At 36.4% G+C, this 72,089-nt stretch overlaps 1 protein-coding gene across 1 annotated transcript; it reads right to left on the bottom strand.

Annotated features, from left to right (window-relative positions):
- Positions 1 to 18,802: 18,802 nt before the first annotated feature.
- Positions 18,803 to 35,209, bottom strand: LOC131859861 (receptor-like protein kinase THESEUS 1). The gene is made up of 4 exons (XM_059214059.1): positions 34,668 to 35,209; positions 34,406 to 34,514; positions 32,378 to 33,507; positions 18,803 to 20,506 (listed from the first exon to the last, which is right to left on the bottom strand). The coding sequence occupies exons 3-4, from the start codon at positions 32,975 to 32,977 to the stop codon at positions 18,980 to 18,982; spliced, it is 2,127 nt and encodes a 708-aa protein (XP_059070042.1). The 5' UTR covers positions 32,978 to 33,507; positions 34,406 to 34,514; positions 34,668 to 35,209; the 3' UTR covers positions 18,803 to 18,979.
- Positions 35,210 to 72,089: the final 36,880 nt, after the last annotated feature.

Here is a 72,089-nt window from a genome sequence, read left to right on the forward strand (position 1 = left end):
CCACAATGAGATCTATTCCTTGTGTATAAGCCAAAATGTACTTCTTTGAAAGAGACTCCCTATCAAAGTGGTATCAGAGCAAGTTAAGAGTTGGGAAGGAACAAGTTAATGTCAAAGACTGAGTCAGTGGGTAAAAATAGTTTCAGAATGGTGACTAATGTAGAGTTAGCCAAAAGGGTAGAAGACCAAGAGGAAGAGAATAGGCTCCTTAGGGAAAATTTGGAACGATTGGAGAACAAACTAGGTGAAGTAGAAGAAAAAACCGAGAAGGTGACTATCAAAGTCAATGAAGAAAAGGGTAAAGAAGTGGTAGAGGAGGATGGTACACCTGAACCAGATCTTGTTTTGCCAAAAGAGCCTTTCCTTAGAGTCATCAAAGCCTTAGGGGGTAAGTCCCTAGAAGGAGTGCCACTTTTTAGTGGAAAAATGGAACCAGAAGTGGTTATGGAGTGGATTGAAGGGTTAGAGAAACACTTTTAGAGTGATGGAGTTAGTGAATCCCAAAAGGTGAAGTTATCCAAATCTAGATTGAGAGGAGCAGCCTTAACTTGGTGGAAGTTCATCCAAGAGGAGAGACAAAAGGAGGGTAAGAACCCAATTGCCACTTGGAAAGGAATGCTAGCCAAGGTGAGAGAAGCCTATATCCCTAAAGACTATGAGATCCAACTACACAAGAGTAGACAAAATTTGAGACAAAGAGAACTAGATGTGAGAAGCTACACTGAAGAATTTCAGAAGTTGTGTTTGAAACCCAAGGTGGTAGAAGATGAAAGCATCAAGGTTACCAGGTACTTGAATGATTTGCGGTGGAATATTCAAGAAGAGTTAAGCTTGTTGTGTCCTAGTAGTGTCCACAAGTGCTATCAATTGGCACTCAAGGTGGAAGAGAAGAGTAAAAAGAAACAAGAACAAAGTAATAGAGGTAGAGGTAGGGGAAGAGATGGCAGAGGTCATAGAGGTAGCTATGGTGGAAGAGGTTTAGACCAAAGATCCCAATGGGAATCCAAGTTGGTAGAGAAAAGTGGGGATTTCGGTAGCAAGATCACCTATAGAGGAAGGGGATCTAGCAACTCTAGTAGAGGAAGGTCTTGTGGATTAGGAAGAGGGTCTTATTTCTCCATAATGAAGTGCTACAATTGTCATAAACTTGGACACCTGGCCTATAGATGCAAAGATAAATATTCTTCATCCCAAGGAGGTGAAAGGAGAGTGAGTTATATCCAAGAAGTTGCAGGAAATATGAAGACACGAGAGGTGAGCTTAGATTCTGAGGTTTGAGAGAACCTCATGATAAGAAGAGTTTTGATCAAAGAATTGGTAAAGGAGGAACCTAGTCAAAGAAGATCCTTGTTTAGGATAAAGTGCAAGATCATGGGTAAGGTGCGCAGAGTGGTGGTGGATTCAGGATCCACTAATACATAGTGTCAAAAGAAGCAATAAGCAAACTCAAAATAAAAAGAACCCCACATACTGACCCTTATAGGGTTACTTGGCTCAATAAGGGGCAACATGTTTTGGTGAATGAGCAAACTTGGGTGGAGTTCAAAATAGGAGGCTATAGAGACAAGATTTTGAGTGATATCTTGCCAATGGATGCATATCACCTACTCCTAGGTAGGCCTTGGCAATTTGATAGAAAAGCAATACACCATGGAGAAAAGAATCCCTACACCATTCAAAAAGATGGAGTTACTTAAAAAATTCAGTCCATAAGAGATGAAGAAGGGAGGAGATATAAAGGTTCAAATGTGCTATTAGTTGGTGAGATGGAGTTCATGAACAGTCTCAAAGAAGGAGAAGGAGTGGGGTTTGCACTTGTTGTGAAACCAAAAGAGGAAAATAAGGACAAGAAGGTTTGTATTCCCGATGAAGTGCAACAAATACTCATTCAGTTTAAGGAGATTATAAGTGATGGAACACCTGCAACCTTGCCACCTCAATGAGCCATAAGCCATCAAATTGAATTTATACCCAGAGTCTCATTGCCTAATAAAGAAGCCTACAAAATGACACCGAAACAGAACAAAGAAGTGGCTAGGTGAATCCAAGAAATTTTGGATAATGGTCTAATAAGAAAGAGAATTAGCCATGTGTGGTTCCCACCATTTTTGCACCAAAGAAGGGAGGTACTCAGAGATTTTGTACTGACTCAAGAGCCATCAACCAGATTACAATCAAGTATAGATATCCAATTCCAAGAATTGAAGATTTGATGGATTGTCTAGGGGGTGCTAAGTATTTCACCAAGATTGACCTCAAGAGTGGCTACCACCAAATCAGAATCAAGGAGGGAGATGAGTGGAAGACAACATTCAAAACCACAGAAGGTCTTTATGAATGGCTTGTTATGCCATTTGGACTCACTAATGCCCCTAGCACATTCATGAGAGTTATTAATCAAGTGCTCAAAGATTACATTGGTAAAGTTGTTATTGTTTATCTAGATGACATCTTGATTTTTAGTAAATTTAAAGAAGAACATCTTAGGCATATAAAGATTGTATTGAAGAAATTATGTGATGAGTAACTAACTATCAATTTGGAGAAATGTTAGTTCATGAAACAGGAGTTGGTATATCTTGGGTTTGTAATCTCAAGTGGTGATTTGAAGATGGATAACTCAAAGGTGGAAGCAATAATCAGTTGGCCTACACCTAAACAACAAGTGAAGTGAGGAGTTTTCATGGTTTGGCTCAGTTTTATAGGAAGTTCATCAAAGGGTTGGGTGAGATATGTGCACCTATGCTTGATACAATCAAAGGAGGTGTAAAGACTAAGTCTCAATGGACAAAAGAGGCACAAAAGGGATTTGAACTATTGAAGACAAAGGTGGATACTCAACCTATCCTTGTTCTCTCAAAATTTGACAAACTCTTCACCATTGAATGTGATGCAAGCAACATAGCAGTTGGAGCATTCTTAAGCCAAGACAATAGATCGGTTGCATTTTTCAGTGAAAAGCTCAATGAAGCCAAGAAAAGGTATTCTTCCTATGATTTGGAATTACATGCACTTGTTCAAGAACTTTGAAAATGGAGGCATTACTTATTGCCTAAAGAATTTGTGGTTTATATTGATAATCAAGCTCTTAGTTTCCTCAACTCCCAAGAAAACATGAATCATAGGCATATCAAATGGGTAGAGTTCTTGCAATCCTATACTTTTACCATTAAGCATAAGAAAGGTCAATGTAATAAGGTTGCTAATGCATTAAGTAGAAGGTTACTAACAATTCAAGAAGTGTAGCTCAAGAGAATTAGGGTTGATAGTTTCAAAGGGCTATATCAAGATGATGAAGATTTTGCTGACATCTACAAGGTTTGCAAAGAGTTTAGGAATCATTTTCATAATGAATATGCAGATTTTACTTTGCAAAATGGTCTTGTGTTTAGAGGAGGACAACTTTGTGTGCTAAGAGGGTCCATGAGAGAGAAATTGATGCAAGAGAAGCACAATGGTTGCTTAAATGGTCATTTTGGGTTGAATAAAACCTTGGAACTTGTTCAAAGATTCTATTACTGGCCAAAGATGCAAAGGGATATCAGAAAGTATGTTGAACAATGTGTTGTTTGTCAAAAGGCAAAGGGAACCTCTTCCAATATTGGACTCTATCAGCCATTACCTATCCCAAACCGGTCATGGGAGTGTGTAAGTATGGAAATTTTTGTTTGTTTACCCAAGACCAAAACTATACTTGATAGCATCTATGTTGTGGTAGATAGATTTAGTAAAATGGCCCATTTCATTCCATGTAAGAGTCTCAGGATGACAGTGTGAATAGATCAATCGATAAGAGTCCTTTTGAAGTAGTTTATGGGATTCATCCAAGAGGTGTGTTGGAGCTTAGAGACCTTGGAAGGATGGAGCATAGGAGTGGACATGTTGTTGACATGGCTCAGTCCATGAAGGAGATTCATGAGCAAGTTAGGTAGACTTTACAAGAAAACTCTCAAAGAATCAACGACAAAGTGGATGAAAAGAGGAAGAATGTGCAATTTGTTGTTGGTGACTTGGACCTGGTCCACTTGAAAAAATCAAGGCTTCAAAAATGTGTCCCTAGAAAGCTTCAAATGATAAGGATTGGACCTTGTAAGGTCTTGGCTAAGTATGGGCAAAATGCTTACAAAATTGATCTACTCGGGGACACAACTTTTTCTCCTATTTTTAATGTTGCAGACTTGGTGCAGTATAAAGGCACAATTATAGAGGAATACACTAGAGTTTAAGATGTCTCTCAGTCCCTTTCAGATCTACCTTTTCCACCTCCAACCATGCTACAAGATGAGAAGGTGTTGGATTCAAGGATTCTCAAGAAGACGAGGCACACCGCCTACATGGAGCATTTGGTTAAATGGAAACATCTTCCAGAATTTGAGGCCACTTGGGTACCTTAAGAATAATTTACAAAGGTTGGAATTGACCTCTCTTTTTTGCCTAAAGGAGTCACTTGACTTCTTTCTCATCGGGGGAGTATGGTGCAGGAGCACCTGAGGTTTCTTGATGAACTTTCAAATTTTGGAGTGAATGATCTTCATTGGGTCAATGATTGAATAAAGGACTATTGAAGAGTCCAAGAATGTGCTTGATTTTGTTTTGTAGTTTGTTGGTCATTAATCTTAGCTTGTTTACTCAGTTTTGGTGTATGTGCCTTTGTAAGCATAAAATGGCATCATATAGCAAAATTGTGTAAAACTCCTTGTAAGGCCTCATAAGGATTTTGGAAATTTTTATTTGTTGTTAGGAAACCATCCTAGGGGGTCAAGAGTGTTGAGATATGCAAAAGTTGCAAAAATGCATTGTGGAGAAAAAGTTGTCATGCTTGCTTGACAACATTTTGCAGCAATGTGAGCAATTTTTACAAAATGCTCAAATCAGTAGTTAGAGGTTTGATTGGTGATTGGTTTTGATTGAGTAGGCATATATAAGTCCTCTCAATACATTTTATAAGAGTTGGAAGATACAAAAATTGAATTCCTCAACAAGCAATTTCAAGCAATTTCCTAATTTTTACAAGAAGTGTCAATTTGCTTATTGCAGTCCATACTAGATGCATTGATTTTCGTATTGTACCTTCATGGGTACTTAGTCTGTGTTGTTTTGGTTCTTAGAAAGTACTTGTGTCATTTCATTGTGTAGATCTAACTGGTGTATTGCAATTCTTTCTTATTTCATTGCTCTCGGCCAGGGTAAAGGGGTTAAGGCCCTAGAAATGGCTCCAACTTGAATTCCCATTGATTTTTCTCTATGGCCCTTGGGATTAAAGTAATGGATTATATGTAAAGTGTGAATATCCGATTTTCTATCCTGGAAGTTTCTTTGGATCACTTTACCATCATGCCTTAGGCGAGCTCTGCCATAGCCCAACGAGGGAACATGACTATTAATTTTCCTATTTCTTGCAGGGGTGATCAGATTTGAAAGAGCCAAGTGATTGGCATGAAGGAGGGTTACTATCGAGAGCCTTAGTATGAGTGTGTAGGTTTGACAGGGTGTGGAGTCCCATAAAACCCTTTGTTGAAAGGTCATAATCCTTAAACCCTTGAAAAGTGCCATTTTAGGGTCCGTACTTGTACGGACATATCATACCACCTCATCTCCTAAATCTTGCAGAGTGTCCAAATGGGTATCTGAATCACCAAAGATTTTAGAGGATCCTTTGGAATTTTTTATAGCAAATGAGCAAAAAACGCGGAAGGAGGGCTAAAAGGGGCTCATAGGGCTACAAGGCCTAAAATATAGGAATCTTGAAGGCAGAAAGGAAATGGAAGGGAACTCAGAAATCACATGAAGGGAATTGAAAAACCATCTCAGACCCCTCCTAATCCCCTGCAAGTGAAGGATAGAGAATTAGACATGTTGGTGGTTGGACTTACTCATGTGAGTTCTAACCTTGCTTGAGTAACTGGAGCAACTTAAGTGGTAGAGAGTTCTCCAAAGAAGTTGGGTGTTGGGATTGATTCAAACAACAAGAGAGGGGCATAAGACAAACAAGGAAGCCCACAATGAGGCCTATTCCTAGTGTATAAGCCAAATTGCACTTCTTTGAGAGAGACTCCCTATCAGGAGGATCACAAGAATAGGAAAATCTTCTTATCTCTTTTTTGAAAGGTAAATTTTACAACTTTCACATGTATCAGGAGTTCTACATATGTGCATCAGAATTGACATTGGCATCATCATCTTCTAGAGGGGATCTCTAGTTCTCTCTCTCTTTTTGTTTCTATCTTTTGAAGGATAGTTTTTCCCACTGGGTTTTCTATCTTACTTCATTTATGAGTATTTCCTTTGTACATGAGTACCTTATCGGGTTGCATGGCTGAGACTCATTTTCATTTTCATTGTACATGGGTACCTCACCAATCTAGTAGCCGAGACCCATTTTTTCATTGTACTCACCTAAGTTATCCTTAAGGGGGAGTGCTAGTGTACTTCATATTCCACCTAGACATCCACATAGGGTTTTAAGTCTAGTTAGGTGACTTGACACCTACACTCATGAAGTGTTTAGTTAGTTAAAAGTTTGTGAGTCATATTAAATAGGCTTCGACACATCACCCTATTTCCTTGGGTTGTTTTAGGCACCACTCATAGTTGACAGAGTCTATCCCTCCTTTGGTGGAGGCACTCTCACCTATTTGTACACATCTTCTTGCCAAATTCATAGCCAAGACTCATGTTTCATAAACTCACCTAAGCTATGCTTTAGGGGGGGTGTTAGTTTATAACTCCATGAGTTAACACTTACTCAATCATAGTTAGGCGACTTATAACACATGCCAATTGACCTTTTCTATTTGGTGAGTCGTATGAAATGTCATCTCACTTGACACCTCGACTCTATTTTAAGGTAGTTACGCTATTCTCTTGCTTTGAATATCGCCACCTATCCCCATATTTTTTAGAGTTGGGTATGCAACCTCTACGAAATTTATTTGTCATTTGTTAACTAGTGTACACTTCCCCTAAGACCTAAGAAATAATAATTAAAAAAAAGGAATTATAAGGGAAGCAATTATAAGAATGCAAGTTTAATCAAATAATTCAAAAGATGTCAATCTCCATATATATTTGTAAATATTGGTGCGAGTCAGAGGACAGAGACAATGCATTTAGTGAGAGATGGCACCCATTCCAGTTGCTTCCAATATTCACGTGAAGGAACAATGTCCCTCCTCATTCGCAAGTCAAAGACAAGTATGTTACACAAGGTGAAAATGTGAGCAGAGACTTCCCTAAACATGATTTCGGGCAGTTTTTGTGAAAAATCTATTACAATCACTGATTATTATCTTCCTATCTTTGATATATTTTTTGAGAAACAAATATTGGAAAATAACACAACTGCAATTTCACAAACTCATATAAATGCGCAAAACAATGAACACAATATTTTTGTACAATTGTCCCTGGAAAAACCCCGAAGGGAAAACCAATACTGTGGATGAGAACTATATTAAAACTTCAGAAAATTAAGAGATACAAATACTGCTTGCCTCTTACTGGCAGAGCTTCGATGATCTCCTAATCCTCCTATTGATATTCCACCCCGCTACTATCCCAACGCTATCACTGCGCCTTGCTAACACTGCAAGACTACTTGCTAACACTGCAAGTTTCTCCACACAATTCATTGTTTTCCAAATGCCCCCTGACCCCCTTATATACTACTCTCATTGGAAAACCAACGATCGACATTAATTCTCAATCAATGACTAAGATTAAAAATAACTAAACAACCCTAACCAAATTGGTTGCTAGAAGTTTCTATAAAGAGTCAAATAATTAGTAAAAATTGTTTGAACTCTAACTACATTTGTTAGCAGACAATTATTTACTAATTATTTAGAAAATGGACAAACAACTGTCCAAGCTACCAAACTAACAATCTAACACTCCCTCTTAGCGAGGAAGTTGTTTTGCATGACACTCGACTTCTCTTTGAAGAAGATGAATTTCGCCTTCCCCAATGCCTTTCTCAAAATGTCTGCTACCTGTTGATCTGTAGGTATAAACTATAGCTGAACAACTCCACGTTGTACACAATCTCTGATGAAGTGATACCTGATGTCTATATGTTTTGACCTATCATGAAACATCAGATTCTCAGTCAACTTAATGCAACTCTGATTGTCGCAGTGTATCACTGTAGTCTCCACCTTCTGACCAAATAAGGCTACTAGAAACTTCTGAAGCCATATAGCTTCACATGTCGCCATGCTAGCTACTATGTATTCTGACTCTATAGAACTCAGAGCCACAAAATTCTGCTTCCTACTGAACCAAGAGATAACTCCTAATCCCAGACTGAAACAACACCCTAAAGTGCTCCTCTTGTCTGTTGTATTGCCTACCTAATCTGTGTCAGTATATCCCATCAACCTGATTCCTTCACCTCGAGCATACCTAATCCCATACTCGATTGTACCTCACAAATAACGCAACACATGCTTTGCCGCTATCCAATGTACTCCCTTTGGCTCAACCATGAACTAACTAAAAGAGTTTATTGCAAATGCTATATCTGGCCTTGTGTTGACCAAATACATGAGAGAACCAATCAACTACCTGTATAAGGTGGGATCTACAGTCTTCTCCCTGGATGTGTCTACCTTCATCCAATTCGTGATCATAGGTGTAGACATGGCTTTGCAATCCTCCATCTTGAACCTTTTCAAGATTTCTATGCAATATTTCCCTTGTCCAAGGAAAATCTCTCCATATGTCTGTCATACCTCCATGCCTAGAAAGTAGTGCATAAGTCCCAAATCCTTCATCTCGAACTATGTTGCAAGGTCCCTCTTGCACGCTTCTATGAGCCCCAGTGAACCTGTTAGAAACAAGTCATCCACATATAGGACAAGAATGAGAATCTCACCCCCAACCATCAAGTAGTAGAGGTTAGCCTCTGCCTCACTCTTCACAAAGCCCATTTCAAACAAGTAATTATCAATGCGCTCATACCACGCTCTAGGAGCTTGCTTGAGTCCATACAAGGCTCTCTTTAATCTACACACGTGGGTCTTTTTTCTGTGTGCTACAAAGCCTTCTGGTTGTTCTATGTATACCTCCTCTTTCAACTCGCCATTTAGGAATGCTATCTTAACATCCATTTGATGGATCTGCCATCCCATCTGTGCTGAAACTGAGATTACAACTCATATAGAACTATACTTGGCCACTAGAGCAAATGTCTCCTCATAGTCTATTCCCTCCTTCTGAGAGAACCCCTTTGCCACAAACCTTGCCTTGTATTTTTTGATGCTACCATCTTCACCATGCTTGATCTTGTAGATCCAACACGATCCAACCACAACCCTATATGTTGGTCTAGGCACTACCTCCCAAACATCATTTTGCATAATTGAAGTATACTCCTCAACCATAGCATCTTGCCACAATTGATGTTGTGCAGCCTCCTGATAGCTAGAAGGTTCACTATCTACCAACTGACTAACTAATGCAACATAGTCATCAAACTTGGCTGGTTGTTTATGTTGTCTACTACTCCTCCTAGGAGTACCCACTAACTCTTGAGTATTTCTTTGTGTCTGTTGAACCTCATAGTTGTTGTTGCCAACTGTAGAAGATGAAATATCAACCTCCATGTCTTCTTGATGCATCTCTTTTTGCACTTGTTTCTCTATACTCTAAGAAATCTCACCTCCTAAGCCTATGCTTGTACTAGTAACTGTACTAGAGCTTTGTTGACCTTGATTTGATTGAGTGATCCTTGGAGCTTGTGTTGGCTGCTCACTCTGATCATCTACTGGAAAATATCTGGACCTTCTAAATGCCTTGTCCTCCATTAACTTGACATCACGTCGAACAATAATCTGCCTTGTCCCTGGAATGAATATCCAATATGCCTTTGAGGTTTCACTGTACCCCACAAAGTACCCTCTTTCTGCAGTCTGATCTAACTTGGTACGTGTATCATTTGGAATGTGACAATATGCCAAACTGCCAAAGATCCTAAAGTGACTAACATCTGGCTTCTTCCCAGTGAACGCTTCCTTTGGTGTCATCTTCCGTATCACCTTATGTGGAACCCTATTCTATATGTATACTGTCGTACTACATTCTTCTGCCCATAAGTAATGAGGCAAGTCTTGATCATGTAGCATAGCCCTTGCTGCCTCTAATATAGAATGATTCTTCCTCTTAGCAACTCCATTCTGTTGCAGATTGTAAGGAACAATCCACTCTCTCTTGATTCCTTCTCTGGTACAGAACTCCTGGAACTCATTGCCTTTATACTCGTCTCCATTTTCTGACCGAAGAACCTTTATCTTCTTTCCTGTCGAATTCTCCACAAGAGCTTTGAACTCTTGGAAGCGACTGAAAACTTCATCCTTGGTCTTCAAGAAGTATATCCAAGTCTTCCTGGAGAAATCATCAATAAAAGTAACATAGTACTCATATCCTCTAAGAGACTTCATTGACATTGGTCCACATACATCTAAATGTACTAGATCAAGAACACCCTTGGATCTAGTGTCACTCATTGGAAAAGTTTCTTTCACAAACTTCCCCAACACACATCCCTTACATACATCATCATGCTCTGTGCTCACCTCTGGAGCACCTGTCATTGTCTCACAAAGAAAATTAAGTGCTCCATGATGTATATGACCCATTCTCCTATGTCATAGCTCTCCTTGATCTTTAAGATTGTTACTACTCATGAGTGCCTTAGAAATATTAAACTTCAGCCTATAAAGATGACAGCTCCTAACTCCAATAGCTATGGGTGATTTCCAATCCTTATGCTTAATCAATACATGTGCCCCTCTAAAGAGTGCATTACACCCATTGTCCTGAAGGACAGATACAAAAATCAAATTCATCCCTAAGCCTGGAACATGCAACACATCATGAAGAGGAATCATCTTACCATTCTCCCTCTGAAACTGAACAGTCCCTTTCCCAACTGAGTTGCGTTTGGACATGTTTCCCATAGAGATCTGGATTTTGGTGCTCTCCTCCTTATAACTGGAGAAGTGTTCTCTAACTCCTATCATATGAAATGACACCCCACTATCTATGTACCAAACACTCTGTGAGGTTGAGCTAACCATACATGCTATGAGTGCAAACTCATCTTCCATTCTATTCGAGAGCTCATCTGCACTTGCTGAAGCTGCAACTTGCTTCTTGCCTTTCTTGTCATTCTTCTTCCTTTATGGGGAATCGCTGACATAGTGGCCAAACTTGTGACAACTGTAGAACTTGATCTTCAACAAGTCTTTCTTCTTCTTCTCACCTTGTGGATTTGATCCTTTATTGGACCCTTTCTTTTCTTTTCCTTTACCCGCTAGGGTAATGTTCTCCTGTTCTGCCTCACTTTTCTGACTCTTATTATTGGCTCCATTGACAAGGCTTAGTCTAAGCTCCTCCTGAGTGAAGTCACTCCAAAGTCGATGCCAACTTGGTAAGGTGTCTCGTCCATTAACAACTTGAACAAAGACATCCCACTGCTTAGAAAACCCATTTAGGGCTATCCGTACCAGCTCATCATCACTTGGTTTATCTCCAACAACTGCTAACTCATCCTTGACAAGTCTGAGTTTGGTGAGGTAACTTGTCACATCTTCTCCCTCATTCATTGGGGTATTCCTCAGCTTTTCTTTGAGAATTAGTTTCATATTAGTGGTAGCATTCTAGTACAGATTTACAATGGCATCCCACATATTCTTTGCAGTATCTAACTCTGCAATATGTGAAACTATATGGTCCTTGACACCATCAAGGATTAGCCTCCTCGCCTTAGAATCATCCTTCGTGTATGCTGCAAGCTGTGTTGCATCTATAGGTATAGTCACAACAATGGTAACATATTCCTTGATACCATTCTCTTCTAGGAATAAAGAAATTCTGGCTTTCCAGACACCAAAATTAGAGGCTCCATCCAATCTATCCTGATCTCTTAAACCTATTGAGGCCATCTCAAGGGATAAAAGAAATAATAATTCTAAAGAGGTCAAAGTAGGTTTTATAAACCCTCGATTTTCTTTCCTTTACCTAGGATAAACTTTTTCTACCTAGCTCTAATACCATGTGAAAAATCTATTACAATTATTGATTATTATCCTCCTATCTTTGATAGATTATTTGAGCAACAAATATTGGAAAATAACACAACTGCAATTTCACAAACTCATATAAATGCGCAACACAATGAACACAATATTTTCGGACAATTGTCCTTGGAAAACCCCCGAAGGGATAACCAATACTGTAGATGAGAACTATATTTATACTTTAGCAAATTAAGAGATACAAATACTGCTTGCCTCTTACTGGCAGAGCTTCGATGATCTCCTAATCCTCCTGTTGATATTCCACCCCGCTACTATCCCAACACTATCACTGTGCCTTTGCTAACACTGCAAGTTTCTCCACATAATTCATTGTTTTCCAAATGCCACTGACCCCCTTATATACTGCTCTCGTTGGAAAACCAACGGCTGAGATTAATTCTATATCAATGCCTGAGATTAAAAACAACTAAACAACCCTAACCAAATTGGTTGCTAGAAGTTTCTATAAAGAGTCAAATAATTAATAAAAATTGTTTGAACTCTAACTACATTTGTTAGCAAACAATTATTTATTAATTATTTAGAAAATGGACAAACAATTGTCCAAGCTACCAAACTAACAAACTAACAGTTTTAGGGGCTTGGTTTTGAGAAGGTAGAATCAGAAACCCATCATAGTTTGAAGGATAGACAGATGCTCCATGACCTAGGGAGGGGATTTTGAGCACAAGTTACAAGAATGCGGAAAAAGGAACGCAAGGGGATCCAAATAGTCAGGTACCCATCTTGATATTATAGATATGCTTTTGTGTCTATATAAATATGTAATATAATATACACAATTGACTATATGACACAAATATGGATAGATTATTACTGTAAATACATACAAAGATATAAAAACATCTAAAGGAGTTCATTTTTGTGCTTCTTGGCCATGACTTTTATTGTACTTTAGAATAGTAAATAGAATGTTTATCAATCTTTTTTTAACTTTTCATGAAGGATAGACAATAACAGAATTCCTTTACCATGAATTTTCTACTTTTCCTATTTGTGAATGGATTTGGAAAGCTGAAGGTTATGATTGAGTACAAAATGTTTAATGATTTGCAACCGGGATAGCAAGATGTTTAAAATAGAAATAACACCTGTAGACATTTGTTAAATGGGGCCGAAGTGGCAATATAAATTAGGCATAGCTTGAAACCTTGTGTTGTAAAACTAGCTCTTACTTAAAGGGCATGTGTTCATGATGTTATCCTACCACTATAGGAAAAGAGGGTCGTCATTGCAGCAACAATGGATGGAGTTTTGTGGTGGCATCTTTTTGTCGTAAAGGCACAGTGGAGTGCAAGGAAAAATGTTAATGAAGGTAATTTTGGAATGCCAATTTCATGAACAATCATTTCATACCTGATTAAGAATCTTGCTAGAGATACTTATGTCAACCTTAGTAACTGAATGATGGGATGAGTTCGTGTTAGACTTCTAGTATGATATGTGCAACGATGATATGAGTTTGGTAAGGTTGTCAATACAATTGGTATCTTGACTATGGATATGGTAAGCGCAACAATGATATGGGTTTTGTAAGGTTGTCAATATTATTAGTTATAATACTTGTTACTATTATATAAACAATTTTTAATCACATAATGATGGTTCTTGATATCAAGTTCTATCATAGACTCTTAGGTTAGAGTAGCGTCATATGGTACTAATCCTTAGAGATGTAATGACATTGAAGGGTGTATGGATGGATTGGGGGAGGGGGCCTCAATATTTATGAAGAAAGGTTGGCCCTAATATTATAAGGAGCCTGTCCTACGCATAAATCCCAAATCAATCTATGGCACAACTATCTAATACTCTCCATCTATCTATCTGTATACGTTGAATGGTTATATTTGCTTCAGATTCCCCCTTTCCCATCCCAGAGCCATAGTGCAACTCGCTCCATGAATCTGTCAGCCCCTTTTTGCTGGAGCATCCCATCTTGTCATGATAGGGCCAAAATGAATGAAGGAGATTGTTGTTTTGAAGTCCCAATCCTAGGAACCTTGCCAAAAGATGATTGATGTTCCTACAGAATTGATCTAGTGAGATACCCACATTTGCAGCCAGCCCTCACTCCTCCACTTCTACTCTCACTATACTTCCATCCTCAACTCTCCACACTCCATTTTTATTTCATCAGCCCGTAATCCATGATCAAGAAACCCCACCCATTCAATAGTTAATCCAGTTCTTGCTAGTCTAGCCAATTACAATCGCGATCAATTGAGGAAATGGCCAATGGCACTAGTGGCATTCGTGGTGAGTTTTTGTGTGTGTTTTAGTGTTAGGAGCTCTAAGCCCATTTCCATTACTAGAATAGATAGTTTTAATTGTACCATTGAGTTATATGTGTTTATAAGTGTAGGCATTTATTTATCGGGATTCCATTATCACTTTTAAGGGTTTCCAACCACATTTCTTGAGATAGTGCAAAAGGATTCTATTGTGGATAGACCCAACCCTCATCAAGAATGGTAGTATTTGTATTGCTCATGTAGTGTTGACCTACTATTGCATTTGGATAAATATGGGTTATGAGGGTTTATTTTTGATAGATATTTATGGACCTATTATCATTAGACAAAAGAAATATTTGTGGGATTCAATAGGTTTAGTGTTGTACACTTTCAAAGAGGAACGGTAATGATAAGGGATATTTCAATGCTATTGTTAAACAAGAAAAAGAATTTGGGATAATTGTCCCTCCACTAATATCTTAGCTCAACTTTAAGGAAATTCTAGACAATAATTGCTTAATTGAATGCCCCACCAACAATGGAAAATTTACTTGAATTAATATAAGATTCTAGACTTCCGCTATATTATAGAGAGGTATTGATAGGTTGTATTGAGTCTAATGTGGAAATCAAGGAATTTAAGAATTTTAGGCTTTGTAATTCTATTTTCTAGGTTATAATTATATCCAATTACTCTCAGTATCTTTGAAGATAGTGCCTCAAATAAATACCATTTTAAATTTAAAGCCATGTAGTTTAGAGACAAAAAATTTCTTCCACTGTGTCAAACTTGGTGGTGCATTCCTCAAATACAAAATTCAAGTATGTTGCAATTATGTTATAAAATAATATTCATTAAAAATAAACTAATAGATTGAAACAAAATCCATTCCAAAAACATTTTTAGGAGAAATCAAGAATCAAGTAGCAACTCCGTGATCTAAATGGATTCATTATAAAAATGGTATCGACCAAGAGTACTTCCAACTAGAAAATATTCTTGGAAAAGGGTTGCAAGAGATCAATTCCTAAGAATAAATATATTCAAGGAAATTAAAAGGAACTATGGTCAAAGAGGGAGATAAAAAATATTTGAACGCCCGCTAAGATAAGAAGACAATGGCATCACATACCACGTATATAATTTGAGGATGGTACAATATTACATAAATTAGAGGATGGTAGAGTATTACATTAGCTTATGATGATGTAAAATGGGAGTTTCAAATTCAAGTACTACATAAATTTTGATTTTCAATTTATAGTGTAAATGGATCTACTCATACATCTTGGGTGGAAGATTTTCAATACTCCTCAATAGTAACCTAATAGGTTTCTTTAAATCCACACAAGCATTGGGATAAGGAGATTTGACATCTCTCCTTTTTTATTCATCCTAATAATAGAAGCCTTGAGAAAAATGATACTCATATAAAAATTATTTAGGAATACAAAGGGTATTTCAATTCCAAGGGATTAAACCGATAACAAATAATTTATTTGTAAATGACACTCTTATTCAAGATCTTTGTGTCTTTGATGAGGCCAAACCCATAAGGAAAGCTATCATAGTATATTAATCAACCTCAAGTTAGACAATAAACCCATCAAGTTAAGACTTTCTTTAATCCTCCCCGTCCACTCAATGGAAAATTCTCTACTCTACCAGGTTACAATATTTAGATTCTTCCATGTAAATATTTGTATATTCCTCTTTGGTGGAATTGAGAAATTTTATTGAGATACCGTGTTAAAATAATTCTTTATCGTAGAAGGGAAGATGGTTAAAATTTGTTGGAGATTGAATCATTATTATGTAAAATATCTATTTATATGATGTTTTCCTTCAAATTCCTAAGTATTACGATCTCAAAATTTGAAAAAGAATCAAAATGTTTCTATGGAAAGGGGACAATGAGAAAAAAGAAAAGTGGCACCACTAGCTTGGGAAAAAATCAACAAAGTTAAAGCCTTATGGTGGAGCTGGAGTGCGAAATATATCAACTCAAAATTCTGCCCTAGGGGAGAAACTTGCACGGTATATGTACACAAAACCATGTTCTAAGTGGTACAAATTAATGCAATCATACTATATCGACGCACAACATGAACACAATATTTTCTATTGGCAATCCTTTATTTGGTTAAAAAATGTGGAGTTCTAGAACACTCTATAGAGACATAATCACTTCCCATGTATCTTAGTTTATTCATAATGTTGAGAAAGATATCTTTTGGGACGATTCTTGGAATGACTAGAAGCCCTTAGATACTAGATTAGAAGCAAAATAGTTTTTGACTCTATATTGAGATCTAAAAGTTAAAAAAAGCCTTAGTGCCTAAGGTTACTTGGAATAATTTAGAAAAATTTCCATTTTCTCAAGTACAACAAGCTTAGCTAGAACTCTTTGAAGAAAATATTTTTTTCTTTTCACATAAAGAAGATGAATTAAGTTATGGCTTGAAAAATAGAAGGATATCCAACAAACCAAGTGTCTTTGACTCATTATTTAAATACACCAATTTGGCCATCATCATTATATTGGAATACTGTCTATCTCTAAAATATAATGACTTTTGCCTAGTTAGCTCTACACAACAAAACCCTCATGAGCAAAGGATACATTCTAGGTGTGTTCTATGTGAAGTTTAAATAGAAGATACTAACCTTTTCCTCTTCAATTGTAATTTTAGCAACAAGTGATACAAATGAGAATGAAATATGAATAATTAGAAAGATGCTTTTCTAATTTCACTATTATCAATGTTCACAAGCTCACCCATTTTGTACAAAGACTTCGCATATGTATGAAATAATCATCTCTATTAATTTAGCAACTATAAAAATAACACAATTATAAAATATCTACTCATCTTCAACAGAAGACATATTAATTAAACTATAAAATGAAATCTCATGTCCTTGTTCACGAAGATGCCTGTTTGGCCGTAATGACAACAAGGTCGCTACTGTATCACGCATAATAGGCTTTAAGACTAACTTTAAAGCCTAAAATCTACAAGCCAAACATGTGATTAGAAAATGATATATTCTCTAACTCTTTAATTTTCTGTTGTGTGTTATTCCTCATTTTCTAAAAGATCTGAAGACTAACATTTCTGTTTCAGAAACCATACCTGTTTGAGAAACATTCTTAAGACTGATGTGCTCCATACATCCAACGTACAGATTTATTGCAAAGCATTAACATAATTCCATGCAAAGCCATGTATGGTGGGCCATTTTACCCTAATCTTCAGTAAACCCAGGAATTGAAATTGAATTATACATAGCAAAATAGAGTCTTTGATACCTCCCGTGTGAGATCCAGACTTTGATACCTGAACATAGTGATAATTGAAGTGGAGGAGGACAATCCAATAACTGAAACGGTGAGAGTTAAAACAGCAGTAGATCAAAACTAAATATCATGGCTATAACACAACCTCATCCTCTGTTAAAACGTGACAACTATACATAAAGTACAAATAATATTCCAAATTAAATGGTATCGGCTGAAGCCTTGTGTGTGAAGACAGCATTCAATCTGATCATATAATTTTGAATTCTATCACATAATTATTTAAATGAATGCAGTTCTTTTTAGCGCCCTATGTACAGAAAATTAGCTATAGATCGAAACTAATAATATCCCCCCAGTGTTGAATTGCATAACGAATCGGAAACAGTAAACCTTTGCCTATAAGCTACTTCATCCTCTGTTAAAAATTCAAAACAGAACGATCATAGATAAAGCATACACATTCTTCTAAACTGTACTGTCTGGCAGACGCATGGGTGCCAAGAAAACATTGAATCTGGATATATCTAAGTCTCCTGCTATGAAGATTGAATTTAATGCCATAACATAATCATTTCTATTAGAGCAGTTTGTTTTATTCCAACATATAGAGAAAGCCAGTAGTGAGTTAAAAAACAGCTATGGATCAAAATCAGAAATAATCCGCAAGTTTTGATTTAAACAATGAACCAGAAACAGACAGACCATGGCTGTAAAAACAATCTCCTGTTAGAACATGATGCCCATACATAATTAAGAAAAGCATGAATACTGTCCCAAATTATATCATTTTGATAGAAGCACAATCGTCAAGAAAGAATTTGATCAGAATACATCTAAATATCCAGCTATGAACATTAATTTTCATACCATCACCATTTAGAAATGTTGGAACACCATTATTTAGGCAAACATGAAAAGCAAGTACCAACATAGTCCCCAACCATAAGCATACGGGCACAATCAATTCCTGAGAGGTACAATGAACCACTAGATCAAGGCATGGAATTATAAGACATGAACAGCCTCTGGCTGTACGTATACTCCCAAAATTTAAATCGCTGAGCCGGCCTACTTCAGTGGAAAATTCCAGATCTTTGAAGAATAGAAGATTGCCTTGTCACAAGACAAATGTCCAAAACAGAGACAATACATAAAAAAATAAAATGAATGTAGCAAACAGTTTTGATAAAGACATAATAAAGTGAATAACAGCAATATCCTCTTGATACTAATATAGGCAACAAAGTAAAAATCAAGTGTCTTAATACTTCAACTACCTGACATTGCTAGCTGCAGTAACTACAACATACAGAAACATGATATTCCCCTTGCCAATTCAATTACCTCCTTTGTTTTGATTCACCAGCCCTGAAAAAACAGCTCTTAGAGATACATCCAAACCATGGCCTGCTATACTTGTTGAAGTAATGTTATCTCCAACAGCATGAGTGGCTGAGCTGTTTATTTGAGTCTCATTACTTTCATCAACCCGTTTATTATCATGCAGCTGCAAAGCAGATTCTAAATTACAATGTACATTTCCCATAGCTGGCCTATCAACACTTTTCTCAGCAAGGCATGTTGCAGCAGCCTCTCCATGCCTCTCAAGGGACTCGGGATTAATTTTACCTTTACCTTTGGCATCTTCCGCTGTGCTTGTTGAGGTGCTTTCATCTCCAACAGCATCATGAGTAGCTGAGTTGTTTATTTGACTGTCATTATTGTCATCAACCCGTTTATCATCTTGCAGCTGCAAAGCATATTCTAAATTACAAAGTACATTTAGCATAGCTGGCCTCTCAACACTTTTCTTAGCAAGGCATTTCGCAGCAGCCTCTACATACTTGTTGAGGGACTCGGAATTCATTTTACCTTTGAGATTAGGATCTATGATTTGCTCCAGCATTCCCTTTCTCTGATAATCCAAAGCCCATTTAGCAAGGCCTCCTTGGCTAGTGGCAGGTCTTGCACACAATACCTCAAACAACACAACACCAAATGAATAAACATCTGATTTTTCAGTGAGCTTCTCTGTGTCACAGTATTCTGGGTCCACATATCCAGGGCTGCCTTTAACTGCAGTACTAACGTGGGTACGGTCAAGAGGTGGTCCATTTTTTGATAATCCAAAATCCGAAATTTTTGCAACGAAATTTTCATCAAGAAGTATGTTTGTTGTCTTTACATCCCGATGTATAATTGTCTGAGCAGCCCCTGTGTGAAGATAATGAAGACCTCGTGCAGCTCCAATACAGATCTCTAGTCGCTGTTTCCAGGATAAAGGAATCAGATTGCTATTTCCATATATATGTTTTCTCAGTGGTCCCGCGGCCATATAATCATAAACTAAAATCATCTCACCATTTTCTTCACAATAACCAATAAGAGAAACCAAATGCCGGTGCCTGAGTTTAGAAAGCATTTCTATTTCTGTTTGAAATTCATGGATGCCTTGTCCTCCTAATGAGCTTCCTCGCTTAACTGCAACTTTTGTACCATCAACCTCACCTTCATAAACGTTGCCAAAACCTCCATGACCAAGAATTCTAGACTCATGAAAGTTATTAGTAGCCTCCTGGATCTCAGCAAAGGTGAAATGCTTGCACGAACTAGTTTCAATCTTTCCAGATGCTGGAGAACCTTTGCTTTCCACGGTATGCAGGTTATTTCTATAAAGTGGCCACTGCAGCCATCTAGAGGGCTGGTCACTACCTGACGGCCTACCACAGCATTGATGATTAAAACAAAATAGAGTAATAATGACACCCGAGATAGCAACCACTCTAATCACGTCCTCAATCATAGGACCGTTGAAGCTGCTAATGTGAGAGCTTGGAGGAGCATTCACCTCTGTATCGGATCCCTGTCAGGAGTGGTGTTAGTTGTCATGTTTTCTTTACCTTTTTCACCATAACTTCATGAAACATTCAGAATTTCAAGCCCTTATAGGTAGAACTCATTACACCGAAGGTGTTCTCTATGGAAAAAAAAACTTTCACTTGAACATTCCACGGTCTTAAATTCAAGGCGATAGAACATATCTTATCTGTCCACAGCTTTTGCCATTTTCGTTGTCTTTTTTTTTTAATTTCCGCTTCATTCTTCGTCTTCGTTGGATTTCCCTTGGCTTTTGAGCGAATTAATGACTATTCAAGTAAATATTCACAGAGCAAAAATATGGCATAAAAAATGAAAAACAATGAATCTTCGAGCTATCAAAATTGACCATATTGTCTTTATGCAGATTCCAATTTTAGATCTATTTTTACATTTTTGTTATTATTATTATTAAAAATTAAATGCACTTACTAATGTTTTTGGTAATTCTTATTTTCTATTTACTATTTTCATTTGTTTTTAAAAGGGTAGAAAATTCATGTTTAAAATTTATATATATTTAATATTTCTATTTTTATTAATTTTACTATTTTTTCACTATTATTGAAAACTAGACAAATTATAATTATAAATAATACTTAAACTACTAAGTCAACCCTTCTAACCTAAAAATCCTCTCATTCCTTTTTTGCACTTTATCTCATTCATTACTTCACTTCTATGACAAGAGGGGGAACTTTATCTCATCGATTACTTCACTTCTACAACAAAACAGGGAACTTCATACTTTATTGCTTTTAGGTGAAGAAGCACCGGGCCCGCATCTGGATCGGAACTTTACAAAGCTACTCAAAATAGCATGGGAGTTCTTGGCTTTTCAATGTCATTACCATGATTGCTGCAACAGAGCTCCAACATAAGATTCGGAGCAGGCATTTCCTTAAACTGGATCCACAAAATTAATAACATTGCCAGCGGATTTAATGGACGACATGGATGCATCTACCGCTATATTTTATCTTTGGAAAAGAAAATATGTTTAACATTACAGGGGCTTAGGTTTCCAAACATTGACAGGCACATCAGAGGATTGTTACATTGTTGTGTCTTATTTGCGAGCTCGAAGAAGAGAGTTAGGTTATCTTTGTTCTGCTTTCTGTTCTCATCATGCAAGCCTGATTTATCGTTGTGGGAGGAGGAAGACGAGACAGGGGATGAAGCGGAAGAGTGGGTTTATTTGTCTCCAGAAGTCGCTAGAGAAACAGATGCTTTATTTTCAATGGTCACAACAGCTGACAGAAAGGCGGTGGAATGTTGTTGCGTTCCTTTTTTCCTGTGGATTTCGTAGAACAAATTCCTATCTACAAAAGGACCTATGTTTGGATCATTCCTATGGATTTCATTCATGCCTTGCCTTGGGGCTTTCACTTTCGTAAGAGAAAAGCACATTATATTGTAAGAATTCAAACTCCAAATCTTTCTCACCACACCCTCAATCTCAATATATCTTTGGAAATTGAATCGAGAAGAAAATGGAATCAACAAAGATCAATGACCATATAAGTCTCGGCATTATTAGTTCATAGAACTTCACGAGACTTTAAGTGTGGAACTGTCATCCCCACTCTCCATTGCCTCCTCCCTTCTCTCCACCCCAGTGCCTTCACCAGCAACACCACTTTATCCCCTTCATTGCCATTCCTTACTCACAAGATGAGCTCTAATTGGTACTGAGACCCAGGGTTCAAAGGCCTTCTTCATCACGAGATGCCATGCCAAACCTACTCACCCAAGTTGATCAGAAGAAAATTTGAAATACTTGAAACCCACCATTCACAGGGTATACACCATTCAAGGTGCAAGTGAATTTCGATATACCCACCTTTCAAGGAAAGATCGATGCAGATGTTGTTGATGATTAGGTTTCAAAACTGGAAAGGTATGTCTCTGTCAATTAGTTCTTAGATGAAGAGAAGATAACTTTCGCTCTCCTCAAAGCTGAAAATCATGTGAAAGATTCGTGGGAAGCGAAGTTAGCATCCAAGGTAACAAAAAATGGCAGTACTTTTATTTTTTATCAAAAACCCACATGGGGAGAATTCATGGAGCACATAAAGGAAGAATATTTTCCTATTGATACATATGAACAAAAATATATGCAGTGGCAATTGCTTCGACATAAGAAGGACCAAACTGTTCAGGAATATACTAATATGTTTCATGCATTAGCAACAAAGCTTGGCATCAAAGATTGTGAGAAGCACTGAGTGTTGAAATATCAGAGTGCACTCCACAGGTATATCCAAACTGAAATGGAATACCTAAACATAGAGACTTTACCTAGTGCATATAAATTTGCTACCAAAATTGAGGAGAAATTGAAACAGAAAGGAAGGAAGGATAACTTTGCAAACAACAGATGGAAGGGTGAAAGTGGCAAAACTACATGGAAACAAAACTTAAAGGAACCCTCTCCCAATTCACCAACAAAAAAGATGTGGAGTATGAAGAAGACACAAGAGAATGATATGTGGTGTGAATTTCATAAGAGTCCCTCTCATAATACAAAAGATTGCAGAACCATAAAAAGCTTAATGATGGAGACACATGAGGACAAGGCAGAATCTAAGGTGGTAGAAACTTGCACAGAAGAAAGTTCTGAACAGGTCATTGAGGTTGACCCATATGCAACGTTAGCTACTACAAAGATATTGCCCCAGGAGGACGAGGAGAGATTGTTCCATTCACAGATGTGGGTCAAAGGAAAAGCCCTGCACTTTATCATTAATAGCGGAAGTCAAAAGAACCTAATATTAATAGAAACTGTGAAGAGACTGATTCTGAAAACAACAACCCACCCGCAACCCTATTCAATGGGATGGGTAAGTCAAGGGAGAGATATACAGGTGCACCAGCAGTGTCGCCTTTCATACTCCATAAAGCCTTTCAAAGATGAGGTAATCTGTGACATGGCTCATTTAGATGTTTGTGATGTTTTGTTGGGACAACCATATATGTACCAGCAACATGGTGTTTATGAGTCCAGGCCTCGCAGCGTGACAATTAGATTAGGTGAGCAGAAATACTAAATACCAGAGGTAAGACCTGCATACACTACCTCTTTGATTAGTGCCAAGCAATGTAAGAGGTTGGTTGCCAAAATGGGAATATTCATATTATTGATGATTCATTATGAAGAAGAAAGGAAATCAGTTTATAATTCCCATGCCATCACAAACACCACAACACTGCAACATAGATCAATGGATCAAATTTTGATGAAATATGAAAATCTGTTTAAACTTCCAACTGGGGTACCTACACACTGCCAAGTGAGACACACTATTGATTTGATACCGGGAACTCCATTACCTAATGAGCAAGTCTACTGTAGGTCAGTATTAGAGAATAATGAGATTAAGAGGCAAATACAAGAATTGATTGAGAAGGGACATATTCGTCCAAGTGCATCACCTTGTGGCAGCCCCATTGTTCTAGCAAAGAAAAAGGATGGAACCTGGAGACTTTGTATTGACTATAGGGCCTTAAATAAAATTTCTGTCAAAAATAGGTATCCACTTCCCTAGATAGATGACCTCTTGGACCAGCTTAGAGGGGCCTGATTCTTTACAAAAATTGATTTGAAATCAGGGTACCATCAAGTACCAATTGAATCAGCTGATGTGTGGAAGACAACTTTCAAATCTAAAGAGGGCTTGTTTGAATGGCTAGTGATGCCTTTCAGTCTAACAAACGCTCTAGCAACATTAATGAGAATGATGAATGATATACTTAGACCATTCACTGATTCCTTCATGGTGGTATATCTTAATGACATACTCATCTTCAACAAAACTTGGGATGAACATTTGCAACATGTGGAAAAAAATCTCTTAACCTTACAAGATCATGGGCTCTATGCAACAAAAAAAAAGTGCTCCTTCAGTATGCAGAGTATCAGATACTTAGGATATGTTATTGATAGTGAGGGTGTCCATGTTGATCTGGACAAGATACAAGTGATTAAGGACTGGCCGTCTCCTAGAAATCTCACAGAGTTATGAAGTTTCCTCAGGTTGGAAAACTTTTATCACAGATTTGTGTTGGGATTCTCCCATTTGTCTTGGCCTCTAAATTAGTCCTTGCAGGGGGAACACATGCAAAGTTTAAATGGATAGGTGCTCAACAAGAAGCATTTAAGGGGCTAAAACAAAGGTTACGTTCTGCACCAGTTTTATCTCTTCCTGACTTGCAACAGTCATTTGCAATACAAACAGATGCATCAGAATATGCTCTAGGAGCAGTCCTCATGCAACATGGCATCCAGTTGCATATTACAGTCAGAATTTTTCTGTTACAGTGCATCGGTATGCCACTTATGACAAAGAAGTGTATGCTATTGTTCAAGCTTGTAAGCAGTGGAAACATTACATTTTGGGTAAGGAGACCGTCATCCACACATATCACAAACCCCTTCAATTTTTGCAAACACAAGGGAAGTTGCAGAATGATCGACATCAATGATGGTCAGCTTATCTTCAACAATTTCACCTCAACATTCGCCACAAGAAGGGAAGCACTAACAAAGTAGCAGACTGTTTGAGCAGACCTCCAACTGCAACCACAAGTGTGGTTTTGAACTCATGTGGTCATCAAACTGAAGCCTGGGCTTGCTTGTATGAGAACGAAGTTGAATTTGCAGATGTTTATAATCAATTGGTGAAGGGACATCAAGTGAATGACTTCTATTTGCAGGATGGAATGCTTTGTCACCTTGGCCAAATCTGTGTGCCCAATGCAGAACACAAAAAGTTGATATGGGAAGCTCACTACAGTAAGGTTGCCAGTCATTTTGGTATAGGTAAGACTACTGCTATACTTTAGAGGTATTTCTATTGGCTAAAGTTATGAAATGATGTTATTTCATATATTCAAGCTTGTACCACATGTGCTATTGCTAAGCCTGTCAATCATAAACTTTGGTTGTATTCACCACTTCCTGTTCCTAAAAAACCTTGGCATTCAGTTTCTATGGACTTTATGTCTGGTCTTCCCACCAGAAAAAGAGGCCATGATTGTGTGTATGTTTTGGTAGATAAGTTCTAAAAAATGGCAGTAATAGTGGCATGTAAAAAAATAATTTCTGCAAAGGACACTACAAAGCTCTTCTTTGAATACATTTGGGTTCATTTTGGTCTGCCGAATACCATTATCTCGGATAGGGACAACAGGTTCCTTAGTAAGTTCTGGTCTACACTATGGGAAAAGATGGACACAAAATTAACAAAGTCTACTTCTTTCCACCCTCAAACAGATGGCCAAACAGAGGTACTGAATCCGATGATCATACACATCCTACGAATATACCACTCAAAACATCCCCGCACATGGGATGAAAGTCTTCCATATGTTCAGCATAGCTACAACAGGGCAATTCACAATTCAACTGGTCACAGTCCATTTGAGGTTTGTCTTGGTTATCAGCCACTTGCACCCATGGATGTTGCCATACCACTTATTTAACCTGATCTGGTTCCATGTGTTGGTAAGGAGGAAGATAAGGCAACCCATTTCATTGATAGAATTCATCATCTGCAACAACAAGTTCATGAAATCTTGGAGCACACCAATAAGAAATATAAGGACAAACATGATGAGCATCACACTCCTCATAATTTTCAAGTCGAGGACAAGGTGTGGCTGCATATCCAGAAGGAACGATTGCAGGGTGCCAATAGGAAGCTTCATCCTCTATGTTATGTGCCATACACAATCATCAAGCAAGTTGGTGATAATGCTTTTGAGCTTAATTTACCTCCAATTTTGGGTCTTCATCCAGTCTTCAATATGGAACTCTTAAAGCCATATTTTCCCCCACTATTAGATGTTGCAGATGTGGCAGAAACAATCTCCACTACAGAATTGAATCCAAATGCAGCTACCCCATTCCAATGTGATCAGAATGTGGACACCATGGTGAAAACACTCAAACAACAATAGATTTACTTGTACAAAGTGGTTCGAGCAGGGCAGATTGCTCAACAAGGAAAGTGATTTACCAGAGAGCAGCTTCAAGAACGTTTTCCTCATCTCATTTATAGTGTTGATGCAATGGGGCCCATTGCCTTCCAAGGGGGAAGTAATGATCAGAAGAAAATTTGAAATAGTTGAAAAATTATTTATATATGTTTTTTTTAGTTTTTCTAGACATTAGTAAATGGCATTTTTGAAGGCCTTCAGGGCAATTTAAGCCCTTGAAAGTTTGAACTGTCCTTTAGAACTTTGCCAAAGGCAAATTCTTTTAGGACTTCGCCTACAACTTGTGGAGACCTTTCCAACAAGTTAAACGGCTCGTAATTTCGAGTCCTATGCAGAAAGTTGTGCCTAGTTGAAGTTAGGACAAATTTTATATAGTTTTTAAAAAAAATTCATAGTTTTAGATTTTATTATGTAAATAAACCTGATGTGACTGTTGGTTTTCGATTCTCAAGGAGTTGTTGGTGACCCTTGGAATCCCTTGGCCTGTTATATGTTGGAATTTTGAATTGAATAGAACACTTTTTGGCTTGCTTCAATTCTAAGCTCTCTTGTTCATGTAAACAAAATTTACAATACCGCAAGTTCTCACTCAGGTGTTGTCATCTGAATCCATAATTCGGATCACAAGTCCCCATGTCAAAGGTGAATCCAGTTGGAATGTGCCGCTATTTGTAGTTGATGCGTCCTCCACCGTTACCTTCGGCATCCTTGGAGGCCCCTTACAAAGTAGTCACTCCTCCACTGCCCTATTAACACCCTTCCCCTATTTAAATGAAACCCCATTTTGAATGAAATGCCTTTTTTAGCCATTTTGGCCATCCATACCATTACCTGCCTCTAGATTGCTATAATGAAATGGGAGTCATTTTTTTACACTAGAGGCATCCTCAACCATATAAGGGTTCTAAAGATAATCCATGTACATATTAATTCATATTTAGAAAAACAAAGTTTTGGATCGTATAAGGGTTCTAAGAACCCATGCACAATTTAGTCTATATTGAGAAAATCAAAGTTATTGTCCATTTCTAGGATGGGGGCATGAAAATGATTAGCTATGTAGAGGTAGATCCCATTTCATTATAGTAATGCATAGGCTTTAATAGTATGCATGACAAATATGGCTAAAACTAGCATTTCATTTGAGAATGGAGTATCATTTAAATAGCAAAAGGTGTTGGCAGGGTAGTGGAGGAGTGGCCATTTTGTAACGTCCTCCAAAGCTGCCAATGATAAGAGTGGAGGAAGCATTAGCTAAAAAAATAGTGACACATTCTAATTAGATTCACCTCTGAGAAAGGGACTTGGATTCATGAGTAGGTTTGACATGGCATATTGTGATAAAGAAGGCCTTTACACCCTTGTTCTTGGTACCGGGTACAACTCATCGTGTGAAGATTGCTATGAAGAAAAAGTTAAAAAATAAATCATGAAAAATAAAATAACATTGTAGCATAAACTAGTTGTAAAGAAATTATGGAGAAATTAAAACAAGAAAACAAACAAGACACAAATTGATGTGGTATAACCTTAACAATATCCCAAAGAAACATTCGTAGGGCAAGGTATTGGTATTCTTATTACTCAAAGTAAAAATAATCACAATCTTCACAACCATTACTTTGCCTTCAACAACCACCATCAAACTTAGAGAAAACTAGATTTTTTCCTTTGTAAAAAGTATGCATTATCTCTTTAAGCAAAACATAGTTTTTTTTCATAAGATAATATAAGATTTGTTTTATTGTTTTAATTGTTGTCATTATTCAACAATCTCCACCTTGACAAAAAATTAGTTGATATTTACCCAAGCCTATTCACTATCTCTTTTGCAAGCCGAGAGAAGCCATTTGCTTTCCAACTTCTCAAGAGTCAATTTCCATCCAAATTTTAGTTTAATCCATATATAGACTTAGCTCAACCCAAATCCCTATTATGAGCTTATTATTCATCCTAACCCAAGCTACTCCATCTACTAATGGATTTGCATCTTATTACCAAAATTATAATAATCCTACTTTGAACCAAATGCTCAAGAAAATGAAATATCAAGGTAAAGGATTAGGCCTACATAAGAAAGGTATATTGGAGCCCATTTGTATCAAATAAAATCCATAAGCACATGGTCTTGGTTACATGTCCCAAGGCGCTTCATCCAAAAATGTTGGTACAACTATTGTAAGACCCAAAAATGCTTTCAAACCTACAATAACATCTTCCCATTGTTCCTCCAACCCATTTATCGTCACCCCCCTCCATCATATCAACCCAAAAAAATTGTCCATCTTCTTCCTTCATCCTCTAAATCCATTTTTGGTCCATATATACCAAAATACACAATCACATATCTCCCATCTACTAAATCCATTTTGAGCCCTTGCATCACAAAATACCACCCTCCTTATGTTGTTCATCCCTGCACAAACCAATCCCATATCCCTATCACCCATCCTAAACATACTGCTCCTTTGATTCCAAATCAAGATCAACAAGGGCACATACCCATGCATCCTACTCAACATCTTACCTACATAACTCCATTCATATTTCCCCCATATCATGCACCTCATTGCACTCATACGATTGCTATTTGCATGCCAAATACAAAATGCATGAAGCTAAACATCCACAACAATCTATAGATCACCATGTCCCCTAAAAAAGGCGCACTCAAACAAAGAAAAATCTAATCCAAAAGTGTAATCAATCTCAAAGGTCCACAATATAAAAATAAAAACAATGTGGATTCCAGAAGAAAATAAGCTATACATCCAAAAAAAAATCCCTAATGGAATCCAAAGATGTAAATCCAATTGTTGAGCATCCTCCTCATCCATCTCCTAAATCTATTTTGGATCCGTGTGTCCCAAAATTCCCTATCCCAACTCCTCCATCATACCCACATGCATCATCCATTTATCCTTCACTCATTCAACACCCATCACAACATGTGCCAATGTTGGTTCTGACAACATCCCACCCATCACACTTCCCTTCCATTCTTTTATGCAAACACTATCCAACAACATATCCCTTATCCCACATATACCCACCATCAAAACCAAATATCCCTTTCCTTTGCATAATCCACCCATCCCAACAAAGTTCTACCAACATCTGATGATCACTAAAAATGGACTCATATTACCTTGATGTGTAACTTGATTCTTGGGTCCTCCCTCCATCTTCTTATCCACATCATTATCTTTATCCATTTCCATCCATAAATTGTCTAGAAAATCCCCTAAAAAAAAAATTTTAAAAAATGAGAAGATTCAAAAAAAATGAAAAAAAAAATTATCCAATGGTGAAAACTTGGTAAATAGGTGCCTTGGGAAAGTACCATGATAAAAAGCTATAAAATATGCATCATGTGCAATCCCTCCATCCATTTGGTCTCTACACTTGGGGGTAAATTTGTTCTGGATTCTTACCCATCATTCCACCCACCTACCATACTCATCATATCATATCCATTTTAATTCCTCTATCCTCCTTTGGATCTTGATTCATATAGGGACATCTATTCATTCCATGATTTGGACACCTCTTGGCCTTCATCTCCATTTCCCCATAAGCTTTACTATTCATCCATATATCCTTCCACCCATCCTTCCTCCCATCCATATAATCCTTCCACACACATTAATATTCCTTATCTACCTATCATCCTTTTATCCATCTCATCATATGCCTCTTAGTGCCTCATCACACATCAAATATCTCAAGTGGGCCATCTTATTCCTTTGTGACATAGTCTTTAATGACCGTATCACACCCATCATCCATCCACTAATCCCTTCATCTAGCAATTCTTATCTCCTAATCCTTATTTCATAAAGTCTCCATTTCCACATTCTTATTATCCTATCCCCCCATCTCTCAAAACCTCCTACCACCTCATTTTATCAACTCATAATCCCTTGGCATTAGTATCTAGCTATTGGCCAGCTCCATGCAATCTAATTCCATCCAAATGATCCCAATCGTCCCCTATCTAACATCAAATGCAACTCCACTTACCCAATCATATCCTTGCTCTTCTTCTAGCCTAGATTACAATCCAATCATCATCATTAGGATGTATCCTTCCCAATCCTTGTGTTGTTTTGAGATATATGATTCCCTCTTCAATAACACTCCACCTGCCATTAATCCAATCCTTACTTTATTATACAGTGCTTGTGATATTTGGCAAGTTTGGTTGCAAGTTTGTAAGAGAGAATTTGTTGTTTGTGAAAGGATCTTGGATTGGACCTTCTTTAAGCTTAATGCCTCCACTTTTTGTAATTTTACTAATATAACTAGAACTAAAAATGCATGCATGTTGTGGCACCACCATTTTAGTCACATAAGTGGAAAAGGTCTTTGGGCCATTATTAATAAAAAGTTTGTTGATGGTCTTTCTGATTATTTTGTTGGTAAAAATAGTTTTTGTGAGCACCATATTTTTGGAAAACATAATAGATCATCATTCCTAATTTTTTGGCAAATAAATCATCATTCGTTTTTTTTTTTGCCAAATAGATTATCATTCCTATTGGAATTAATAAAGCTTAAAATATTATTAAAATCAGCCATTTAGATGTTTCATCTAGTAGATGTTGATTCTTTTGGTAAATATCAATTTTATGTTACATTTGTTGATGATGTCTTTGGATACACTCATATTTATTTTATACATGATAGATACAAAAATTTTACCAAGTTTAAGAATTTTTAAAACCTTAATTAAGAAGCAACCATGTTATAAGATAAAGATGTTCGAATATGACAATGGTGGTGAATATTGTTCTACGAAATTTGATGAGTTATGTTAGAGTGAAAGTATTATTTAGTAGAAGACTACTCCTTATATTTCCCCCCCAATAAATAGGACAGCAAAAAAAATGAATTGAATCTTAATGAGAAAAGTTAGAAATATGCTAAGTGGTATTAAGCTAGATTGATGCTTTTATGTAGATGTTGTCAATAATGCTAATAATTTAATTAATAGATCTCAAAAAGTGTTTAATCTTGTTGGTAAAAATCCTTTTGAAGAGTGAATAGATATTATTTTGAAGGTGAATACTAGTTTAGTCGAAATCAAGTACAAGGCTGCAAATATTATTATATTCCCATTAGTACTCTCATATACAACACTCTTGTCAATCACTTTGAGGACAATCTATGAAGGATTCCGCGAATCGAAAGACATACAGGTCACATTATGTGTGATCAAGTACTCAATTGAAAGGCAATCAAAGCCCATATGCCAATCATTTGTAAATCCTGGGTGTGTAGCAACGGCGGCCTCGGAAGCCATGTCTAGCAGTTCATTCTCTTCATCATAGTTATATGATGTAGGGTAGCTCCTAAACTAAGCTTGTTGGAGACTTGATAAGTTTTGGCCTTATCGATTGTGAATTTTAACTTACAACCTGGATCTGTAAAGTCTGTGTGGTTGGAGCTTGCATAGAGCAACAATGCCCATTATTTTGTACCTTACTTAAACATGATATTTTTTCTTCTAAAAGTTACTTGCCAATTTTCTTTTTATTCCGCATTTACCTCTGGAAAAAATTCCCAAAAATCCCAAATGATAAGAGAGTCATTATAATAAAACAGGCACAACCTCCCATCTCCTGGATCTTCATGTTTTAAACGTTATTTTTTCGAAAATATTAGATGATCTCTTTTTAGGTCTACAGATGATTTAAGAGAGTGAGTGATTTATTAGGTGATCTGTTTTTAGATCTACAAATGACGTACAGATTCCACATAGGCCCAATATACAGCGATACCTAACTCTCTCAAATATGAGATGTACATATATAAAAACATTAAACTGAAAAAAACCATGCTTGAGAATACTTACAGAGGAAGTAGAGATGGATCCACTTTGGAGATCGAGTATCCCTGAACTGTTGAGATCGGCCATTTCAGTACTGTGTATGCCAGGACTCAAGTTGCTGATCGAGGCGCCCACTTGCCACACGTGATTAACACTAGTCTGATTGAAACCAAGTGTCAGAGACGCAAATATTATTATCTTCCCATTACTACCATTATACACAGCGCTCTTGTCAACCACATTGATGCGAATATCTGAAGGATTCAAAGCATCAGACTTAGAGACCACATCATACGTGTGAACTACAGTTGTGCCATTACCCAATTGAAAGGCAATCAGTGCCTGTGTTTCAATCATTTGTAGCCCCTTTGGATTTATCCCCCAACCTACCCACCCCCCAGAAGTAGCAGGGGCAGCACTGAAAGCTATGTCTAGCGATCCATTCTCTACATTGAAATTATATGACAGGGTAGCTCCTAAACTCAGCTTTTTGCAGAATTGATAGGTTTTTGTTTCACCTCCTGGGAATGTTAATGGACAGCTTGTATCCAGAGTCTCTGCTGCTTCATTCCAACCAAACAACACCACAACGACTCCCAATATCAAGAACAGGGGACTACCCATTTTTCAAATTCTACCAAATTTCGCTCCTGAAAATTCAAGCTTTGAGGGAATTACGATTGTCGCGCAGATTTCAGTAACAGGGGAAGCTGTAAGAATTTAATGGAGATTAACGCGTGGAAATTAGAAAACAAACGAGTGGTGGAGGATTAATGGATGCGTGGGCGATTCCAGACCATTTAATTTTTCCAGAGGAAGCTGTATGAGAAAGTTCACCGACTAATTATGCGGAACATAACATGGAGAATAGATGAAGCTGTGAAGAAATTTCAGTGTAGTAACGCGTAGAAATAGAAAACTAGTGAAGGATGGAAGATTGGTGGACGCGTTAGCCATTAACACCTTATTCTTTTCATTTTTTCTTATCAGGATTTTTTTTTTAACTTGAAATCCAGCTTTCAAATTAATTAGCTGAAAATTAAAAATAATTGTAGACTGAAGGTTCTGAGGGCTGCATATTTTGAAAACCACTTAATGCGAAGAGGTTGAAGGCATTACGCCTCCATTTTTCTTTGGGGCCCATCCAAATGAAGCTGCATATTTTGAAAACCACTTAATAGTAAGAAAAAGGGACATGTACATATATTTTGTGCTTGTATTTTAAAAGTTACACAATTCTATATTTATAGCTAAATATATATGTAAATTAATAAATGTTATTATAGAAATTTTATTAAAAAAAATTAATTATTAATAATAATAATAAAAAAATGGTGAAAGAAAGAAAAGAATCATAATTATAAAGGTTATGCTCTTAAAGACAACCATTAATCTTAATCTTCTTTGTAATAAGATGATAGAATTGCAAAACATTATTAAAAAATAAAATTACTTCTTGTTGCTACCCATAAACTAAAACTTAAAAGCTAACTTTTTTTTTTTAACCAATGCACAAAAGAAATTGCTTGTCTAGTAGGAGTTGGCTCTACAATCCTGAAATTTAATATTTAAAGTAGCACATGGGAAGGAACCTAAGTTAGTAATTTTCTATTTTCACATAAAATCTTGTTCAATGTGACATGAATTTTGAAGCTTTTCCAGACGGTTGCTCTATATGATGGTCCAGCATACACAGCACTATTCTTCAATGGTGATAGTTGATCAAGATCATTGAAGAGGGTGACTAAACACACATCAAATAAAATTTGACGAGGATTGAAAAATGATTCGCCGTAATTTGGCACAATGAAACTCTTCTCATCAATTAAAACGAAATCAAATGAAATGCATGCACTCTTCTAATTCCACACCTAATTCTTTTATCTACTGGAATTTTCAATACAGCCTTATAAAAATATTCTGAATCAAAATTAAATGCCAAAATAAAATCAGACCATTTGAATTCTCTATATATGATATATAGAGATACACAACACCTCCCTTCACCCATATCTGACTGCCTTAAAAAATACAAGAAAATGCAATACTTACAGGAGTAGAGCTGATTTCACTTTGGAGATGGAGTATCCCTAAACTCTTGAAATCGGCCGCAGCAAATCAACACCAGTTTAGTTGGTATCAAGCACCAAGGACGTTTCCACTGCATATCACATCATATTGTTATCTTAAAAACCACTATTTTCGCTTTAAAACGGCAGTACGGAAAGAATCATTTTGAAACCAGAATAGCCACGACCTTCAGTTAATGACCCTGCAACACCTAAATAATATTAGTTGGGTTGGAATCAAGTACCAAGGAGGCAAATATTATTATCTTCCCACTGCTCTCATTCACGGCACTCTTAGAGATCATAGCTGAGGCAGAACACACAATGCGAGGCCAATAGCTGGGGCAGAACACACCACCGCACTCTTTGAGGCTAATAGCTGAGGGATAACACATCATACGTGGGAACCACAGTTGTTCCATTACCCAATCAAAACCTGTGTGCCAATCATTCCCAAGGACAACTTGTGCCCCAAGTCTATGCAGCTGCGTCCGAAACAGCGCATAGAATGGGATTACCCATATTTTTCTCCCTGCAATTGAAGAGGTTGCACAGCGGTATTCTGCAAACTCTTTGCAATGGTTGGGAAGCGCTGCCCATACGCAAACATTTTTTCGCAAATTCAGAAATTTGAAAAGCCAAGTCCGTGTAAAAGCTGCCCATATGCAAACATTTTTTTGCAAATTTGGGAAGGGAAGTCCATAGCAAACGCTTTGAAGAAGCTGCGAGGAAATTTCTTAAACGAGTGGAGGTCCGATGGACGCGTGAAACCATTCAACACCATTCACATATACCCTAGATCTGGCAGGTTTTGCTTGACTTGACCCACTCCATTTTTTTATTCCGTGATTGTGGAGCCCACCCATTTTCTTCACCTCTCAAAAAATGGGATACAGTTTTTTTTAATCTTACCATGTATCATTGACTTTAAAGCGTTTTCCATCTAGCTTTTTAATTAATTTCTTTTAAATAATTAACTAGCAGTAGTTGTAGGTGGAGTCGATAGGTCTGATTGTAAAACACTTTCTAATTTGTCTGAGTGTGAGCATCATAATGAGAGAATGTAATAAAATTGAAACTGAATTTTTTTTTTGAATATATAGTATATAGTATTGGTACTGTACAAAACCCAACCAATGGTTATAGTTGTTCCCAAAAGAAAAAGTTGTCCACTCACCATCCCCCATGTTGCTGAATGCAACATGATGTACAGAAAGAAATTGCTATGAAGAGTGTTTTTTACACCAGAATTAAAGTATTATAAAGAGTACTTATTATAAATGGTTTGTATTGTAAACTGTATTAATCCCAACCAATAGTATTTTTTTAACCCAAGAAAATTTTGTTACCCACCCTCCATCCCCCATGCTGGTAACGGTAGCATGTTATACAGCCTTTTGTTGATATGCATTTGATGTATATGATCTCAAACCTGTGAGAGATAAATTGTATTAGTACTTCAGTTTGGAGGAAATCAAGAAACGAGTATTACATTTTGCCTAATTACAAAACTTTATGTTCATGATATAGTTATTACATTGGAAATTTGACATATTTTATAGTACTACACTCCTATACACTAATAAAACACAAAGTAATTTCGTTTGCAAATAATAAAAAAACATATGCATTTACCTTGCAGAATACCAAAGATGATGGCAATGAAAAGCAATTACGGTTAGTTGATAAGTATATGTTTGGTTTTGAAAGGGCATGCACTTGTAACCTGTAAACAAAGTTAAATGATGTTCAATACTGTAATGTGGTTGTTATTTTGCTATTGAATTTATATTTATAAATATATTTATACAGGATATATACCTTCAAAGTAATGCCATTAGAGTATTGGATGTCGATCACCAGTGAAAGCTTAAATGTAAAAGCAGTGGCAACCTAGAAATGTTAATACATCATAATCAAAGAATGTAATTAAAGTGAAATTGAGTAATTTTATTGATATATAGTATATAGTATTGGCACTGTACAAAAATAGTCAATGTTTATAGTTGTTCCCAAAATAAGAAGTTGACCACAAAGAGAACTTATTCTAAATGGATTGTATTGCAAACATGTATATCCATTTGATGCATATCATCTTAAACCCGTGAGAAATAAATTGTATTAGGAAATTGTAATTATATGAAGATTTTCTTGTGACTAATAAAGTGTATTATGAAATTGCAAATGTATGTAACAGTTGTAGAATATAAATAATATTAATTGGAGGTACTTACATTTTTTACTAGTGTCGTACTTGGTTAATGTGCTTGTTTTGTTTTGTAGGTTGTTGCCTGCCATTTGGTACCCATGACAAATAACATTGTATCAGAAAATTTAAAGTGTTTTAAATTCTAAAGTTTGTTTTTGGTATTGATTGTAAAAGTTATAGCCATTTGCACACCTTTGTAGGTTATGTTTGTTGACCTCGTTTCTTATTTGATTCCCGGCAAGGACAAGAAGACCTGCAAGTACAAGAAGAGGAAAAAAGTTTGGTAACTACAAGAAGAAGCATATTAACAAGGAACTCAAACACTTGAAAAAACAGTGGATGGCAGATGTGTACCTATTGTATCAGAGTTTTTCACATCCAACAGTCTCGTTCAATTTTAATTGAATGTAATATTGGTTACATCTGATGTTGATCCTACAAAGTGTGAAAATTGTAATGTCCTGAAATAAATGATAAAAAATATATAGTATGTAAAATTTCAATGAGGCTGTATTTAAAGTACCTGTTTAAGTTTGTGTTGCAAGTAATTTTCTTTCGTGATCTGGGAAAGGTTCAGCAAACGAGCTTCTTCTTTTTTCCTGAGTATGGTTAATGCAACACCTTTCAACCTTGAGTACCTTTCGTAAGTGAAACTCAGGTGAATCTGTAGGTGGTCAATTGATTTCACTCTAGAAAGCGTTATAAATGTGAGGCCTTGTTTCTCTATTTTGCCAATGTCAACTGTTACAAAGTCTAGTGTCAGACCCTATGATTTGTGAATAGTAATACCCCATGCCATTGTTAATGGAATCTGGGTGCGGTTTCCCCTAGTAATTGGTGTTATGGGAACATGTTTTGGATTTGTTGGATCCCATGATGGGCCAGTATAATGTTGGAAGAGGATGACCGCATATTTTGGCAGATCGGGTGGCTTAGAACCTGCATCGTAGACAAGCGTTTTGATTTGACCCAAAGCACCATTGACAAGGCCAACTTTTATCCATAAATATGCAATAAGCATTACTTCCTGGTCTATAGAAAGAAGGATTTCAAATGAAAGTTGTTGTTCTTGGTGTGTTTGTCTATCTTTTTGATGTGCAATTATTGTTGTTGCATGTGCAATTGGTGAGTGCAATTGTGTCAACATTTTAATGTTCTGTGCGCTTGAAGCTGCATTTGTTGCAAACAAATGTTGCAACAAATGCTTTTGTTGGTTGAAGTAGTTGTTCTGATCAAGTGTCAAAGCATGGGTTGACTACATCTGTAGGCTTTCCCAATCTATTTGCAGTGGCGTTGTGTTTCGTATATTAAGCAACATTTCACGGAACTGCATCTAGGAGGGGCTTGCACCTTGTTGTCGAAACAAAACATCCAAGGTGGCAACATTATTGAAGGTGTGCCATAGAGCCAATGCTGTTGAGTGGGATGCATATAATGGTTTATCCATAACAGGGGGAAGTTGTGCAAAATCACCAACTGAGATGATTGACAGTGTTGCAAATGATTCATGTTGTTTGGTGGGGAAAGCTTCTCATAATCTCTTATCAATCTTCATCAGTAATTGAGGACCAACAAAGCTCTTTTTATCTATGAAAATGTAGTGTAAATGTTTGCATTGTTCTTGAAATATTAATAGTGAATGGCCTGTTAAGGGTTTGTATTTTTGAACAGGTATACGGAGGGCAGCATGGATTATGGTAGCTTGGATATTATATGTGGATACACCTATTGCTGCTAGTACAAGCAATGGGTATTGTGCAGGATCTAAATGGGAATTTAACTGTCTACATATACAGTCAATAAGGAATGACTTTCCAGTACCTATTGTGCCTTGAATAATTAATCATAATGGTGAGGAATTCAAATTTTGTGCAGCATGGATTTTTATAATATCAAGTGCAATATATTGGTTTGCTGCAAGCTCAAAGTTAGCAGGTGCATTTGAATGTATGTTGCCTAGGGTGTGGGCTGATTAGCTTTTCTCCATTGAAATGAATTGCGATGCTTTTGTATGCAGCATTTCATTAGGTATGGAAATATTCCAATTAAATTGAAGATCAAAGTCACATTTGCCAAGCATTTGAAGAGTAGCAACTTCAAAGCTGTTTGATGCTCCCATTTGTGACAAGAACTCCCATTCGTAGAGGTTTTGATCAGTAGATTGTGGAATATCTTGTGACTGCAGGTCTTCGTTATTCTCTGTGGTTATGTGTTCTTCAATGCCATTTACATGCCAGTGGATGTAATTTGTACCCTGAAGACGTTTCCAATTTATTATAATTTCATCAGTTGAGGTACCAATGTGTAGAGGGATGCTGCGGAATGGTTTGTACAAAAGTAATTCACTCCAACTGAAACTTTCAAAAGTGTTGTCATCTTCTGAAGGTAAATATTTATACTGTGAGTAGATGTTTAAATTGCTGGTACCTTTCTTCTTATCCATTTAGATGATTTATGTTGTTTAGAGTAAGTATATTTTTGAGCTGAATGGAGCAAAGTTAGGTTTGTTAATTCTGATGGTCTTTTCATGTAATTAGAAATGAAAGAAATGGATGTCTGTGAACCTTCATCACAGTTTATTACACATTAGAATCTTTTTTCCCAATATTGAGGGCCACAAACTGACGTGTGCAAGAGATCAAGGGTAGTTTAAGCAGCATGTGGCAAGTTTCTTGAGTGCTAAAGTCCCTATCAACAACAATTCCCATCATGAATCTCTGATATGCTAATAGAATTTTATCTTTTGAATTTGTTCATCCAACAATTCGTTTTAACATGTCAGTATAGCTTTCTGATTTACGTTCAGTTTTGGATGCGTATTTTGAGATATATTGTAGAACTGCCTTTTTGGAGCACATTGCCTGACAATCAACATTAGCCCTCCATATGGCAAGCATCATTGGGTTGTGAACATTTAGGTGGCAATCATTCCTTGTTGGCCTGTATGATGGGTTATTGTTGTGGTCTAAAATCATTGATGATTCATGTTGTTCAGGCCAAGGTGCTTTGTACCGACATTCAAGTGTTGAGTTCTTTTTTCTCAAGCAAGTATACTCTAAACACTTTGTATATCGTTGAACAACATTCACTAATTCAGTGTAATCAATGCAAGGCTCAGATCTAGATATGAAATCTGTATCTGAAAGACATGGACTAGAAATTAGGTATATACTGCCTATTTAAGTAATCCACTTCAGTGCGTGGATTCCACCATGTGATGTACTGGTCAAAGAAGTTCTTAATTGATTGGATACTTTCATGGTCTGACCAATCAAGGTTGTCAATGTTAGGTGCTTGTGGCAACCAAATAAAGCCATGAATGTGGGCAAAGCCTCAATGTTGTCATTCGTATCTATGCCAGTGATCAATGGCATGCAACTATTTGACAATGACTTCATCATGAAAGATCTAAAATCTTAAGTGCAAGTATAAAGTTGTTATATGTGGGTTGTTGACTAAATTGTCAATAGCCTGCCTTTTCTTGTGATGCGCTGTAGTTGACTGTGTTTTAGGGAACAACTTATGCAGGTAAGGTCATTTTGTATCAACTAAGCTTAGAGTAAAGAATAGCATAGGTGCACCTAACTGTTCTATCATTGTCGTAAGGTCTCTACGAGATTTGCTCCAAAATGCATGTGTTCCACGCAAGGAGGCATCATATCGCTTGATATGATTTGGTAATTTGTTTGATGGTGTGTTCTACAACTATTCTCTTAAAGCATGAAGATTCATTGGAAGAGTATTTTCTAAATTTGTCTTTATGAAAACAATACCTGATTGTTGAGATCTATGTCTCATCATAAGATTATAGATATAATATCTAAAATGGACATGTTGGCCAAATCTTTGATCAAAATATTTGATCAAGTGCAAAGCATATTCATGCAATGTATATGCCTTGTTCTATCCTGAAGTGGTAAAGCCATTCCATTAGGGAATAGTGTGGGGAATGCCATTGAAAGTAGGCCTTCTGTATTATACTCATTGATAGGTGATGTACTGATTTGTGGCCATGGGACAACATTGTTGTTGGTATTATCTAGATGTAGGATTGTTTTGATTGCATCAAGTTCAGGTATTTAGGATGGAAGTCGTGGAATGAATGAAGAAGAGTTTTCTATTATTTTTTCTTCATTGTTAATGTTGGGCACATCAGGAATTTCTTGTATAGGTTCTTCTTGAGGTGAAGGTACTAAATGCAAAAGGTCTAAAATGTCAGTGCTCTACTCTGGTAATAGTTGCGCTGCATCTAAATCAATGACAAAATCTTTATAGTATTGGTCATGCTTTATTTTGTAAGTCAATGCATTCATGACATGAAATCTATTCACGTAACAGTCATAGGATAGTCCTTGTAGATTAGTTCTACGGACAATAAGGATTTCTAAATCCTAAATATTGCAAGACAATGATAATGCAATTCCTGAAATATCTTGTGGGAAGTTAATTGTGTGACCAGAATACTTATATTATCCTCCTCTTGTATGTGTAACTTGCAAAATAGGGGCAATCCTTGCTATGAGCATTTCTTCTACTTGAGAAAGACACTTTAAAATATAAGGTTGCTCACCTGGGTCCATATTGTTTGATAATGAGAAAGGATGAATTCCCCTTTCAACAAAACATCTCATGCATATCACTGCATGGTTGATATTTTTAATAGGCATGCCCACATAGCTTTCTTTACAAATAGTACATGCTTCCATTACCTCCAACATATCAATTCTTCTCTAAAGCCTAGCTTGTAGGAATGAAGGTGTCTTTAGGGCAAGTTTAGGAGCAGTAGAATGTGTTTCAGGCACATTACTCTGGTCAAGGCCATTACTTTCTATTTGTAATAGAATTTTTTAGTTACTATCAGATGTTTGTTGTGCACGACGCTTCAATTGACATTTGTTGGAGATATTCCCTCTATTCTTTGCATAGTAAGTTGTATTGGTTTGCTTTGTCCTCTATTTAATGGCATCGCCTTCTTGAGTGGAAGGCTCAATAGATATCTAATAGTTGGAAGAGAATAGAGGTATGTTAGAATTCTCATAACTGAAGAGAGCAAGCATTGAAGTATGTATTCAGAATGAATGGGAATTGAAAACTACTTAATCTAATCTGTATTGTTTTTTTGTTTAGTTTGGTGATGGTCATTTTGTTGTGAGATGTATTTGTTGTGTAAGTGTTCAAATTTACTGATGTATTGTTTGCTAAATATATTGATTACCTATGAGTTCTCCTGCCAAAGCTATTATTGAAATATACATATGCACAAATATAAAAATCATACATACAAACAAATGTATTTATATATGTACACATGTATATATACATGTCAATGAAGTATGCAAATACCTATATACATAGATATGCACATATATAAATAGACATGTATATATATAAAATTCTATAACTGTGTATAAATATATTTTTGTATAGAATTTGATTTGTATATTAGGTGGATAGAAATCGTGTTGGTGTCTTAGTATATACATGGTTGGCTGACTAATATTTAGAAAGTTATGGGTATTGGAAACTGGTTAATTTAATCTATACTCTTCTCTTGTGTAGTTTTGTTGTTGTCATTTTGTTACGAAATGTATTTAAGGTGTGTTTTGTTGACTGTAGTGTTTACCTATGACTTCGCTTTCCGAAGGCATTATTGAAATATACATATGCACAGATATAGTAATTTTTCTACATACAGATGTATGTATATATAGATATCAATCAAACATGTGGATATCTGTATATATAGATATGCACATATATAAATACACGTGTATAAATATAAAACTCTATAATTGTGAATAATGTAATCTGCATTTTTCTTTTGTTTAGTTTTTTTGTGGTCATTTTGTTACCAAATGTATTTAAGCTATGTTATGTTGATTGTAGTGTTTACCTATGACTTCACTTTCCAAAAGCATTATTCAAATATACATATGCACAAATATAGTAGTTTTTTATATATACACATGTGTGTGTGTATATATATATATATGAATCAAATATGTGGATATCTATATATATATACATATGCACATATTTAAATATATGTGTATATATATAAAATTCTATAACTGGGAATAATTATATATTTGTATACTTGTACAAATAGATATGCAAAAAGAAAAAAGATATTTATCTGAATATATATGTATATACTTTCTTTAAATATTTATTTATTTACAGATACTTATAAATGTGTACAGATATACTTAAGTATATTTATATGATACACAAAAAGTTCAAAACAAAGATAGAAATGCAAGTAATGAAATGCATAGGAAAGTGCATTGAATTATAAAAACTTTTATATCAAAGAAATTTAAAGGAAATCATTTTGTATTCTGGAAGGTAAGTAACCAACATACATGAGTATATAGTCTCTATATAAGAATATAAATAAGAATCTTTACATCATAGGCAAAGAGACTAATTAAAGCTAAGAATGCAAGGTAAAAAAGATATTGAAAAATGTGCTGAGGTTATAGAAAGTTCATAGTTGAAGAAAAAAATTGCTCAATAATTATTAATGCATGAAATAAATAGACAACTGGAATTTTCAGATAAATGTAAATATGTAATTGTAAAGGAAAGCATGAACAGTAAGTACTTATATACAAGAGGAATCTCAAAGAAAGCAAATTTATTTTGCAAGGCAATTAACCAGCATAGATGAGTATGCAGTTAAACGTATTGTCCAATGCAAGAGTGAGTTTTCCGCAAAGAGTTTCAAAACTTGTATATAGTTAGATGTGTATAAACATATAAACATATCTATTTATTGGTTAATTTTGATTATAATAGTACATGCAAAAGTAATAAGCATGAGAGTAAAAAAGTTTATGTGGTAAGGAAAGAATACCAAAGAGATAAGAATTCAATTTAAATTCAATCTGTTATTTGTATAAGAAATATACATATACATATATATAGATGTAGTCATGTATTCATAGAAGATAATTGTTTGTATTTGTAATTAGAATTATCTGAATATACAAAAAATTTGTACAATTCAAAGGAAAAGCGATAAAGCTATGAAGACATCTATATGTAAAGTTACGTGTAGGAGTGTAGTACTATAAAATATGTAAAAAACCAATGTAATAACTGAATGATGAACATAAAGTTTTGTAATTAGGCAAAATGCCTAATAAACCTAAGGTTGTGCAGATAGGCGAGCAATCTCTGCGAGTAATGCATCACACTCAGATTTATAGTCAACAGAGGAGACTTTGTTGATCATGACTTTCATCTTTGATTCAAAATTGTACATGATAGTAGAAACCAACAGTGTGAATGAGTAGTGATGCGAGACAAGTTTATTAATCATGGAGCAAGGTGTTTTTGTTGTTGTGGCATCATTTTCCAGTGCACAAAGCTCTTTTGCAATTTTCTTTATCAATTGAGTTCCAACCTCATCAAAAGCAGTAGCCCAAACAGTACCTGTCGCATCCTGTAGCTTCACTGGTAAAAAGTAACTATAATTGCACTCTGCCATGGTCATTTCCCATCTAGGACAAAACCATGAATCATCAACCTGTTGAGTGCATTTTGTTTTACAAGGCTTTCCATTCACTTTTAGTGGACAAGCTGCATAACAAAAAGTTTTATCTGTTACGTTTATAAAATGTAGAACAACCAGTAAAGTGGTTTGAATAGTTTCTCGTTTCACACTCATACGCTCGCGGATTGATGAAATTGTCATTCTAGTATATTTGTCGTCAATGTGGGTAGTTGCTGGAGAGAAAAATCCTCCAAGAAAAGGCTGATTTCCTCATAGTATTAGGGCTTCTGCCTCTGGAAAAGGTGGATTAATATTTAGCGTTGTTGCAGCTGTTATATTTACAACCTTACCATTAAAATAACCAACACGAGCGTTACGTAAAGCAAGTATGAGAACACTATCACTAGTTAACATGTTTTTTAACTCGGTTCCTCTTTGTTCTGACATTGGGCCCTATAGGTTGCTATCAATTGTTGACCTTGACAGATCGTTAATTTTAACAACTTATGTGTTTGAGTGCCATCTTTTCTATGTATTGGAATGATATTTGCAACGTATAAAACAACACCAATGATGTCAACCAATGTATTATTGGTTAGCTGAAACACTTCACTAATACGAATGAAAGGAGAGTGTTGTTCATTTTGTTCTTCTTCATGGCTACAATGTTTTAATATGGATGCATCAAACAGGATGATCTCTAAATGGTTGTTCAGTTTGTTGTATCTAGTGTTTGCTTCCTTAATGGACCCCTTAGAAATAACATAATGTGAACCTATTTCCACACAGTTAGAATGTAGCTGAGCTATTTCATCAAAACAGGTAACTCTAATTTCATAGCCCTCGATGTCGACAATGTCAAAGCTAAAGACATGGTCATTCTTAGTGGCTGTGCTATATGGCTTTATAGACCGTTTATGAGTAACTTTGCCTAAGTTGATTGTCCATTTATTTTGGTATGGATTTAAACTTTTGATTGGGTTTATATTTTAAGAGGTTGTAGTTTGGGGGGATGGCAATTCAGTAGAAAACTGAAGAGAACGTTTAGATGATGATGGTGTATCCTCATTTATCATTTCTGGTTGTTGTTCTTTGAAAATGGTATACTGGTTTGCCAAATAATGGAGAATCACTTTGTTTTACTTGTAAACTAAGTATTATAATAGTCCTATAAAATGAAAATGCTTTTCTTTAAGATACTTTCAACTATAGGTGAAAACAATTAAATAGCAAAGAAGGATATTTTATTTAATAAACATAGTCTATTTCCTACCTTGTGTTCGATATGTATCTGCATGGATAAGTGGACACTAGCACTATTGAGCCTATTTTAAGAGTGTCTGAATCTATCAGAGTGGCATACTTAGAAGACACAATTTCTAACTACATGTATGTGCCATCAGACAACACTAGTTTATATTTGTCTGTATCATCTTTGCCACTTTGCATTTTCTGAAATGATAAAACTTGCAGCAATGCTAAAGGAAGCTCATCCCCAACATTGATAGATTGAATTGCAAATGGGGTAGGGGCATAGTCTTGGGTATTTTCCTACAAGAAATAAATATCAATAGAGAAGATTTAATGTCAAGGGCTACTAAGACATATATGTGGTTATCCGTTAATGCAAAGTTTGTTGTTTTTCAGTGTATGTAATTAAGCTATGTAAATTAGAGACAACATAACTATATTTGTCTATGCTATGAAAAAGGCTGAAGCAAATGACAACAAAGTTTTTTTTTTGAAAAGGTATAATGTATCAGCTTACCGATGTATCCATTGTTGATTGTTGTACAGATTCAAAGATGCTTGGTGCAGACGACATTTTGGATACAGAGCTTTAAATTTTAGAGAAATCTCAGGGCTAAACGTACATGCCAGTATAGGATATTAACAAGTAATTAATTTATTTAAACTTATAAGTTATATTTATTTGAAGAATGCAACATCGTACAGATATCTATTTGCATATGCGCTTTATACTCTTCTTCATACTTAACATGTTTACATTCTTCCTTTATTTTTCATCTAATCACAGATCATTCTTTTCCATCTATGATTTATTTTTCATACACTTTACCAATATGCTTCTCTATGGTGTCCGGTTTTAGCTGCAACTTCTTCACAACTTCTTGTCCCTTTTTAATTTCCAACTATAAATCGTACACTTGTATTATGTTGAAGGTTCATATTTGTTTGGATTTGGCACTTCTTCGATGAATGGGTACCTTGATACCTAATCCAACTAAAAATTCCTTGTCACCTCCCACTTGTAGCCCGATTTTAATTTTCCTCTTTTTCTCTTTTGTATATTTCCAGAAACATCATCTGCGTCTTTCTCAAAAATATCATCTATGCCTTTCTCAACAACATGATTTGGGTCATTCATATCAACATTTCCTGTGACATTAACATCAACCCCAATTGATTTATTTTGACTATTATAGGAACCCAATTCTGTTTGAACATTAGATGCGACGTTGGGATTTGTCTCAATTATCTCATTTTGATCTTTCTTGGAGGTTTCTTCTTCAACAATATTTTTTGGTGTGTCTGCAAGTACATATGGTGTACCTCCATTTGATGGACCACCAATATTAACATTACCGAAGTATGAGCTTATGCTTCTATTTGTGCACTTTGATGGCCTTTTTTCAACATTTTTAGAACTCTGGCTACTCGATATCTGTCAAGAAATACAAACTAAAAGAAATAGAATCTAAGAACTAAGAAGATAAGCCCCTATATCCTGATTACTCAGACAATGAATGAAGCCCTACTAAATAATTTTTAAAAACAAACTAAAATTCACAAACTCTGAGGATAAATAATCTTATAATACTAAAAAAGGAAATTTTCACTCACACTTATAGATTGGTTTTATGGAAGTTCGTTATACAAAGTTTGTAGTGAAAAATTGTCTATGATTTGAATCAACTATAGAGAGCTCAAAATATAACAAATTGTGACAATAAAGTACCAAATTTTGACTGTATTTATACCAATCTAGTTTTGGCGAATTTCGCGGAGCATTTTAAAAGCAATCTTAAATTTTAGCTAATTTCAGAGGTTTATTGGTATCATTGAGGAAAATGGGTAAATAACCCTAGATAAAGAAATGATACGTTTGATTTCTAAGGCAATCTTGGAACTATAATTATCGTTAACTTACGTCATGGTTGGCAAAAATGGGTCCTCCTAAACGATAACTTACAAAATGGTTGGCAAAATGGGTCCTCCTAAATGATTGTTCTATCGAACTACTTAGCTAGTATTGGCAAATAAATTGGTGCATGTACATTATAACTTTCTAAGCTGTTGGTGAAAAGAAGAAAAAAGTATGACTACCCCCAAAAGATGGTGGCGAAACACCTTTCCTATGGCCCAAAACATAGAAAAATCAGACGAATGGGAGATAGACCGTCGATCACCATATTCGTCAATTTTAAAATCCTCGATCTCGAATATTCACCAATTGGCAAAAAATCGCCACTAAAATTTATGCTATTAGTAACCCCGTGTAAGCCAAATATATGCCTTATTTTGAGGACATCTCATCTAAGAGTTTGTTTTTCTCTAGTTTTGAGAATGAACACTCTATATAAGATATATATAAATGTTGCATCTAATTTTGGACATGAAGCATCTCGCGTAAGAGTTTGTTTTCTCTAGTTTTGAGAATGAACACCCTGTTTAATACATAGAAAACTATAGTACAATATGGTACAATGAGGGCGATATGCTTTTCCCACCTTAAGATGTCAACACAATCCTATGTTAATATCTTAAGAAAGATAGAAACAAGGATCCCCACCTTCAACCCACAAAGATATCCTTTTAGGCAACAATATTCATAAATCCAAGCTAAAGAGGTAATACTCTTATAAGAAAGGATAAGATAGTTGGAAAAGAGATATCTTGCAACAAGTGTAAAGGGAATGATTTGAGAAGAAGAGATCTTTTCTCAAAAGACATCTACTTGCAAGAGGAGTTTCTTTGAGCAATAATAACATAATCAGCGAAAAGAGAGGAAGGAGAAAAAGAATGCATACCTTTGCCTTATTACCGAGTGAAAGGGATTCTTGATAAAGGATGACACACTTTTGACCCAAAGTAAGGGGTTTGTTTATAATATCTACATGCATTTCCAAGTGAAAAAGAGGTTGTAGACAAGTGTACAAAACTCTTATATAAGAGAGAATTCTTAAAAAAACAAACAACTTCACACAAGGAATGACATTATATCGTAAGAAAACACCACTCAAGAAAGGAAAAGTGGATCCTTAGAAAGGATAGATAAGATCAGTGCCCATAATATAGGGGCAATGAGAAGAATTTAAACAACCTCTAAGGAGAGTTATTCATAAGAGATGTACCATTTCAAGCAAAGGATAGGTCCTAACCAAGGAACACACCTATACTCATGTGAAGGATAATTCTATGCTAGAAAGGATATCATGATATACAAAATGCAATTCTAAAGAAGAGGAAATCTTCAAAAGGGGAAATAGGAATGAAGAATGCATTGTCCTTACCCTGCAAGCAAGGAGGCAAGGATAACCATGATGAAGGATCACACACTCCTTAAAGAAAGATCATTCACAAGAGACATACTTAAACAAGGAATAGGTTCTAACCAAGGAACACACGTGTACTCGGATGAAGGATAATTATATGAAAGAAAGGATGTCATGTTATGAAAAATGCAACCCATAAAGGAAAAAGTGAATCCTTATAAAGAGGAAAGAGATAGATAAGTATTCTTGCCCCCTAGGTATAGAGACAAGAATAAATAGACTATTATGTTTCTCACTAAGTATGATTGCACCTAAAATTGTATTACAATGAATGGCAATAATCCCCCAATAGGTAAGCTAACAATGTCACATAGTGAGTCCAACAACATAATAGTAACTTGAATATTATTTGAAATGATTATGAGAAATATGTTATTCATTGTCACATGTTACTTTTATGATACCTAAATCAATATAATGTTATATTTTAGTTTGCAAACCTTCACACTCATTAGTAGAATGGCCATGGATTTGGTGATACTTTCAAAAAGTAGGATGTTCAAGATGTTGTTTGTGTTTCCTTATTTGTTTAGGACAAAGAAGAGAAATGAAATTGGTGTGAAGAAGATCAAACAAAACATTATCTTGTTTTAATGCCATATTGGAATGAGAAGATGTGGATTCAGTAGACAATGGATAAGGGAATGTTGACAAAGGAAGAGGTTGGAAATCTAGTTTTTCATTAGAAATGTGTGGTTTCTCATGACTTTTAAGACTCTATTGCACACATCCTAAAACTTGTCCATTGTATCCATGTATAGGATTAGAAGACGGTTTGCTCTTAGGTGGAATTGGATTAAAGTTTAAAGAGAGCCAATCAATTCTAGACATGTGTTAGGATAAAGATTTTGAGTATCAAAATTAGGCATCTTAGATTTGCTACAAGAAGGTGTAAAATCTAATGACCTCCAATCATCCTCCAAGATTTCTTCTTTAGGAACATCTTTTGTAGGAGATTGTGTATTTGTCCAAATTGGATAGAGTGTTGTTGGAACTAAGAAAGTATATTATGTTTCAATTTGTATGTTATTTTCAACTTCCAAAGTAAAGAATTCATCATGATAAATCTAAGGAATTGCATGATAGTTAGGTTGACAATTCACCCCATCCTCAACAACAATTTTGCAATGGAAGAATGAACTAGATCTGAAAACACAATTGAACAACTATGCAACCCACAAGTCAATTATAGGAAAATAAATTAGGGCTTTTATGAATTTAACCTTTAAATTTATGTTTTTAATTAAAATATAAGGTATGATTGAAAATTTTAAATCCAAAATGCATAGAAATCAGATTTGAGAATGCAAATAAGAAATTAGCATGAAAGAAGTTGGGTTCACCAACATGTAATGGAGAAAATTAAGGTTTCGCCAATTAAGGTAACAAAACAACTAATTTTTTGTGAGAACCCACCACATTGAAAGAGGGATGGACCTAATAGATCTAGGATTAATCCATGGGAGAATGATTATAATTTTGATTAGGTTCACCTAGCTTGTTTGCCCCTCTTTCCATATTTAAGAGTGTATTTGTGAAATGTTGAAATTAGGGTAAACAAGGAATTTCTAATGTAAAATGACATAAACGGTGAGATACAGATGTCACATGGAGGCACTAACTTGGATTTGGGGAAAATAATATATTTTCTAGAAATATTCTCAGAAATTTGACCTAAGTTTTTGGGACTAGGTAGTATCAATTCCCCATGGTCCTCCAAATTTTTCATCGTCAAAAGCTAAACCTGTTCGTCTCTGTGAACTTTGTCGATCCCCCCAAGCGCAACTATGTACCTATTTCTTAAACACAAAAAGAAAGGGTTTTTTTTTGGGAATAGGGGTTTGCCTAAGGCGAACCCCGATTTAAGAATTAACATTGAATGGAATAATGCAAATATTGAAATAAATGCTGAATAGATATACCTTAGATCTGCAATTTTTTGTGATGATGTTTTTCTCTTTGAATGCAATCATAAATGTTGTATGAAATGGCATGGCAAACATAAAATATTAATCACACAGACATGCTTCCATGCAAATTGAAATGACTTTGCTCCACAATGGTTGAAGGATGAATATGTAGCCTTGACGATCTCTAAAAATGCTTGATAATGAATGCTTTTCGAATACATAAATGTTATAAATAGATGATGGATGTCAAAATGAATTGATAGAATGCCTTTATATAGGGTTCTCTAAGTAGATTGCCGATTAGGTTGACCTCCAATGGTCATGAGAAGCCACGAGGATAAAATCTTACCAACGAGATAGAGCCTCTACCCTATTTCGAATTAGGGCTAGATTGAGCAAGACAATGGCGTTTTGGGGCGCCATGGCCTAGACTAGGGCATTCCACATGCTAGTCCCACCACAATGAGGACCAAAACAATGTTAAAAGAGGGTGAGTATCCCATGGTAGGACCCACAAAAGGTTGTTCATGGCTTCAAATTTGGAAAATAGGCACAAACAGACCTAGAAAGGGGACAAGGCTAGGACCTGTTAAAGTAAGGGCACAAACATGAGGTGTAAATTGTACTGGTGATAATTTGAGATGCTACAAAGGTTAATTCATAAAAGTCATACTTGATATACATGATTATTTTATATGCGCACATTGACCCTAGGTAGTGGATCCCTTATGTACTCTTTTTTCATGTCTTGTGACTTTTTCCTTTGATTTGCCTCTATTTTGGAGTATTTTATTGTTGTGGTGTGCCTATCCTTAGATGTATGTATGCTACATTAAAGTAGTTTCTCTTGGTAAGGTGTAAGTAATTGCTTTAATGTGGATGCATACACTCCACTAGATATGTGTTACACTTTGTGCACACAACATGAGGTTTGATTCATACACTTGTCACACACCATGATATGTTTGGCACACCTTATAATACCCATTTTGTAGTTGTAATGGTTGTCAAATTAGGGTTTTACCAATTAAGATAATAAAACCATTAATCTTACTTGAGGAATATTAAATTAAAAGAGGGGGGTAAATTCAATAGATTTAGCCACAATTCAATTAGGAAAAGGGTTGAAACACTAATTGAATTTACCAATTTGCTATCTCCCCCTTTTCAGTTGAAATTTGGATGTAAATTGTGAAGTTAGGGTAAGACAATAGAGAACTGAAGTGAAGCGGGCTACTACAGATATTAGATAAAGCCACAGACAAGGATCTGAGAAGAAGAATACTATCATAACTTATTCCTAAAAAATTGGGCTAAATTGTCAAGATCGGGATGATAGGTCAAACTAGTCTTGTAACTCTGAGATAGGCAAGTGGGATATTTTCCAGATTAGGGAGATACACAAGATCCACTATTGGAAGCTCATGCAAAATTCTCAAGATTGGGATTTTAGGTCACCCTAGTCCTCTGCTTTTCACTCCTTTGAAATCTGAACCTATTTATCATCGTCAACTTTGTCAGAAACCTTAATTACAACTCTTGAATCAACTCCATGCACACAAAAAGAAAGAAAGAGGGTTGTGGATAAGGGTTTTCCTTAGGTTAAACCCCAATTTAGGGATTGACCTTAAATTGAATAATGTAAATACTACAGTAAATGAATGATGCAATGGTTGATAAGAAGATTGATGATGCAATTCACTTTAGGTATCATCTCAAAGGTTGGATGTAATAACATGACAAACACATGAATATGAATGATTTAATCAAATACACAATTTCACAAATTTCAACCAAAAAAGTAAAAATTCAAACAAAAAATACTACAAACACTTGATGACTGATTTAGGCTATTTTGAATTAACAAGAAGAAAGTTCTGAGGGGCTGAGTAGACATTTCCACCGTGGAGAACAAGTTGTTAGTGTATAATTCCATGAGTTAACAATTACTCAATCATAGTTAGGCAAACTTTTGAACTTTAGCCCTTGGTCATATGTTTTTTTTAGCCCTTGCATCTTTCCAACCAAAGGGGGTTTAATGCACTGTAGGTTTTTTGGCAAATTTCTTTAAAATTGATTATTTGCTTTTGGAGGAGGTTTATTTTTGTAACTAGGCAAAAATTGTTTTGCTCGTAACTTTTCCTAGGCAACTCGAAATTGAGTTCTACTTTTTGCAAACGTGCCTTTTTTTTGCCACAAATCCAACAAGAACAATATCACACTCTCATTGTAAAGTTCCAATTTTTGTGTTTGGTTATAAAGTACTCCTATAAAGTGCCAAAATCGGGACAAAATCCATTCAAAAGATGTATTCAGATGTCAAGTGCACTAAATTATAAAGTGTCACTTTAAGGGGGGAATTAGGCTAGACTGTTCAAAACCACTCTTATTGCACTAAATTACCACTTTAAAAACAAAAAATGAGAATCCAGAAGTATAAATTGCATCATTTCATCACCAAAAATAAGGTTAAAAGATAATGGCAATGACAAAGTTAGAGATCAACAGATGGGTTCTAAATTCTATAGTGGGTGATCATATGTCACCATTCCTTCAATTATTTGTAAGTATCAAACATTGCAATACTTTCAAAAAACCTATGAGTCATACCTATCTTAATGTCCTTGGTGAAGGTACTGTTAAATTGGTAAATGAATGTCCATGATGTCTACTTTATTGCCAACTTGAATTGCATCGGTTCTTGCCTCATTCGAATGTGCTCAAATGCACATCATTTCTTCAATTATTTTATAAATTTCTTAGACCTATATCCTAGTCTTTATCTTTCAAAACACTACTTACTTCAATCCATTTCCTAGAAATCTACTCCAGAAATTGTACATCAAAACTATGTGTGGTTTATCTTTTCTATTTGCCAATTATGCCTCTGGAGCAAATGTAATGCACCATATCTACTCTATCTGCCAATTATGCCTTTGGAGAAAATGCAATGCATGGTGCTAAATGCAAGTTAAATATGAAGAATTAGGAGGTGGTGCAGGAGCACTTGAGGTTTCTTGACGAACTTTCAAATTTTGGAGTGAATGATCCTCATTGGGTTAATGATTGAATAAAGGACTATTTAAGATTCCAAGAATATTCTTGAGTTTTTTTTGTAGTTTGTTGGTCATTAATCTTAGCTTGTTTACTCATTTTTGGCCTATGTGCGTTTGTAAGCCTAAAATGGCATCATATAGCGAAATTATGCAAAATTCCTTGTAAGGCCTCATAAGGCTTTTGGAAATGTTTATTTGTTGTTAGGAAACCATCCTAGAAGGTCAAGAGTGTGAAGATATGAAAAAGTTGCAAAAATGCATTGTGGAGCAAAAGTTGTCATGTTTGCTTGACAATATTTTGCAACAATGTGAGCAATTTTTCACAAAATACTCAAATCGGAAGTTAGAGGTCCGATTGGTGGTTGGTTTTGATTGAGTAGGAATATGTAAGGCCTCTCAAAATGTTTTAGAAGAGTTGGAAGATCCAAAAATTTAATTCCTCAACAAGCAACTTCAAGCAATTTCCTGATTTTCACAAAAAGTGTCAATTTGCTTATTGCAGTCCGTATTAGATGCATTGTTTTTTGTACTATAGCTTCATGGGTGCTTAGTATGTGTTGTTGTGGTGCTTAGAAAGAACTTGTGTCATTTCATTGTCCATATCTAGTTGGTGTATTGAAATTATTTCTTATTTCATTGCTGTTGGCCGGGGTAAAGGGGTTAAGGCCCTAGAAATGGATCCAACTTGAATTCCAATTGAGTTTTTTGTATGGCCCTTGGGATTCAAGTAATGGAGTCTATGGACAGTTTGAATATCCAATTTTTTGTCCTAGAAGTTGCTTTGGATCACTTTACCATCATGCCCTAGGCAAGCTTTGCCATATCCCGACTAGGGAACATGACTATTATTTGTAAGTATCAAACATTGCAATACTTTCAAAAAACCTATGAGTCATACCTATCTTAATGTCCTTGGTGAAGGTACTGTTAAATTGGTAAATGAATGTCCATGATGTCTACTTTATTGCCAACTTGAATTGCATCGGTTCTTGCCTCATTCGAATGTGCTCAAATGCACATCATTTCTTCAATTATTTTATAAATTTCTTAGACCTATATCCTAGTCTTTATCTTTCAAAACACTACTTACTTCAATCCATTTCCTAGAAATCTACTCCAGAAATTGTACATCAAAACTATGTGTGGTTTATCTTTTCTATTTGCCAATTATGCCTCTGGAGCAAATGTAATGCACCATATCTACTCTATCTGCCAATTATGCCTTTGGAGAAAATGCAATGCATGGTGCTAAATGCAAGTTAAATATGAAGAATTAGGAGGTGGTGCAGGAGCACTTGAGGTTTCTTGACGAACTTTCAAATTTTGGAGTGAATGATCCTCATTGGGTTAATGATTGAATAAAGGACTATTTAAGATTCCAAGAATATTCTTGAGTTTTTTTTGTAGTTTGTTGGTCATTAATCTTAGCTTGCTTACTCATTTTTGGCCTATGTGCCTTTGTAAGCCTAAAATGGCATCATATAGCGAAATTATGCAAAAATCCTTGTAAGGCCTCATAAGGCTTTTGGAAGTGTTTATTTGTTGTTAGGAAACCATCCTAGGGGGTCAAGAGTGTGAAGATATGAAAAAGTTGCAAAAATGCATTGTGGAGCAACAGTTGTCATGTTTGCTTGACAATATTTTGCAAGAATGTGAGCAATTTTTTACAAAATACTCAAATCGGAAGTTAGAGGTCCAATTGGTGGTTGGTTTTGATTGAGTAGGAATATTTAAGGCCTCTCAAAATGTTTTAGAAGAGTTGGAAGATCCAAAAATTTAATTCCTCAACAAGCAACTTCGAGCAATTTCCTGAATTTCACAAGAAGTGTCAATTTGCTTATTGCAGTCCGTACTAGATGCATTGATTTTTGTACTATACCTTCATGGGTACTTAGTATGTGTTGTTTTGGTGCTTAGAAAGAACTTGTGTCATTTCATTGTGCATATCTAGTTGGTGTATTGAAATTCTTTCTTATTCCATTGCTCTTGGCCTGGGTAAAGGGGTTAAGGCCCTAGAAATGGATCCAACTTGAATTCCAATAGAGTTTTTTGTATGGCCCTTGGGATTCAAGTAATGGAGTCTATGGACAGTTTGAATATCCAATTTTTTGTCCTGGAAGTTGCTTTGGATCACTTTACCATCATGCCCTAGGTGAGCTTTGCCATATCCCAACTAGGGAAGATGACTATTAATTTTCCTATTTCTTGCAAGGGTGATCAGATTTGACAGAGCCAAGTGGTTGCAATGAAGGAGGGTTAGTGTGCAGACCCTCAGTATGAGTGTGGAGGTTTGACAGGGTGTGGAGTCCCATAAAACCCTTTGTTGAAAGCACATAATCCTTAAACACTTAAAAAGTGTCATTTTGGGGGCCGTACTTGTACGGACATATTAGACCACCTCATATCCTAAATCTTGCAGTGTCAAAATGGGTATCTGAATCACCAAATCTTTTAGAGGTTCCTTGGGAAGCGTTTAGAGAAAATGAGCAAAAGCCACAGAAGGAGGGCTAAAAGGGGCTCATAGGGCTACAAGGCCTAAAATATAGGAACCTTGAAGGCGATAAGGAAATGGAAGGGAACAAACTCAAAAACCACATGAAGGGAATTGAAAAACCATCTCAAACCCCTCCTAATACCCTGCAAGTGAAGGATAAATAATTAGACATGTTGGTGGTTGGACTTACTCATGTGAGTTCTAACCTTGCTTGAGTAACTGGAGCAACTTAAGTGGTAGAGAGTTCTCCAAAGAAGTTGGGTGTTGGGATTCATTCAAACAAGGAGAGAAGGGCATAAGACAAACAAGGAAGCCCACAATGAGATCTATTCCTTGTGTATAAGCCAAAATGTACTTCTTTGAAAGAGACTCCCTATCAAAGTGGTATCAGAGCAAGTTAAGAGTTGGGAAGGAACAAGTTAATGTCAAAGACTGAGTTAGTGGGTAAAAATAGTTTCAGAATGGTGACTAATGTAGAGTTAGCCAAAAAGGTAGAAGACCAAGAGGAAGAGAATAGGCTCCTCAAGGAAAATTTGGAACGATTGGAGAACAAACTAGGTGAAGTAGAAGACAAAACCGAGAAGGTGACTATCAAAGTCAATGAAGAAAAGGGTAAAGAAGTGGTAGAGGAGGATGGTACACCTGAACCAGATCCTGTTTGGCCAAAAGAGCCTTTCCTTAGAGTCATCAAAGCCTTAGGGGGTAAGTCCCTAGAAGGAGTGCCACTTTTTAGTGGAAAAATGGAACCAGAAGTGGTTATGGAGTGGATTGAAGGGTTAGAGAAGCACTTTTAGTGTGATGGAGTTAGTGAATCCCAAAAGGTGAAGGTATCCAAATCTAGATTGAGAGGAGTAGCCTTAACTTGGTGGAAGTTCATCCAAGAGGAGAGACAAAAGGAGGGTAAGAACCCAATTGCCACTTGGAAAGGAATGCTAGCCAAGGTGAGAGAAGCCTATATCCCTAAAGACTATGAGATCCAACTACACAAGAGTAGACAAAATTTGAGACAAAGAGAACTAGATGTGAGAAGCTACACTGAAGAATTTCAGAAGTTGTGTTTGAAACCCAAGGTGGTAGAAGATGAAAGCATCAAGGTTACCAGGTACTTGAATGATTTGCGGTGGAATATTCAAGAAGAGTTAAGCTTGTTGTGTCCTAGTACTGTCCACAAGTGCTATCAATTGGCACTCAAGGTGGAAGAGAAGAGTAAAAAGAAACAAGAACAAAGTAATAGAGGTAGAGGTAGGGGAAGAGATGGCAGAGGTCATAGAGGTAGCTATGGTGGAAGAGGTGTAGACCAAAGATCCCAATGGGAATCCAAGTTGGTAGAGAAAAGTGGGGATTCCGGTAGCAAGATCACCTATAGAGGAAGGGGATCTAGCAACTCTAGTAGAGGAAGGTCTTGTGGATTAGGAAGAGGGTCTTATTTCTCCATAATGAAGTGCTACAATTGTCATAAACTTGGACACTTGGCCTATAGATTCCCTGATAAATCTTCTTCATCTCAAGGAGGTGAAAGGAGAGTGAGTTATATCCAAGAAGTTGTAGGAAATATGAAGACACGAGAGGTGAGCTTAGATTCTGAGGTTTGAGAGAACCTCATGATAAGAAGAGTTTTGATCAAAGAACCGGTAAAGGAGGAACCTAGTCAAAGAAGATCCTTGTTTAGGATAAAGTGCAAGATCATGGGTAAGGTGTGCAGAGTGGTGGTGGATTCAGGATCCACTAATACATAGTGTCAATAGAAGCAATAAGCAAACTCAAACTACAAAGAATCCCACATATTGACCCTTATAGGGTTACTTGGCTCAATAAGGGGCAACATGTTTTGGTGAATGAGCAAACTTGGGTGGAGTTCAAAATAGGAGGCTACAGAGACAAGATTTTGAGTGATATCTTGCCAATGGATGCATATCACCTACTCCTAGGTAGGCCTTGGCAATTTGATAGAAAAGCAATACACCATGGATAAAAGAATCCCTACACCATTCAAAAAGATGGAGTTACTTAAAAAATTCAGTCCATAAGAGATGAAGAAGGGAGGAGATATAAAGGTTCAAATGTGCTATTAGTTGGTGAGATGGAGTTCATGAACACTCTCAAGGAAGGAGAAGGAGTGGGGTTTGCACTTGTTGTGAAACCAAAAGAGGAAAATAAGGACAAGAAGGTTTGTATTCCCGATGAAGTGCAACAAATACTCATTCAGTTTAAGGAGATTATAAGTGATGGAACATCTGCTACCTTGCCACCTCAATGAGCCATAAGCCATCAAATTGAATTTATACCCGGAGTCTCATTGCCTAATAAAGAAGCCTACAAAATGACACCGAAGAAGAACAAAGAAGTGGCTAGGTGAATCCAAGAAATTTTGGATAATGGTCTAATAAGAAAGAGAATTAGCCATGTGTGGTTCCCACCATTTTTGCACCAAAGAAGGGAGGTACTCAGAGATTTTGTACTGACTCAAGAGCCATCAACCAGATTACAATCAGGTATAGATTTCCTATCCCAAGAATTGAAGATTTGATGGATTGTCTAGGGGGTGCTAAGTATTTCACCAAGATTGACCTCAAGAGTGGCTACCACCAAATCAGAATCAAGGAGGGAGATGAGTGGAAGACAACATTCAAAACCACAGAAGGTCTTTATGAATGGCTTGTTATGCCATTTGGACTCACTAATGCCCCTAGCACATTCATGAGAGTTATTAATGAAGTGCTCAAAGATTACATTGGTAAATTTGTTATTGTTTATCTAGATGACATCTTGATTTTTAGTAAATTTAAAGAAGAACATCTTAGGCATATAAAGATTGTATTGAAGAAATTATGTGATGAGTAACTAACTATCAATTTGGAGAAATGTGAGTTCATGAAACAGGAGTTGGTATATCTTGGGTTTGTAATCTCAAGTGGTGATTTGAAGATGGATAGCTCAAAGGTGGAAGCAATAATCAGTTGGCCTACACCTAAACAACAAGTGAAGTGAGGATTTTTCATGGTTTGGCTCAGTTTTACAGGAAGTTCATCAAAGGGTTGGGTGAGATATGTGCACCTATGCTTGATACGATCAAAGGAGGTGTAAAGACTAAGTCTCAATGGACAAAAGAGGCACAAAAGGGATTTGAACTATTGAAGACAAAGGTGGATACTCAACCTATCCTTGTTCTCTCAAAATTTGACAAACTCTTCACCATTGAATGTGATGCAAGCAACATAGCAGTTGGAGCATTCTTAAGACAAGACAATAGATCGGTTGCATTTTTCAGTGAAAAGCTCAATGAAGCCAAGAAAAGGTATTCTTCCTATGATTTGGAATTACATGCACTTGTTCAAGCACTTTGAAAATGGAGGCATTACTTATTTCCTAAAGAATTTGTGGTTTATACTGATAATCAAGCTCTTAGTTTCCTCAACTCCCAAGAAAAGTTGAATCATAGGCATATCAAATGGGTAGAGTTCTTGCAATCCTATACTTTTACCATTAAGCATAGGAAAGGTCAATGTAATAAGGTTGCTAATGCATTAAGTAGAAGGTTACTAACAGTTCAAGAAGTGTAGCTCAAGAGAATTAGGGTTGATAGTTTCAAAGGGCTATATCAAGATGATGAAGATTTTGCTGACATCTACAAGGTTTGCCAAGAGTTTAGGAATCATTTTCATAATGAATATGCAGATTTTACTTTGCAAAATGGTCTTGTGTTTAGAGGAGGACAACTTTGTGTGCTAAGAGGGTCCATGAGAGAGAAATTGATGCAAGAGAAGCACAATGGTTGCTTAAATGGTCATTTTGGGTTGAATAAAACCTTGGAACTTGTTCAAAGATTCTATTACTGGCCAAAGATGCAAAGGGATATCAGAAAGTATGTTGAACAATGTGTTGTTTGTCAAAAGGCAAAGGGAACCTCTTCCAATATTGGACTCTATCAACCATTACCTATCCCAAACCGGTCATGGGAGTGTGTAAGTATGGATTTTTTTGTTTGTTTACCCAAAACCAAAACTATATTTGATAGCATATATGTTGTGGTAGATAGATTTAGTAAAATGGCCCATTTCATTCCATGTAAGAGTCTCACGATGACAGTGTGAATAGATCAACCGATAAGAGTCCTTTTGAAGTAGTTTATGGGATTCATCCAAGAGGTGTGTTGGAGCTTAGAGACCTTGGAAGGATGAAGCATAGGGGTGGACATGTTGTTGACATGGCTAAGTCCATGAAGGAGATTCATGAGCAAGCTAGGTAGACTTTACAAGAAAACTCTCAAAGAATCAACGACAAAGTGGATGAAAAGAGGAAGAATGTGCAATTTGTTGTTGGTGACTTGGACCTGGTCCACTTGAACAAATCAAGGCTTCAAAAATATGTCCCTGGAAAGCTTCAAATGATAAGGATTGGACCTTGTAAGGTCTTGGCTAAGTAGGGGCAAAATGCTTACAAAATTGATCTACTCGAGGACACAACTTTTTCTCCTATTTTTAATGTTGCAGACTTGGTGCAGTACAAAGTCACAATTCTAGAGGAATACACTAGAGTTTAAGATGTCTCTCAGTCCCTTTCAGATCTACCTTTTCCACCTCCAACCATGCTACAAGATGGGAAGGTGTTGGATTCAAGGATTCTCAAGAAGACGAGGCACACCGCCTACATGGAGCATTTGGTTAAATGGAAACATCTTCCAGAATTTGAGGCCACTTGGGTACCTTAAGCATACTTTCCAAAGGTTGTAATTGACCTCTCTTTGTTGCCTAAAGGAGTCACTTGACTTCTTTCTCATCGGGGGAGTATGGTGCAGGAGCACCTGAGCTTTCTTGGTGAACTTTCAAATTTTGGAGTGAATGATCTTCATTGGGTCAATGATTGAATAAAGGACTATTGAAGAGTCCAAGAATGTGCTTGATTTTGTTTTGTAGTTTGTTGGTCATTAATCTTAGCTTGTTTACTCAGTTTTGGTGTATGTGCCTTTGTAAGCGTAAAATGGCATCATATAGCAAAATTGTGTAAAACTCCTTGTAAGGCCTCATAAGGATTTTGGAAATTTTTATTTGTTGTTAGGAAACCATCCTAGGGGGTCAAGAGTGTTGAGATATGCAAAAGTTGCAAAAATGCATTGTGGAGCAAAAGTTGTCATGCTTGCTTGACAACATTTTGCAACAATATGAGCAATTTTTACAAAATGCTCAAATCGGCAATTAGAGGTTTGATTGATGATTGGTTTTGATTGAGTAGGCATATATAAGGCCTCTCAAAACATTTTATAAGAGTTGGAAAATCCAAAAATTGAATTCCTCAACAAGCAATTTCAAGCAATTTACTATTTTTTACAAGAAGTGTCAATTTGCTTATTGCAGTCCATACTAGATGCATTGATTTTCGTATTGTACCTTCATGGGTGCTTAGTCTGTGTTGTTTTGGTTCTTAGAAAATACTTGTGTCATTTCAATGTGTAGATCTAACTGGTGTATTGAAATTCTTTCTTATTTCACTGCTCTCGGCCAGGGTAAAGGGGTTAAGGCCCTAGAAATGGCTCCAACTTGAATTCCCATCGATTTTTCTCTATGGCCCTTGGGATTAAAGTAATGGATTATATGTAAAGTGTGAATATCCAATTTTCTATCCTGGAAGTTTCTTTGGATCACTTTACCATCATGCCCTAGGCGAGCTCTGCCATAGCCCAACGAGGGAACATGACTATTAATTTTCCTATTTCTTGCAGGGGTGATCAGATTTGAAAGAGCCAAGTGATTGGCATGAAGGAGGGTTGTTGTGCAGAGCCTTAGCATGAGTGTGTAGGTTTGACAGGGTGTGGAGTCCCATAAAACCCTTTGTTGAAAGGTCATAATCCTTAAACCCTTGAAAAGTGCCATTTTGGGGTCCTTACCTATACGGACATATCATACCACCTCATCTCCTAAATCTTGCAAAGTGTCCAAATGGGTATCTGAATCACCAAAGATTTTAGAGGATCCTTTGGAATTTTTTATAGCAAATGAGCAAGAAACACGGAAGGAGGGCTAAAAGGGGCTCATAGGGCTACAAGGCCTAAAATATAAGAATCTTGAAGGCGAAAAGGAAATGGAAGGGAAATTAGAAATCACATGAAGGGAATTGAAAAACCGTCTCAGACCCCTCCTAATCCCCTGCAAGTGAAGGATAAATAATTAGACATGTTGGTGGTTGGACTTACTCATGTGAGTTCTAACCTTGCTTGAGTAACTGGAGCAACTTAAGTGGTAGAGAGTTCTCCAAAGAAGTTGGGTGTTGGGATTGATTCAAACAACAAGAGAGGGGCATAAGACAAACAAGGAAGCCCACAATGAGGCCTATGCCTAGTGTATAAGCAAAATTGCACTTCTTTGAGAGAGACTTTCTATCAGGAGGATCACAAGAAGAGGAAAATCTTCTTATCTCTTTTTTGAAAGGTAAATTTTACAACTTTCACATGTATCAGGAGTTCTACATATGTGCATCAGAATTGACATTGGCATCATCATCTTCTAGAGGGATCTCTAGTTCTCTCTCTCTTTTTGTTTTCTATCTTTTGAAGGATAGTTTTTCCCACTGGGTTTTCTATCTTACTTCATTTATGAGCATTTCCTTTGTACATGAGTACCTTATCGGGCTGCATGGCTGAGACTCATTTTTATTTTCATTGTACATGGGTACCTCACCAATCTAGTAGCCGGGACCCATTTTTTCATTGTACTAACCTAAGTTATCCTTAAGGGGGAGTGCTAGTGTACTTCATATTCCACCTAGACATCCACATAGGGTTTTAAGTCTAGTTAGGTGACTTGACACCTACACTCATGAAGTGTTTAGTTAGTTAAAAGTTTGTGAGTCATGTTAAATAGGCTTTGACACATCACCCTATTTCCTTGGGTTGTTTTAGGCACCACTCATAGTTGACAGAGTCTATCCCTCCTTTGGTGGAGGCACTCTCACCTATTTGTACACATCTTCTTGCCAAATTCATAGCCAAGACTCATGTTTCATAAACTCACCTAAGCTATGCTTAAGGGGGGTTGTTAGTTTATAACTCCATGAGTTAACACTTACTCAATCATAGTTAGGCGACTTATAACACATGCCAATTGACGTTTTCTATTTGGTGAGTTGGGTATGCAATCTCTACTAAATTTATTTGTCATTTGTTAACTAGTGTACACTTCCCCTAAGACCTAAGAAATAATAATTACAAAAAAGGAATTATAAGGGAAGCAATTACAAGCATGCAAGTTTAATCAATTAATTCAAAAGATGTCAATCTCCATATATATTTGTAAATATTGGTGCGAGTCAGAGGATAGAGACAACGCATTTAGTGAGAGATGGCACCCATTCCAGTTGCTTCCAATATTCACATGAAGGAACAATGGCCCTCCTCATTCGCAGGTCAAAGTCAAGTATGTTACACAAGGTGAAAATGTGAGCAGAGACTTCCATAAACATGATTTCGGGCAGTTTTTGTGAAAAATCTATTACAATCACTGATTATTATCTTCCTCTCTTTGATAGATTATTTGAGAAACAATTATTGGAAAATAACACAACTGCAATTTCACAAACTCATATAAATGCGCAAAACAATGAACACAATATTTTTGGACAACTGTCCCTGGAAAAACCCCGAAGGGAAAACCAATACTGTGGATGAGAATTATATTAAAACTTCAGAAAATTAAGAGAGAAAAATACTACTTGCCTCTTACTGGCAAAGCTTCGATGATCTCCTAATCCTCCTGTTGATATTCCACCCCGCTACTATCCCAACGCTATCACTGCGCCTTGCTAACACTGCAAGACTACTTGCTAACACTGCAAGTTTCTCCACACAATTCATTGTTTTCCAAATGCCCCCTAATCCCCTTATATACTACTCTCATTGGAAAACCAACGATCGAGATTAATTCTCAATCAATGACTGAGATTAAAAATAACTAAACAACCCTAACCAAATTGGTTGCTAGAAGTTTCTATAAAGAGTCAAATAATTAATAAAAATTGTTTGAACTCTAACTACATTTGTTAGCAAACAATTATTTACTAATTATTTAGAAAATGGACAAACAACTATCCAAGCTACCAAACTAACAAACTAGCACTCCCTCTTAGCGAGGAAGCTATTTTGCATGACACCCGACTTCTCTCTGAAGAAGATGAATTTCGCCTTCCCCAATGCCTTTCTCAGAATGTCTGCTACTTGTTGATCTGTAGGTATAAACTGTAGCTGAACAACTCCACGTTGTACACAATCTCTGATGAAGTGATACCTGATGTCTATATGTTTTGACCTATCATGAAACATCAGATTCTCAGTCAACTTAATGCAACTCTGATTGTCGCAGTGTATCACTGTAGTCTCCACCTTCTGACCAAATAAGGCTAGTAGCAACTTCCGAAGCCATATAGCTTCACATGTTGCCATGCTAGCTGCTATGTATTCTAACTCTACAGAACTCAGAGCCACAGACTTCTACTTCCTACTGAACCAAGAGACAACTCCTTATCCCAGACTGAAACAACACCCTGAAGTGCTCCTCTTGTCTGTTGTATTGCCTGCCTAATCTGTGTCAGTATATCCCATCAACCTGATTCCTTCACCTCGAGCATACCTAATCCCATACTCGATTGTACCTCCCAAATAACGCAACACATGCTTTGCCGCTGTCCAATGTACTCCCTTTGGCTCAACCATGAACTGACTAAGAGAGTTTACTGCAAATGCTATATCTGGCCTTGTGTTGACCAAATACATGAGAGAACCAATCAACTACCTGTATAAGGTGGGATCTACAGCCTTCTCCCTGGATGTGTCTACCTTCATCCAATTCGTGATCATAGATGTAGACATGGCTTTGCAATCCTCCATCCTGAACCTTTTCAAGATTTCTATGCAATATTTCCCTTGTCCAAGGAAAATCTCTCCATCTGTCTGTCATACCTCCATGCCTAGAAAGTAGTGCATAAGTCCCAAATCCTTCATCTCGAACTATGCTGCAAGGTCCCTCTTGCACGCTTCTATGAGCCCCAGTGAACCTGTTAGAAACAAGTCATCCACATATAGGACAAGAATCAGAATCTCAACCCCAACCATCAAGTAGTAGAGGTTAGCCTCTGCCTCACTCTTCACAAAGCCCATTTCCTGCAAGTAATTATCAATGCACTCATACCACGCTCTAGGAGCTTGCTTGAGTCCATACAAGGCTCTCTTCAATCTACATACGTGGGTCTTTTTTCTATGTGCTACAAAGCCTTCTGGTTGTTCTATGTATACCTCCTCTTTCAACTCGCCATTTAGGAATCCTATCTTAACATCCATTTGATGGATCTGCCATCCCATCTGTGCTGAAACTGAGATTACAACTCGTATAGAACTATACTTGGCCACTAGAGCAAATGTCTCCTCATAGTCTATTCCCTCCTTCTGAGAGAACCCCTTTGCCACAAACCTTGCCTTGTATTTTTTGATGCTACCATCTACACCATGCTTGATCTTGTAGATCCAACATGATTGAACCACATTCTTATATGTTGGTCTAGGCACTACCTCCCAAACATCATTCTGCATAATTGAAGTATACTCCTCAACCATAGCATCTTGCCACAATTGATGTTGTGCAGCCTCCAGATAACTAGAAGGTTCACTATCTACCAACTGACTAACTAATGCAACATAGTCATCAAACTTGGCAGGTTGTTTATGTTGTCTACTACTCCTCCTAGGAGTACCCACTAACTCTTGAGTATTTCTTTGTGTCTGTTGAACCTCATAGTTGTTGCTGCCAACTGTAGAAGATGAAATATCAACCTCCATGTCTTCTTGATGCATCTCTTTTTGCACCTGTTTCTCTATACTCTAAGAAATCTCACCTCCTAAGCCTATGCTTGTACTAGTAACTGTACTAGAGCTTTGTTGACCTTGATTCGATTGAGTGATCCTTGGAGCTTGTGTTGGTTGCTCACTCTGATCATCTGCTGGAAAATATCTGGACCTTCTAAATGCCTTGTCCTCCATGAACTTGACATCACGTCGAACAATAATCCGCCTCGTCCCTAGAATGGATATCCGATATGCCTTTGAGGTTTCACTGTACCCCACAAAGTACCCTCTTTCTGCTGTCTGATCTAACTTGGTACGTGTATCCTTTGGAATGTGACAATATGCCAAACTGCCAAAGATCCTGAAGTGACTAACATCTAGCTTCTTCCTAGTGAATGCTTCCTCTGGTGTCATCTTCCCTATCACCTTATGTGGAACCCTATTCTGTATGTATATTGTCGTACTACATGCTTCTGCCCATAAGTAACGAGGCAAGTCTTGATCATGTAGCATAACCCTTGCTGCCTCCGATATAGAACGATTATTCCTCTCAGCAACTCCATTCTATTGCGGATTGTAAGGAACAATCCACTCTCTCTTGATTCCTTCTCTGGTACAGAACTCCTGGAACTCATTGCCTTTATACTCTCCTCCACTGTCTGACCGAAGAACCTTTATCTTCTTTCCTGTCGAATTCTCCACAAGAGCTTTGAACTCTTGGAAGCGACTGAAAACTTCATCCTTGGTCTTCAAGAAGTATATCCAAGTCTTCCTGGAGAAATCATCAATAAAAGTAACATAGTACTCATATCCTCTAAGAGACTTTATTGACATTGGTCCACATACATCTGAATGTACTAGATCAAGAACACCCTTGGATCTAGTGTCACTCCTTGGAAAAGTTGCTTTCACAAACTTCCCCAACACACATCCCTTACATACATCATCATTCTCTGTGCTCACCTCTGGAACACCTGTCACTATCTCACGAAGAAAATTAAGTGCTCCATGATGTATATGACCCATTCTCCTATGTCATAGCTCTCCTTGATCTTTAAGATTGTTACTACTCATGAGTGCCTTAGAAATATTAAACTTCAGCCTATAAATATGACAGCTCCTAACTCCAATAGCTATGGGTGATTTCCAATCCTTATGCTTAATCAATACATGTGCCCCTCTAAAGAGTGCATTGCACCCATTGTCCTGAAGGACAGATACAAAAATCAAATTCATCCCTAAGCTTGGAACATGCAACACATCATGAAGAGGAATCATCTTACCATTCTCCCTCTGAAACTGAACAGTCCCTTTCCCAACTGAGTTGAGTTTGGACATGTTTCCCATAGAGATCTGGATTTTGGTGCTCTCCTCCTTATAACTGGAGAAGTGTTCTCTAACTCCTATCATATGAAATGACACCCCACTATCTATGTACCAAACACTCTGTGAGGTTCAGCTAACCATACATGCGATGAGTGCAAACTCATCTTCCATTCTATTCGAGAGCTCATCTGCACTTGTTGAAGCTGCAACTTGCTTCTTGCCTTTCTTGTCATTCTTCTTCCTTTCTGGGGAATCGCTGACATAGTGGCCAAACTCGTGACAACCGTAGAACTTGATCTTCAACAAGACTTTCTTCTTCTTTTCACCTTGTGGATTTGATCCTTTATTGGACCCCTTCTTTGCTTTTCCTTTACCCGCTAGGGTAATGTCCTCCTGTTCTGCCTCACTTTTCTAACTCTTATTATTGGCTCCATTGACAAGGCTTAGTCTAAGCTCCTCCTGAGTGAAGTCACTCCAAAGTCGATCCCAACTTGGTAAGGTGTCTCGTCCATTAACAACTTGAACAAAGACATCCCACTGCTTAGAAAACCCATTTAGGGCTATCCGTACCAGCTCATCATCACTTGGTTTATCTCCAACAACCACTAACTCATCCTTGACAAGTTTGAGTCTGGTGAGGTAACTTGTCACGTCTTCTCCCTCATTCATTGGGGTATTCCTCAGCTTTTCTCTGAGAATTACTTTCATATTAGTGGTAGCATTCTAGTACAGATTTAGAATGGCATCCCACATATTCTTTGCAGTATCTAACTCTGCAATATGTAGAACTATATGGTCCTTGACACCATCAAGGATTAGCCTCCTTGCCTTAGAATCATCCTTCTTGTATGCTGCAAGCTGTGTTGCATCTGTAGGTATAGTCACAACAATGGTAACATATTCCTTGATACCATTCTCTTCTAGGAATAAAGAAATTCTGGCTTTCTAGAAACCAAAATTAGAGGCTCCATCCAATCTGTCCTGATCTCTTAAACCTACTGAGGCCATCTCAAGGGATAAAAGAAATAATAATTCTAAAGAGGTCAAAGTAGGTTTTATAAACCCTCGATTTTCTTTCCTTTACCTAGGATAAACTTTTTCTACTTAGCTTTAATACCATGTGAAAAATCTATTACAATTATTGATTATTATCCTCCTATCTTTGATAGATTATTTGAGCAACAAATATTGGAAAATAACACAACTGCAATTTCACAAACTCATATAAATGCGCAACACAATGTACACAATATTTTCGGACAATTGTCCCTGGAAAACCCCCGAAGGGAAAACCAGTACTGCAGATGAGAACTATATTTATACTTTAGCAAATTAAGAGATACAAATACTGCTTGCCTCTTACTGGCAGAGCTTCGACGATCTCCTAATCCTCCTGTTGATATTCCACCCCGCTACTATCCCAACACTATCACTGTGCCCTTGCTAACACTGCAAGACTACTTGCTAAAACTGCAAGTTTCTCCACACAATTCATTGTTTTCCAAATGCCCCTGACCCCCTTATATACTACTCTCGTTGGAAAACCAACGGCTGAGATTAATTCTCAATCAACGCCTGAGATTAAAAACAACTAAACAACCCTAACCAAATTGGTTGCTAGAAGTTTCTATAAAGAGTCAAATAATTAATAAAAATTGTTTGAGCTCTAACTACATTTGTTAGCAAACAATTATTTATTAATTATTTAGAAAATGGACAAATAATTGTCCAAGCTACCAAACTAACAAACTAACAGTTTTAGGGGCTTGGTTTTGAGAAGGTAGAATCAGAAACCCATCATAGTTTGAAGGATAGAGAGATGCTCCATGACCCAGGGAGGGGATTTTGAGCACAAGTTACAAGAATGCGGAAAAAGAAATGCAATGGGATCCAAATAGTTAGGTACCCATCTTGATATTATAGATATGCTTTTGTGTCTATATAAATATGTAATATGATATACACAATTAACTATATGACACAAATATGGATAGATTATTATTGTAAATACATACGAAGATATAAAAAGATCTAAAGGAGTTCATTTTTGTGCTTCTTGGCCATGACTTTTAATGTACTTTAGAATAGTAAATAGAATGTTTATCAATCTTTTTTTAACTTTTCATGAAGGATAGACAATAACAGAATTCCTTTACCATGAATTTTCTACTTTTCCTATTTGTGAATGGATTTGGGAAGCTGAAGGTTATGATTGAGTACAAAATGTTTGATGATTTGCAACTGGGATGGCAAGAAGTTTAAAATAGAAATAACACTTGTAGACATTTGTTAAATGGGGCCGAAGTGGCAATATAAATTAGGCATAGCTTGAAACCTTGTGTTGTAAAACTGGCTCTTACTTAAAGGGCATGTGTTCATGATGTTATCCTACCACTATAGGAAAAGAGGGTCGTCATTGCAGCAACAATGGATGGAGTTTTGTGGTGGCATCTTTTTGTCGTAAAGGCACAGTGGAGTGCAAGGAAAAATGTTAATGAAGGTAATTTTGGAATGCCAATTTCATGAACAATCATTTCATATCTGATTAAGAATCTTGCTAGAGATGCTTATGTCAACCTTAGTAACTGAATGATGGGATGAATTCGTGTTAGACTTTTAGTATGATATGTGCAACGATGATATGAGTTTGGTAAGGTTGTCAATACAATTGGTATCTTGACTATGGATATGGTAAGCGCAACAATGATATGGGTTTTGTAAGGTTGTCAATATTATTAGTTATAATACTTGTTACTATTATATAAACAATTTTTAATCACATAATGATGGTTCTTGATATCAAGTTCTATCATAGACTCTTAGGTTAGAGTAGCGTCATATGGTACTAATCCTTAGAGATGTAATGACATTGAAGGGTGTATGGATGGATTGGGGGAGGGGGCCTCAATATTTATGAAGAAAGGTTGGCCCTAATATTATAAGGAGCCCGTCCTATGCATAAATCGCAAATCAATCTACGGCACAACTATCTAATACTCTCCATCTATCTATCTGTATACATTGAATGGTTATTTTTGCTTCAGATTCCCCCTTTCCCATCCCAGAGCCATAGTGCAACTCGCTCCATGAATCTGTCAGCCCCTTTTTGCCGGAGCATCCCATCTTGTCATGATAGGGCCAAAATGAATGAAGGAGATTGTTGTTTTGAAGTCCCAATCCTAGGAACCTTGCCAAAAGACGATTGATGTTCCTACAGAATTGATCTAGTGAGATACCCACATTTGCAGCCAGCCCTCACTCCTCCACTTCTACTCTCACTATACTTCCATCCTCAACTCTCCACACTCCACTTTTATTTCATCAGCCCGCAATCCATGATCAAGAAACCCCGCCCATTCAATAGTTAATCCAGTTCTTGCTAGTCTAGCCAATTATAATCGCGATCAATTGAGGAAACGCCCAATGGCACTAAGTGGCATTCGTGGTGAGTTTTTGTGTGTGTATTAGTGTTAGGAGCTCTAAGTCCATTTCCATTACTAGAATAGATAGTTTTAACTGTACCATTGAGTTATATGTGTTTATAAGTGTAGGCATTTATTTACCGGGATTCCATTATCACTTTTAAGGGTTTCCAACCACATTTCTTGAGATAGTACAAAAGGATTCTATTGTGGATAGACCCAACCCTCATCAAGAATGGTAGTATTTGTATTGCTCATGTAGTGTTGACCTACTATTGCATTTGGATAAATATGGGTTATGAGGGTTTATTTGTGATAGATATTTATGGACCTATTATCATTAGACAAAAGAAATATTTGTGGGATTCAATAGGTTTAGTGTTGTACACTTTCAAAGAGGAACGGTAATGATAAGGGATATTTCAATGCTATTGTTAAACAAGAAAAAGAATTTGGGATAATTGTCCCTCCACTAATATCTTAGCTCAACTTTAAGGAACTTCTAGACAATAATTGCTTAATTGAATGCCCCACCAACAATGGAAAATTTACTTGAATTAATATAAGATTCTAGACTTCCGCTATATTATAGAGAGGTATTGATAGGTTGTATTGAGTCTAATGTAGAAATCAAGGAATTTAAGAATTTTAGGCTTTGTAATTCTATTTTCTAGGTTATAGTTATATCCAATTACTCTCAGTATCTTTGAAGATAGTGCCCCAAATAAATACCATTTTAAATTTAAAGCCATGTAGTTTAGAGACAAAAAATTTCTTCCACTGTGTCAAACTTGGTGGTGCATTCCTCAAATACAAAATTCAAGTATGTTGCAATTATGTTATAAAATAATATTCATTAAAAATAAAATAATAGATTGAAACAAAATCCATTCCAAAAACATTTTTAGGAGAAATCAAGAATCAAGTAGCAACTCCGTGATCTAAATGGATTCATTATAAAAATGGTATCGACCAAGAGTACTTCCAACTAGAAAATATTCTTGGAAAAGGGTTGCAAGAGATCAATTCCCAAGAATAAATATATTCGAGGAAAAAATAAAAGGAACTATGGTCAAAGAGGGAGATAAAAAATATTTGAACGCCCGCTAAGATAAGAAGACAATGGCATCACATACCACATATATAATTTGAGGATGGTACAATATTACATAAATTAGAGGATGGTAGAGTATTACATTAGCTTATGATGATGTAAAATGGGAGTTTCAAATTCAAGTACTACATAAATTTTGATTTTCAATTTATAGTGTAAATGGATCTACTCATACATCTTGGGTGGAAGATTTTCAATACTCCTCAATAGTAACCTAATAGGTTTCTTTAAATCC

Source organism: Cryptomeria japonica, chromosome 11 (genome assembly GCF_030272615.1).
Source record: "Cryptomeria japonica chromosome 11, Sugi_1.0, whole genome shotgun sequence".
Classification (NCBI taxonomy): Eukaryota; Viridiplantae; Streptophyta; class Pinopsida; order Cupressales; family Cupressaceae; genus Cryptomeria; species Cryptomeria japonica.

Coding starts and splice junctions, on each gene's coding strand:
- LOC131859861 (XM_059214059.1), bottom strand. CDS start 32,977: ATGGGTAGTCCCCTGTTCTTGATATTGGGAGTCGTTGTGGTGTTGTTT. Junction 20,507..32,377: donor GATCCATCTCTACTTCCTCT/GTAAGTATTCTC, acceptor CACTCCTGACAG/GGATCCGATACAGAGGTGAA.